The sequence below is a fragment of the Triticum aestivum genome, chromosome 6B (assembly GCF_018294505.1).
Source record: "Triticum aestivum cultivar Chinese Spring chromosome 6B, IWGSC CS RefSeq v2.1, whole genome shotgun sequence".
Classification (NCBI taxonomy): Eukaryota; Viridiplantae; Streptophyta; class Magnoliopsida; order Poales; family Poaceae; genus Triticum; species Triticum aestivum.
In genome coordinates, this window is record NC_057810.1 from 404,755,833 (window position 1) to 404,827,921 (window position 72,089).

Sequence of the window (72,089 nt, forward strand, 5' to 3'; positions counted from 1 at the left end):
CCGTGGGCGTCAAACATGGGCGGCAAAACACGTTTGATTCAAGATCGTCTGAAAGACCTCTGTTTCACCCTCCATTCCCCATTCATACACGGTGGGTGGCAAAACAAACTTGACTCGGCCGAAATCGATGTAGGCAAATATTTTCAATAGAGGCAGGTATGTAACTTCACTCAGACGTGACACAACCGCCCTACCTGTCAGCCACGTTCATACACCGTGGGAACCAACCATGGGAGCCAACCACCCTCTCCTCGCCCGAAATCGCTCTGGGCAAATATTGGCGAGATGCGAGATTACCGTTCTATCCCCAACCGATGAGACGTCCAAATTTTAAACGGGGGCTAAGTTCGTAACTTTCCCATACTTCAGATAGGCGCGTCCCAGAAACATGGTTCCCCGTACCTCTCCCTCCATTTTCCCATTCATACACCGTCGACGCTAGAACACCATCCCCACACCAGCCTCCGTCCGCCACCCCATCCATCGCCGCCATCCTCCACCACATCCATCGCCATCGTCCTTCACCATGCCGGAGTGCCTACCAAGACCGCGTCATCCACTGCTAGAGATGGACGTTTCTCATCCATGGCGATGGACCAATAGCCTTGCATCGCGTCCTCTCGCTTCATCGGCGCCGTCGTCCTCTTTGCCTGGGCCGCTCACACGACCTTCTCTTCCACCGCAACGGAACTTATTCCCCGATGCACCCGTCTACCATCGCAGATCTGCTTCAACGCCACCGACAGCCATCGCACCCCTGATGCCTACACGGCGCCGCAAGAGAGGTGGTACTTCATATCTCCTTAACTTTTTGATCTCAACCAGAAAATAGATCTTAACTTGGTTACTCTACTTTATTTTCAGCTCTTACAATTTAGTTCTTAGTTTGAAGCAAACAAAGGATGCTAAATATCATTTCTCCAGTTTTGCAGCTTCAAATCTGCCATGGCACAGTCATAATACAGTTTAATTGATCATGTTGGTTCCGTGGTGGTTTCTTTAATAGAAATCAAAGGGGAAACCCTCTTTTGCTAAAAAATATGCTTAGATTTCCCCCCTTTTATGATCACTATACGATCAGAATACGTGCTTTGTGTCATAATAACATTGCTCCACCCATCAAGCTAAACAAGCTTAGTTTTTCCAATACGAATCTGATATTATTAAAACAAAGTAGTTTAATTGGTCAGCTAAATGTTCCTAAATTAGTTTTGAAAAAGCATTTTCACCGCTCGGGTGTGTCTCTATAGGGTGCCCACGGTGGGCCGGCCCACCCTGGGATTTTGGGTCGTCACAGGCCCCGATTCCCCTCTGTTCTGCTGAGCGCTGCCGATCTCTACTTGCCCCCAGCCGCATGCCTCGCCGGCGACTTGTCGTCCCCGGACGACATGACTCTAGGAGGAGACGCCGGACTAACAGGAGGTCAGGAGCCGCTCGCCCAACAACGTCACCGCTGCCCGGGCGCGCCGCCTGCCTACCTTCCCAGTCCGTTCAGGGCTCAGGCGTGCAGCACCCACCAAGCCAACCCGATTTATCCTGAGATAAGTCCTCAACACTCAGCAGCCACTCCTGATCACCCATTTTCTAATCGATTCATTACTCATTAGGCAGGACTATCATTAGGGTTTGTTGTGTGCTCAATGCTACCTACACTTAATGGTTCAGATGTATTTCGGTAATCTTTAGTACCTCTAAAGTTCACAGGGTTTTCAAAATTCCGGCCCTCGGAACAGACACTAGTCATTTTGGATTGTTGGTCGTACTGACATTGACCCAGATTACTACTGCAAGCCAGGTTTGTTGACAATTTTACCTGTCTTTCTTACTCATTTTATATAATATCCAATTATTCACGTCGATTAGTATCAAACAATAAGTGCTAGACAAACTTCTTCATTCAGAATTTGGACGGTCTCTTACTGCAGTTACAATTTGTCAGACTTGTCCTAGTAAGCTCACAAGTAAATGATTGATTCACTACATCTATGCTTGCCTTGTCATATTTGTTGTCAATATTCTTTTAGGGTGGACCACCCTGTTTCTAAATACTGGAACCGTAGACATGAGTGAATAGTATTTCTCTATGTGATCTCCTCCATCATGGGTGGGCAACGAACACTGCATTGTATAGAAAGAAAGTGTCATTTCCGGCTTTTACATAGGTTTTGATCTTTTACATGGAATACAATCTGCCTACTTGCTTTGTGTCGCACTACCAACACTCCACCCTTGAAGCTAAACATTATGACACTCATAATTCCTTAGTTTATTTGTTCAAATACGAATTTCATATGATTCTAATGTTCCTACTTCAGTTTTGCAATGTGTGTCTGCCTGTTATAGAGACATAAGGGGTTTGTATTTCTGTGTGTGGTCCGGTCAGCACGGTTGGGGGTGAACTTTGCGTATGCAGGGATTTATAGGGAGACACTCTTCAAGTTGAATCCGCAATGCATTCCATAGATAATCTGACTACTTTTTATGTTTTCATTAATCTCAGATTCTGAACAGCATCATAATGATTATGAGCTTGCGCGCATGAAAAGAATAAAGCAGAACAATGCCACGGCTGTCAAACTTGGCATTAAGGGACTGAAATCAAGTCTGGATGCCATGCAATGCAAACACTCTCCACCTACAGATTCATGCTCAGAATATGATCCTAACAGTGATTCTGAGCTAGAGGGAGAGCTAAGTCACTGTCTCCCTAATGGAGGAGTCAGAGGAAGATGCCCTATCTTATTCACCCATCAAGGTGCTTGCTCTAACTTTCCAAAGTTACATTGGTCGCACATATCTTGCAACTGATGCTTTGCATTGCTTCTACTTTGTTGAACTACCATTAGCTTAGTTTACACATCGTGTATGTGAATACGCCCTGCCTATCCATTTTCAGTACATATTCCATCTGTCATCATACCATATTTATCCATTCAAATGTTGTTCTTGTTTATCAGACGTTCAAAAGAAAGAGGGCGATTGCTAATCATGGAGGAGCACAAGCAAAGTATTTGGAAAAGGTAGTGGCACCTGATAAATCAAATAGCCCATTAGGTATAGTTGCAATATCACCTGACGCACAAAACACCCCAACTCTAGCAAACTCTAGCTCTACTACACTGGCCATTTCTGAGGCCCCAACTCAGTAGACCCCAACTGCAGCAAACAGTATGATTATGCCAGTTGACATAGTGTGACGCCCGGATAATTAGGCTATAGTAATCACGTGTTAATGATGCCAAGCCATCAAAGTTACTGTCGTTAATCTCGCGTTAGTTCAGAACCGATCCAAATTCAAATTTGAAAGAAAGGCGAACAACAAAACTTTTGAAACATTAAAACCAAAATGTTTGGTTTGTGGCAAATAATCCTTACTAAATATTTGTGAAGGAACCACACTTTTATTATGTGTTTTAATGCACTAAAATGATTTAAATATTAGCAAACCTGATTATTTAAATGCCTTTACAGATTGATAAAATATCAAACCAAATTAATTGGGGTCTAGACTTTTGTGGCGGTGGACTAAATCGAAATGTTCAAATTAGATGCAAAGTATATATTTTTACAGAACCTAAAATAATAGGAAACAAAAATAAAACAGAAAAGAAAAGAGGAAAATAAAGAAAACATAAAAAAACAAAAAAAACAAAATCAAAAACAAAGGGGACACCCCCCGGCCAACTGGGCCAACAGGCCCAGCTAGCCACCCACGCGACCCAGCCGGCCCAACCCGGTGGTATAACCCCCCACGCACCTGAAACCCTAGCCCGATCCCTTCCCCACTTCCCCCCTCTCGGTCCACTCCCCCCACGACCTCCTCTGCCCTCGATCTGGATCGAGGAAAGCAGAGGCCCGACCACGCCACCGTCCCGGATCGCCGTCGTCGTTGCCTTCTCGCCGCCCCCGACGTCGGCGCCGCTCCCCCCCTGTCGCCCGCCTCGCTGGACGCCCCTCGCCGCCCCCGACAAACCCAACATATATTGCAGCAAAGAAGGCAAAACATCTTGAAGATAGCGAGACAACCCCAAAGTCAGACATGCAGTGTTCAAGTTACTTGAGACTAGCAGTCAGACAAGCTCACAGAATTCGTTGTCTAAATCAGTTCAACTTCTTCAGTCCCAAGTTCTAGGAGAAAGGCATTCTGCAACTCAACATCGACTTGAAGTCCTATCTCTAAGAAAGATTGCGGAGAACACCAATGAGAACCTCGTGCTAAACAGCTACACCTGGAAGCTATGACCGACATGCTAGGACGGTCTCACAGCCTTGCTCAGGAGCTTGCGCAGCAGTTCCCTCGCAAGGCTAACCTTTCTTGAACTGTCTTGGAAGTGGTCTCGGTTCAGTATTATTTTGTTACACTGCAATGGTGCCCAGTTTTTGTAATTTGCTTCTTCGTTGCGCTTTATGATCACTGGTGGCGTACTTCGATGCCCAGTGGATGTAATATACCTTAAATCATTTATTGTATAGTGTAGGTTTATTCTTAGTTACTATGCTGTAATTTCTTTATTGTATAGAGTAGGTTTGTTCTTAATTCCTACTAGTTACTGCCATCATTCGCCCTCTGGAAAAAAATCAGATGTAGTCGACCGGGCCGAAACATTCGACTCTAACGGGCCTGGTTTTTAGCGGGCCACAATTGGGCCAACCTGCGTCTTTCTTGGGCCCGAATGATTGGGGCCTTCACACATTGTGCCAGGCCCACAACTTACACCGGCCTATATTTTAGTTGGGCCTTTTGTCGACCCAGCGCAGAGTTTGGCCTAGGTAGCGTTGGGCCATTAACAGGCTGAATATTGTACTGGCCTGTTACGGGCCAGATGAAACCACAGGCCTTTAGCAGGCCAAGATGCATGTTTGGCCTCAATTTTCACTAGTCGTCGATTGGCCTTTAGCAGGCTGAAATGTAGACAGGGCCTTTTGGGGCCCAGTTAGCTCACGGGCTGTTACCAGGCCGGAACATATCTCGGGCCTTAGTTGGCCCACTGATATCATGGGCCTTTAAGAGGCCGCAAGCTTAGTACATGCATCAACGGGCTGAATTACGCGACAGGCCTTTAACAGGCCCAAAGTCACGTTGGGCTTAACTGTTGCCACCTTTAGCACGGCCGTTAGTGGGCCCGATGTCCCGTCGGACCATATATGGCCCATGGGCAGCACGAGCCATTCCTAGGCCGAAAGTCACACCGGGCTGAAATGGGCCCATGTCTACATCGGGCCTCTAATAGGCCAAAAGTCACTGGGCTGTAGTTGGGCCCAAATATTCGGCGAACAATTAACAGGCCAGATCTGGCTTCGGGCCGTAAATGGGCCCAAATATTGGGCAAACAATTAACGGAGTAGATCTGGCTTCGGGCCGTAAATGGGCCCAAATATTGGGCGAACAATTAACGGGCAAGATTAGGCTTCCGGTCGTAAATGGGCCTTTATTAAGTAGGCCATTATTGGGCTGGCCCACTAGTACCTGATTAAGTACTACGAGCCTTTGACTGGGTCGGCCTTTTTAACATATATGGGCCTCTGTTGGGCCCAGCCACGTGTCGACGTATCATAGGCATGTCGCCTCCAATGCACGGGCGACATCTGGCCCATTGACGAGCTGACAGATGTTCCCTCCGGCCAATCAGAATTTTACATGTGGAAATTTCCCATTGGTCCGGACTGTTAACGGGTTATCGGATCCAAAACCCAACCCGATAGCTTAACACCGTTCCGTTACGGTGGATGCCACGTGTCGGTCACCCTTGACGAAAGCACTTCTATGACGTGTGATTTATCATCATGGAAGCGGACACTTCCGTGATGATAATTTTGGTAATGTCATGGAACACTTCTACGATAGCATAGGTATGACTATCTTGATTCTGTCATAAAATCGTCATGGATGTACATGCATGACAAAAAACGCGACCTACTGTGACAAACATGTATCATCACAGAAGTGTATTTTTTTGTAGTGGTGCTTCTCCATCCGCGCCTCGCGCAGGACCGCATGTTGAGCGCCTGGGTCGGTTCCGTGTGGACTTCGACGCCCTCTGCAAGAGGAAGGAGTCTTCAAGTGGCAGCGAGCGCCCCTGCCGACCATTGAAGCATAGGAAGTACTTTGCCATAGATGAGTAAGTACCTCATTCGTGCAATTCGTGAGTCGCTACTCCCTTTCCTTACTGTGGCTTTTCAGGATCCCTCCTGCCAAACCCGCGGAGTCCCCCAAGAAGCAAATTCCTTTGGCCTCGCCTCCATCGCTGGCCTTGAGCATCCCAAGGTTGCATGCTGCCCCTAACGCGAGTTCGGCCAGAGAAGTAAGTCGGCCCGCAGGGCGCCCTGAGCATGTGCCCTTGCCGCCTTTCCTTCGTGACCTCGCCTGGGGCGTGACCAGCCTGCCCAGGGCTCCTCCTCTGATCGTGGACGACAGATGGTTGAAGTTGGTCCTTGGCTGTTCTCGGGGAATGGTTATGCGCCGGTCCAGGTCCCTTACGGAGCCCGTCCAGCGACCGTGGAGGCGCCAGCCTCCAGCCCCCTGCCGATAGGGGGCGAACCGCTTCAGGGCCCGATGCTAGCACCGACAGCAGAGGACGACATCGACGATGTGCTCGGGCAAGCGCGGGAGCGCAGCATTGTCCGCCAAGAGTTCCTCTAGAAGGCGATGGACACGATGGGCCAGCTTGGTGGAGAGCTTGCGGATGTGGACGCGTGTCTTGAAGCTGAAGGCCTGCGACTGGTTGAGGAGCAGTGCAAGATGAAGGTGGCAGTCAACCTTGCGCGTCATCAGCGGGAGCTTGACAACGCGAAGGCCTAAGAATCCCTTGCAGCCTCACGAAAGGCCTGCTCCTGAGCTATTTAGAAAGCTCGGGAAGCGGACCAACAGCGCGAGATCATGGAGAAGCGCACGTGGGAGCTCCAAGCCTAGAGCGCTTCCCTAGAGCAGCAGGTGGAGCTGCGTCAGGCCGCCCTTGCATTGCTGAAGGGTACGCCTGTCGAGGAGGAGGAGCTCTAGAGGTGCGAGAAAGTGCTGACGCTGGAGGCCGCTGAGCGCAATCTTGACCTTGAGCGGTTGGAGACGAGGGAGGGCCAGGTTACCCAGGCGGAGGACGAGGTTGGCGCGCGCGTGGCTCGAATCCAGGAGGAGGTCGACCGCCGCGTGGCGGAAGCCCGCGCAGATCTTGAGCGCAAGTATAGCCAGAGGCTGGAACTGATTCAAGTCGACGCTAAGGGCAGAACTGCCACTCTCAGGTACAAGCTGACTGAAACGGGGCAAGGCGCGGAGGTCGTCGCAGCTGCCCTGGTCTCAGCGCATACTGAGCTAGCCTCCACCCGTGCCGAGCTGCTTCTTCTTCAACCGTGGGTTGATGACGCCGAGTCCATTGCGCGGCAGAATAGAGAAGAAATTCTTCAACGGCAGACGCTGGATCACATGCCCGACCCCATGCTTCAAGAGCTCAGGAATAGGGCCAACTCGGCCCTAGGCAATATCTGTGATGCGGACGCTCCGCATCCTCACGTGACCAACTATGGAGGCCATCTCCAATTCTTCACTGATGTGGTAATGCATCTGGAGAACCGCTCTGAGAGGGCTCGCCAGATTGTCGAGGAGAGGAGCCGCAGCCTACTCGGGCGTGCATTCTCCCGCGTCAGCCATCTCCAGAGCGCGGATCGCCACTTCGACTTCGACGCCGTCATCGCGCCAGTGCCCGAGGCCATCTGGGGCGACCTAGCGCGATGGGTGGAGGACAACTTGGATGCGCTTGTTAGGGCCTTTGCTTCTGATAATGACGGGGTGATAGTTGCCGCCGATGAAGGTGATGTGGGGAATGGCGGTGAAGATGACACCAATGATGGAGATGGTGGTGCCAGTGATGGCGACAGTCGCCAGTGATGCCTCCGGAAGCGACCAAGAGGATGCGGTGAGCGATATGTCTGACTGATCTTGTGTCCCCCTACTATTTACCCTGCACACAAAAAGCTCGGGCGCGGCCCTAAAGGTTGTAAGAGCATTTTGGGAGGGGGAGCCCCTCATGTAAAAAACATTGTTGTCCACATGTTTGAGGAGCGACACCGAATGTGCGCCTGCATGATGTTACGAGCCCCGCGATAAGTTAGCTGTTGTAGTTTACCTTTAGCCCGGGCAACCATGAGCAGGGTTGCGAGGCCGTGATCCTCCGAGGGCCCTCTGGGGACCTGCTAACCATGTGGTGAGAGCCTCGCAAGAGCGAGTGCTGGCCATGGGACGGCATGAGCGCGTGCGCATAGCCCAGCCCCGCCCGCGAGAGGCTCGCGAGGGGGAGGCAGCTGGTGCGAACTCCGGACTAGGGCAGAAACCAGAATGCGAGAGAACACACAAACGAGACAAGACACCCCTTCCTGCAAACGCAAACACAAATTCAATTCCAGCTTAAATCCGAAGCAAGGAAGCTCGACCACAGAAAGGGGGGCAAAAAGCAAAAGGCCACGTCCGGCACCTAGTCTAGTCTTCGATGTCTTCTCACCAGCACGGAGCTAAGTGCTGCCATTGGGCATGGGAGGGAGCCCCCGAGGCCCGAGGGCGGCTCCCCGAAGACTCTGGGGTGTGTAGAGCACCAACTCATTATTACGTGAGACTGTCACGGGCACCGAGCTTCACAGGCACTGGGCCTTCTTGACAGGTACCGGCCTTGCTTCATATCGCCAGACGAGGGCCCCGCCTTGCGCCACCCTTGACCTCCATTGACGGCGACCGGAATCCAAGGACGATGCCAATGGGGTAAAGGGGATGCCAGCGGTTCCCCCGATGACCACGGGTCCTCTGCCAGGGGCAGGCATTGTAGCACCTCCCCGGCAAAGGGCCTACCTCCAGGAAACACCTTGCTCCGCATGCCGCGGGGAGGGGCCTGGCTCCTGGCCCCTCTCCTGCAGCCCCCAATGCGCTCCTCCTGGCAGAAGGGAGGCTGCCGAGCTGGGGCAGCCTTCTGCAGGACTGACCTGAACTTCCCGCAACCCATGGTTAGCATAAGCTTGCTCCTGAGGAATTAGCGGTACCCGATAGCTGCCGCCGCCAGCGCGGTTGGTGAGGCTTCCTTGAGGCTCCTAAAAAGGCTCGACTTCTGGCGTCTCTTGCTCCCAGCCTGGCCCGAGAAACGATCCATGGTCTTCTTCCAGTGCGTATTCCCGATCCACCATGTGGGGTACGTAAGCGTCCAAGGTCGCCGCCCCGAAGACTTCGCCGTAGTGCCCCACGCTCCATGCGGCTTGGCTCGAAGCGCCGTCTTGGGGGTGATAGGGCAGCGGCCCTCCCGGGCCGTAGGCGGCGATGCGCATGCCCTCGCTCACCGGAGGTGGTGCTGGTACAGCTTGACGCCATGCGGTGATGGTTGAGCTGGTGTTGATGAAGCCTTGGGGCACGCCTGAGGGCGCACGGGCGCGGATGGGCCCGCTATACGATCCGCCCGGGGCCTGGGGTGGAAGCTGGACGCAGAAGGGAGGCGCCCCCGAAGCTGCGGCATCCAGGAGCTCGGCAACGCACTCCAGCAGCACGTCACGACCGCTCTCCTGCAACCTGCACCGTAGCAGCTCCCAAGCCACCGTGAGCGCGGCCCTCATGTTCGCTTGTTCCCGTCGGGTGTGTGGAGCCGAGGCTGTGGCGTGGTTTGAGGCCCTTGCGGCCGATCACACCTACCGCGGAGTGAGGGCAGGCAGTGCTTATCCGCGTCGCCCGCACCCCGCAGCGTTCTGCGGAGCGCGGGCTGCCTGAGGCGTGGGGTTGAGGTCTCCTTGGGCAGGCGGCGTGGCATGGGCTGGCCATGCCGTCCAGCGGTCGGCGTTGGTCGTCGGGTCACTGGACATGGATGTGATGAAGCGGTGGAACGCAGATTAGCGGAGAGAAGATTCCGGCACACCCCTACCTGGCGCGCCAAATGTCGGATATCGGGCTCCGGAAAAACCCTTAAGGTTCGAACTCTGGGGTGCGCACGAAGATCTTCTCCCTACCGATACACGCCCCAACACCTCGCCGTGATTCTAAGCTAGCACGATGAACATCACAAGAGACACAAGATTTATACAGGTTCCGGCCACCGTTGTGGTGTAATACCCTACTCCTATGTGTGGTGTGGTGGATTGCCTCTTGGGATGATGATGATAAGTACAGAGGAAGAACAACCTCGCAAGGGGTGTTCTTGTGGTGGTGCGCTTGGAGAGGAATTTCTCCGTCTCTGTTGGCTCTGGGTGAGATCTAGGTGTCCTCTACTATGGTGGCTAGCCTTATATACAGAGGCCCTGGTCCTCTTCCCAAATATTGAGCGGGAAGGGAGCCAACAGTGGCCATTTTGAAAGGGGACAGCTAGTACAAGCTATCCTGACTAAAGGTGGTCTTCGACTGCCAAAGGCACTGGTGATCACGCTGTCTTGGGCTCCACGGTGACCTTCGTCCTGCCACTCTACTGGTCTTGGTCTCGTTGCACCGATATGGAAACCTTTGCTTGATGCCTCGGTACTCCGCGCCTGCGCTTGCCCCCTTTGCACCAAAGAGGAAACAAGGACACTGCGCAGGCTGGCTTCCGCCTGGTTTCGATCGTCATGGCTTGCGTCATGAGCACCTCGCGAGGTACCCCTTGCCTTGATCTCTCCACCTCCTCGTGAGCCTGCCTGGTGAGGCCGCCCTTGAGGAAGCCTTGCGTCGTACGCCCTGCGAGGGTCTTGAGCGTTTGTTGATGAAGATGGGCCGTACTGTGCCACCGCTGAGCCACGCTGCAGGCCGCAGGCAGGCAAGTCTGGGGACCCCCGTTCCCAGAACACCGATAGAGGCTTTGCTAGATTAGTTTTACAATTGTTGAAATGTCTTGTGCAATGAGATCTTGAGTCTGATCGGATGTCCCGCGATGGAGGATGTCTCCGCGGATCGTGAGCTTATCATGGGCTAAGTTGGGACACCCCTGCAGGGTTTGATCTTTCGAAAGTCATGCCTGCGGTTATGTGGCAGATGGGAGTTTTTAGTATCCGGTTGTAGATAACTAGACACCAGATTCGAATAAAAATACACCAACCGCGTGTGTAACCGTGATGGTCTCTTTTCGAGTGGGTCGAGAAGAGAACATGGTGGGGTTATGTTTGAACGTAAGTAGTTCAGGACCATTTCTTGATCATTACTAGTTTGTGACTGTTTGCGTAGTTTCTCATCTTACTCTTGTACTCGTAAGTTGGCCACCATACAATGCTTAGTGCTGCTGCAACCTCACCACTTATCCTTTACATACCCATTAAGCTTTGCTAGTCTTGATACCCATGGTAATGGGATTGCTGAGTCCTCGTGGCTCACAGATTACTACAACAATAGTTGCAGGTACAGGTAATGCAATGATCTGACGCGAGTGCGAGGCTTGCTTGTTTTGGAGTTCTTCTTCTTCAATCAAGGGATAGGTTCCGGGTCGGGGAGTCTGGGATTAGCAGGGTGGATATCGTTCTTCTTTTTCGTTTGATTTCATCCATAGTCGGATCCTGCTATTCTGCTTGATGAATGCTATGTATTGATGTATTATTGTATGTATGTTGTAACTTGTGGCGAGTGTAAGCCTTTATCTTGTATTCTCATCTATCCAGTACATGGTATGTTGTAATGATGTCCACCTTCCTATGCACTCGAAATGTGGTTGTGCCCCGATCATGAATTCATCACGTGATTGGGATAGAACCGCATCTTGGGCGCTGCAAGTTGGTATCAGAGCCTTACCGACCTTAGGAGCCCCCTTGATTGATCGAACCGATGTCGTTGTTGAGTCTAGAATAAAACTATTTTGAGTCTAGTTATATCAGAGATTAGGAATTCTTTTTACTCCTGAGCCCCTTCGTCGCTCTGGTGAGGACTCCTGACATAGATGTTTTAACTTTCCTCTCGTCATTTTCACTTTTTAGGATCACGCGGGTATCTTGGGGTTGTTCCAATATTTTTGTGACGAGAACATTGTTCTTGATGCCTCCTAACATTTAGGGGTTGTGGCAGTGTCCCGAGGAGTTGAGCTCTGAGGTGTTGTCGTCACAATTTTATCATTGCAGTTCCGGTATACCTGAGCTCGCCGACATCAAAAATCTCTTCTATGCAGTTAATGGTGAGATAACCTCGATGCTACCCAGTACTGGGGAGGGAGTTCGGGAGTATTGCCACAGCTAGTATAGCGGATGCTTTTCGAAGGTCGAGGTACACAATTTCTGGTGTTTTCTTGGTTATGTGTTGACGGATGGATACAATGGAGCGTAGGGCTTGTTAGTTCTGTGATATATATTGTGCCTCCCTGTATCCCCAACACCAGATTGCATAACCAGAAAGTTTCGGAACTTAATAGGTGGGAATTCAAGTAGTTACCTAGGATTTCTCTTCCGACAGATGTATGATTTGAGCTTGGGGTCCAACATCTAGTGGTTCGTTTTTCACAATCGATTTACAGTGGTCACGAGGCATCTTAAAGAATCCTTGGCTATGCGGATTTGGGGACGTCTTGTTTGTCATTCGTGACGTACGCTGTACGTCGTGCCCGTGGGGCCTCATCACGAACACTTTGGGTGAAATCTCTATCATATGTTTGTTTCCGGCTTATTTTGCAAGCCAAATCCTTTGTTTTGTTTTAAGTTATGGTATTCGAGTTGCTTCGAAGTCAAATGTGGATCCCATACCTTTTCCTATGTGGTGTTCTCATATTTCTATGGGAGTGCTAATCCTTCTTGATCATCGAGATTGTCATGTCAATCCTTTTTGACTGGTGCACTTCTCTTCAACTTATTCCATACGGGCGTCGTTGAGAAGCATGAGGATTGTCTGTTTCATCCATCCCAAGTTGCCTTTGTTATCCCACCATCCCACGCTTTTTATTCAAGGATTCAGATTTCTTAATCAAGTATCCATTTTATCCATGTCAAGTCTCTACATTCTTGTCAATCAAATGTTCTTACCCGGTGATTATCACGAAGATGCTAAGGAAGCTTCAATTTCATCATTCTTTCATTCTACGTTCTCTTTTCTTCTCTGGTGGATTCAATGCAAGCTTTCAGTATTGATCATATCCCTTTCATCCTTTCATATGCTTTCTCATGCCGGTGCACCTCTTATTTGTTCACGTCTCTCTATTCATATCCAGAGTGCTCAAGATATCTCAGAAGGCTCGTTTTTTTAATTCAAGATTTGTTCCTTCAATTTCGAGGCTATTACCTCATTCAAGCCATTTAATTCAACTGGTGCAATCTCCCTTTCAAGAAATCGCTCAATGGTGTTCCTTTGAGTGGCCCCTAACCCACAGGTCTTTTCCCAGGATCTTACATGACTCTTCTAATTTTTCCGGAGTTATTCTCAAATTCTTTTCAAAGTGTGACGTAAGAATGGATTCCATCAGTCATATGCCTTCTCCAAGATTGCTTTCAAATTCTTTTCATTGTTGGTTTAACCTTCTAATTCTTCATTGCTGAGTGCCTCAACAATTCATGGTGGTGTTTCTCATTGATATTCTCAGCATTTGAAGACCGAAGAAGAATTTTTCCTAAATCTTGGTCCGTTCTCTTGAAGATTCGTGGTTCTAGGTTCATGCCATCCTCTCAAATCGTTTCCAATCATGAGAATTCTTTTCATACCCATCCGAAACATTTCATGAGTTCTTTCCATTTTATTCCTACGAAGGCCATCATTTCGGATTTATTTGTTCTCAGTGTTCAGCTCTTATTCTCCAATTCTTTCGCTGCATTGTTTAATTATTGTCTAGTCAGCTCGTCATTGTTTTGTTCTCTTGTATCTAAATCCCCTCAAGTATCTTCGTTCATATCTAATTCTTCCTAGTGATTCATCCATTTAAGATTCCTCTTCCGTTGTTGTCATATCAATTCATTTGTTCTTTTCCAATCCTACCGGTGGTTCTTTCAAGATTTTCCCAAGCTTGCACTATATCTCTCTTCAATCTTTTTCAAGAAGAATAAGTGGCATGCCAATCCATTGCTTGACATCAATTTAAGTTGATGAAGTGTAAGCATGACATGATACTTATTCTTATTTCATCAAGGTGATTTAATCCTTTTTTTGGAGATTGTTCATGATGAGTAAATTCTCGATTCCATGTGATTCATGTTTCTTTCCGGAGTTGCAACGCTTCGCAATTATATCATCATGAAGCTCCATCTAAATCATGGAAAGGCTTCACCTTGTTCTTTCAACTTCCCTTTTCTTTCTATCATTCTCTTTTTACCGGAGTTCTTCATGGAGGCTATACATGGTGGTTCATCGAGGATTCCTTCAATCCTTCAATTGTTCTTCAAGATTTCTCTCGGATTTAAGATCCGCCAAGCTATACTTTAAAATAAACATGGTGCTCAACACATGTTTTGTTTTGAGGAGTTCAAGCATTCTTCATCTTGCATCCGAAGTGCAGTTCTTTCTATCTCATCTTTTGTGGTGGTGTTATGTCATTCTTGACAATTTCTTCATGTTTCATGATTCAAATGTTGTCAAGAATGAGGTATTTAAAATCCATCAACCTCTTCACTGGAGTTATCTTGGTAAAGATTTCACCTGAAAGACTACCCGAAGGAATGCTGCTATTTGTGGTGCTTATCAATGATCCAAGTTTTCTCCTATCCTCTCGGCGAAAGAAGTTTTCATCCCTTCGTTGATCTCAACCTATCATTGTTTCGTTAGTGGCAGAATTTCACCTCAAGCTTTGAGATGTTTTCCACAAGCCCACAATAAGCTTATTCTTTTGTTGTTGATTTTTCAACAACTCTGCTCAACCCTTCTTCGTAAGGATGTTTTTCAAATTCATTTATGGTAGAAGATGTTGTTGTCTTCTCCGTTCTTTTCATTCATTTCTTTCTTTCATTCAGGAGGCATTGCGATGTAGCTCTCTTCGAACAATCATCTCGTTTTATCAAGATCTTGTTCTTTCCTTGCTTGTCCATTTAACAGGAGTGTCGTGTCCTCCATCCAAGTTCTCTCATCTTATCAAGTTCCTTCTCTTTTAATCGGAGTGGCCTCAAAATCTATCTTGTCTCCTAAGCTCTTGTTCTCATCATATTTCTTGTTCCTCTTGTCGAAAGGACTATTTGCAATCTTGTTCGTCTCGGTTGTATTTCTTCTTTGAAGTTTTTCAACCTCTCAATGTTCATTGGTTTCACTCGTTTGTCAAAGAAGCAACTTTGTTTTACCTCTTCCTCTTTCGGTTTTTCTCTGGTGCCATCTGAGGGAGTTCCGGACTAGGGGGTGTCCGGATAGCCGAACTATCATCATCGGCCGAACTCCAAGACTATGAAGATACAAGATTGAAGACTTCGTACCGTGTCCGGATGGGACTTTCCTTGGCGTGGAAGGCAAGCTTGGCGATACGGATATGTAGATCTCCTACCTTTGTAACCGACTCTGTGTAACCCTAGCCCTCTCCGGTGTCTATATAAACCGGATGGCCTTAGTCCATAGGACGAACAACAATCATACCATAGGCTAGCTTCTAGGGTTTAGCCTCCTTGATCTCGTGGTAGATCTACTCTTGTAACCCACATCATCAATATTAATCAAGCAGGACGTAGGGTTTTACCTCCATCAAGAGGGCCCGAACCTGGGTAAAAACATCGTGTCCCTCGTCTCCTGTTACCATCCGCCTAGACGCACAGTTCGGGACCCCCTACCCAAGATCCGCCGGTTTTGACACCGACATTGATGCTTTCATTGAGAGTTCCTTTGTGTCGTCACCGATAGGCTCGATGGCTTCTTTGATCATCAACGATGATGCAGTCCATGGTGGGACCTTCCTCCCCGGACAGATTTTCGTATTCAGCGGCTTTGCATTGCGGGCCAATTTGCTTGGCCAGCTGGAGAAGATTGAAGGCTACGCCCCTGGCCGTCAGGTCAGTTTTGGAAGTTTGAACTTCACGACTGACATCCGCGGGGACTTGATCCTCGACGGATTCGAGCCACAGCCGAGCGTGCCGTACTGTCACGATGGGCATGATTTAGCTCTGCAGCCGGACAGTACCCTGGAGGCCGCACTCGAACCCGCTCCGATCTTTGACTCGGAGCCGGCCGCGCAGACCAAGGATGGATGGCTAGACACCGCCTCGGGGGCTGCAACCTCTACGGCGATAGAGCCGAACACCAATCTTGTCCCCCATGAAGCTTGTGACTCCGAGGTGCCGGACTCCTTGCCGGACTCCGGACCTCCCGCGCCCCCTCAAGTCAAATCCGATTGGGCGCCAATCATGGAGTTCACTGCGGCGGACATCTTTCAACACTCACCTTTTGGCGACATCTTGAGTTCCCTAAAGTACCTCTTGTTATCAGGAGAGGCCTGGCCGGACTACGGCCAGGACGGTTGGGATGTGGACGACGAAGAAATTCAGAGCCCACCCACCACCTACTTGGTAGCCACTGTCGACGATCTAACCGACATGCTAGATTATGACTCTGAGGACATCGACGGTATGGACGACGATGCCGGAGACAACCAAGAACTAGCGCCCACCGGGCACTGGAAAGCCACCTCTTCATATGACATATACATGGTGGATATCCCAAAGGATGGGAACAACGAAGGAATAGTGGAGGATGACCCCTCCAAGAAACAGCCCAAGCGCCGGCCTCAACGGCGCCGCTCTAAATTCCGCCATAGCAAGAATGAGGATTCCGGCACCGGAGACAATAATACACCGGATAGCACCGAAGACAACCCACTCCAGCAAGATCCAGCACAGGAGGAGGGGGACGCCAGCCCTCATGAGAGAGCGGCCGAAGAAGAGGTAGAGGACTATATGCCTCCCTCCAGAGACGAGGCATGCCTTGATGACGACGAATTCATCGTGCCTGAGGACCCCGTCGAACAGGAGCGTTTCAAACGCAGGCTTATGGCCACGGCAAACAGCCTCAAGAAAAAGCAGCAGCAGCTTAGAGCTGATCAAGATCTGCTAGCCGACAGATGGACCGAAGTCCTCACGGCCGAAGAGCATGAACTCGAACGCCCCTCCAAAAGCTACCCCAAACGTAAGCTGCTCCCCCGATTAGAGGTGGAGACATATGATCCCGCTTCACCAGGAGACAATACGGCTGATCGACCACCCCGTGGTCGCGACAGAGAGGCCTCAAGGCCCTTCACTAGACCCGTACCCTGGCATCGCTCGAAAAGCACAAGGCCACAGGGGAACACTCCGGACCTGCGAGACATATTGGACGATGAGGCAAGACAATCAAGATCGATCTATGGATCACGTGGGCGCCCCACGATACGTGACGATCACCGTCACCCCGGACACAGTAAGTCCGGCCGGGCCGAACACAACAGACAAAGCTCTTTTGAGCTCCGTCGCGATATCGCCCAGTACAGAGGCGCCGCACACCCACTGTGCTTCAAAGATGAGGTAATGGATCATCAAATCCCAGAAGGGTTTAAACCCGTCAATATTGAATCTTATGATGGCACAACAGACCCCGCGGTCTGGATCGAGGACTATCTCCTCCACATCCACATGGCCCGCGGAGATGATCTCCACACCATCAAATATCTCCCACTCAAACTTAAAGGACCAGCCCGGCACTGGCTTAACAGCTTGCCAGCAGAGTCAATCGGGAGTTGGGAGGACCTGTAAGCCGCATTCCTCGATAACTTCCAAGGCACGTACGTGCGACCACCATATGCAGATGAACTAAGCCACATAATTCAGCAGCCAGATGAATCGGCCAGACCATTCTGGACACGATTCTTAACCAAGAAAAACCAAATCGTCGACTGTCCGGATGCCGAGGCCCTCGCGGCCTTCAAACATAACATCCGCGACGAGTGGCTTGCTCGGCACTTGGGACAGGAAAAGCCGAAATCCATGGCAGCCCTTACATCACTCATGACCCGCTTCTGTGCGGGTGAGGATAGCTGGCTAGCACGCAGCAACAACCTCAACAAAAATTCTGGCAGTCCGGATATCAAGGACCGTAGTGGCAAGTCGCGTCGCAACAAAAACAAACGCCGGATTAACGGCGATAACAGTGAGGATACGGCAGTCAATGCCGGATTCGGAGGCTCTAAACCCGGTCAACGGAAAAAGCCATTCAAAAGAACAACTCAGGGTCCGTCCAATTTGGACCGAATTCTCAACCGCTTGTGCCAGATACATGGCACCCCTGAAAAACCAGCTAACCACACCAATAGGGACTGTTGGGTGTTCAAGCAGGCAGGCAAGTTAATTGCCAAAAATAGCGACAAGGGGCTACATAGCGACGACGAGGAAGAGACCCGACCGCCGAAAAATAGAGGGCAGAAGGGTTTCCCCCCACAGGTGCGTACGGTGAACATGATATATGCCACGCACATACCCAAAAGGGAGCAGAAGCGTGCACTCGGGGATGTATACGCGATGGAGCCAGTTGCCCCGAAGTTCAATCCATGGTCCTCTTGCCCGATCACCTTTGACCGAAGGGACCACCCCACCAGCATTCGCCATGGTGGGTTCGCTGCATTGGTTCAAGACCCAATCGTCGATGGATTTCATCTCACCAGAGTCCTGATGGACGGCGGCAGCAGCCTAAACCTGCTTTATCAAGACACGGTGCGCAAAATGGGCATAGACCCCTCAAGGATTAAACCTACCAAGACGACCTTTAAAGGCGTCATACCAGGTGTAGAAGCCAATTGTACAGGCTCAGTTACACTGGAAGTGGTCTTCGGATCCCCGGATAACTTCCGACGCGAGGAGTTAATCTTCAACATAGTCCCGTTCCGCAGCGGCTATCATGCCTTGCTCGGACGTACCGCGTTCGCAAAGTTCAATGCAGTGCCGCACTACGCATACCTCAAGCTCAAGATGCCAGGCCCTAGAGGAGTCATCACGGTCAACGGAAACACTGATCGCTCCCTCCGAACGGAGGAACATACAGCAGCTCTCGCGGCAGAAGTACAAAGTAGGCTTTTAAGGCAATTCTCGAGTCCGGCTACCAAGCGGCCGGACACAACTAAGCGTGCCTGGAGTAACCTATAACACAACCACCTCGCACGTTCCGAGCATGCGTAGTAGTGCGGCCCCAACCCCAGCCCCTGTAAAACATTAAGACAGACCCTTCGCATACTCCATTACGCTTTGAAGATACCATGGGCATGGGGCAAGGGGCTCGACCACGATAAGCCCAGACTGCGGCTCAACCGCACCAGGGGCTCTTAAGTGTGTTGTTTCTTTTTCTTTTCCTTTTATTTTTTACCTACAGGACTCCGTTCGTCAGAGGCCCTGTCCGGCAGCAGACATGCCGAACCCACGATGCAATAGCCAGGGAAGGAGAAAGGCTACAACAAAAATCCAGGTGGTCTCCATCATGAGCATTAAATTTGTTTTATGCATTACTCTGTAGCCTACTCCTGGAGGGGGAGATGTTAAACAGTCCCATCCCTTGCTTACCGCACCACTTGTATCGTCCTGCACTTACAGCAGTTTTCATTGAATAAAGCAATGCAACACATTTTTGCTTCTAATTGCATTTCTTTCTTAAACATATGTTCATCTATGACATGTTGCATCCGTACATTTTGGTATGGCTAAATACACTAGGGGCTTATGTTTCCCGCGTTATGGTCTGATAAGTCCAAACACTTTCACAAGTGCGGCACCCCGAACTTATAGCATTATATGCATCGGCTCCGAATCATGTTCTTGGGTCAATAGTTGGGTTTGCCTAGCTCCCATGTTTTGGTACCTTACGTTCCGTTTTATCGGCTAAGGTAGCACTGGGAGAACCACTGCGATTGCGCCCCAATTGAGCTGGGTTAACGCCTCAGTGGAGAAAGCTAAAACTGATCGTCATGATGAGGCGAGAGCTGGTCGCTGTTCGAGAGGTTCTTTGCGAGTCCCTAAAGACTTATGCCGCTTCGAGCGAGGAGCCGGATTCTGTCCGGCCAAGGCGTGGATAGCGCCCCAAATTCGGCCTTCCGAAAACTAGGGGCTTCGCCGAAATTTAAAATTATAGAATTCTATGGCTAAGTGAGAGTGTTCAAGCATTATAAGTCCGGTTGCCTTGTTCGTTGTGTTGAGCACCTCCCTAGATGGACCCAAAAATGGGAACAAGAGCGCTCGAGTTTATCCCGAACACCCCAGCACTCGTGGCATGGGGGCTGAAGCCGACGACTTGCCATCTCTCAGATTTGATAAAAAGCTGCACAAAAGGTAATATTTTAAATTAACAAGCGTTGCTTAGCGCATATGAACCAAGTTTTCAGTGCACAGGATAACAAAATGCGAGTCTACTCAAATATTACATCTTTGGAGCACTCACCCGCAATAGTGTGGGCGCCCTTCAGCACACTATTATAATACATCTCGGGCGTACGATACTCCTTGCCCTTTGGTGGTGGGTCCATCACAAGCTTCTGGGCATCCATCTTGCCCCAGTGCACCTTTGCGCGGGCAAGGGCCCGACGCGCACCCTCAATACAGGCGGAGTGCTTGATAACTTCAACCCACGGGCACGCGTCCACCAGCCGCCGCACCAGGCCGAAGTAGCTCCCAGGCATAGCCTCCTTAGGCCACAGCCGAACTATGAGGCCCTTCATGGCCTGTTCGGCCGCCTTGTGGAGCTCGACCAGCTGCTGCAGCTGGTCGCTAACGGGCACCGGATGTCCGGCCTCAGCATACTGAGACCAGAAGACCTTCTCCATTGAGCTCCCCTCCTTGGCCCGGTAGAATGCAGCAGCATCGGACACGCTGCGGGGAAGATCTGCGAACGCTCCTGGAGAGCTCTGAATTCGGGTAAGCGACAGGTAATTAACACTCACATGCTTACTTTGCATGAAAAATGCCTTACCCGCTGCTATTTTCTTCACCGCCTCTATCTCCTGGAGGGCCTTGTAGGCTTTGGCCTTAGCGGCTTTGGCACTCTCAAGAGCAGTTGCAAGCTCAGACTCTCGAGTCTTCGAGTCACGCTCCAGGCTCTCGTGTTTCTTCATGAGATCCTGGAGCTCTTGCTGTACCTCCGCCACCCGCGCCTCTTGTTTCTCTCGCTCGGTGCGCTCCGCAGCCGCATTGCGTTCGGCCGCGGCCACCGCCTCCTTCAGGGTCGCCACCTCGTTAGTGGCCCCTGCAATACCCCAGTTATCCTTGTCATTTTACTTGCAACCAAAATCCTTTTTTGTAAGGTACAATTTTCATAAGGTATTACTCACCTTCTTTTTCCTCGAGTTGCTTCTTGGCATGGCCGAGCTCATTCTCAGACCGCTCGAGGTTTTCCTTCAAAGTTTTGACCTCCGCAGTCAGTGCGGCAGAGGTCAGCAGCACAGCCTGCAATCCCATATTGACATATTTTCATGACTCCTGCAATTATCTTTCTAAAGATCCTCAGTCCGGCTTTTCTTTCCGAACACCGAACCGAGCATCAGGGGCTACTGTCTATGCGGTACCATTTTACATATATTGAAGTTCTTACCTCAAAGCCTGTTAGAAGGCTGCTGCAGGCTTCGGTCAGCCCGCTCTTGGCGAGCTGAACCTTCTGAATCACCGCACTCATAACAGTGCGGTGTTCCTCTTCGATGGAGGCGCCGTTGAGCGCCTCCAGCAAATTATCCGGCACCTCCGGTTGGACGGAGGCAGCCGGCGTCGCGGTCTTGCCCTTCTTCGGAAGGGGTTGCCCGCCGGACTCCGGAGCCACTATGGGTTCCGGGGCTGAGTCCGGTGCAAAGTCCGGGAGGTTGTCCTGCGACACCTCCGGGGCCCTCTCCTCCTGGTGGGTCCCTTCCTGGGATCCCACCTCGGCATCATCCGCATCACAGGGGGTGGAGGCAGTCGGAAGAGAATCCATATCCGACGCCCCTAAGGACCCGCTCGACGAAGTGGGGAGATCATCCTTAGGCAGACTGCAGGGTTGTATGCGGCATTAGAAAGACATAATGTGGCGGAAAACGAAAACCTTGAAGTTATTCGGGAGTCCGGATACTTACGATCTCGCCAGAGGCTTGGCCCTTGGAGGCCAGTCCTCGTCGTCGTCACTGGCGTTGGCGGAACAGTCCAGGGGAAGAGTTTTTCCCCTCTTGGACCCTTCGGCCTCCCTTGTTGGGGAGGCCTTCCTTTTCTTCCCTCCCCCCGTTGGGGGAGAGGCTTTCTTCTTCTCCTCCTCGCCTTGGTGGGAGGAATTGGCCTCGGATTCATCGTCCGATAGCACCTGAAAACAGGAACTCTTCCGAGTCCCCGTGGCCTTCTTCTTGGCCTTCTTCTCTGGCACCACGTGGGGTGCCAGAGCCAGCAGCCCCGTTAGGCGGGCGTCAGCTGGGTCATCTGGCAATGGGGCCGGACAGATAGCCTGTGCGGCCTTCTTCAGCCAGTCCTATCAAAGGAAAGGGAGTTTAGATCCCGCATAGAGTCAAACTATGAATAACAAGCGTCCCGTAAAGGACAATATCACTTACCTCGTCAGTTCAACACTGCGAACTGAATCCGCGATCTTCGGTAGCGAATGGGGGAGCCTCGGCGCCCTTGAACAACACCTTCCAGACCTCTTCGTACGTAGTGTCGAAGAGCCCATTCAAAGTCTGGTGCTGCGCCGGATCGAACTCCCACATATTGAAGCCCCGTCGTTGGCATGGGAGAATCCGGCGGATGAGCATGACCTGGACTACGTTGACAAGCTTGAGCTTCTTATCCACCAGCTTCTGGATACAGGCTTGGAGTCCGGTCAGCTCCTCCGAATCCCCCCCAGATCCGGCCACTCTCTTTCCAGGAGGTGAGCCGTGTAGGGATGCCGGATCTGAATTCGGGGGCCGCTTCCCAATCAGAGTCACGCGGCTCGGTGATGTAGAACCACCCCGATTGCCACCCCTTGATGGTTTCCACGGAAGTACCCTCCAGCCACGTAACGTGGGACATCCTGCCCACCATGGCGCCTCCGCACTCTGCTTGGCTGCCCTTCACAACCTTCGGCTTGACACTGAAGGTCTTGAGCCACAAGCCGAAGTGGGGCTGGATGCAGAGGAAGGCCTCGCACACGATGATAAACGCCGAGATGTTGAGAATAAAATTTGGGGCCAGATCATGGAAATCTAGGCCGTAGTAGAACATGAGCCCTTGGACAAAGGGATGAAGTGGGAAGCCCAGTCCGTGGTGGAAATGGGGAAGGAATACTACCCTCTCATGGGGCCTGGGGGTGGGGATGAGCTCTCCCTCGTCGGGGAGCCGATGCGCGATGTCGCTGGACAAGTATCCGGCGCTGCGCAGCTTCTGGATATGCCCCTCCGTGACGGAGGAGGCCATCCACTTGCCTCCCGCTCCGGACATATTTGGAGAAGGCTGAGGTGAGATGTGCGGGCTTCGGCGCTAGAGCTCGAGTTCGCAGAGATGGATAAGCCAAGGAGGAAGAAGGCGCAGGTAAAAAGGTTGGATCTTTATCCCCTTATATGGGCGGACAGAAACACGCGTCCCCACCGGCCGCTTATCTCCCAAGCGTCACAATCAATGGCGCAGTTGGGTTACCCACGTCCATATTGATGGGAACCCCGGAATAAGGGGAACACGATCTCTGCTTCGACAAGATGTGCCAAGGGAACCGCCTCGCCAAACGCGCTGAGATGGAACAAATAAAAGCAATTTGAAGGCTTGGTAGTGGTGTGATGTTACACCACAAAATACGCCAGCAGATTGAACTTGTGTAATATTATTCTCTCTATGGTTGTATGTGGAATTTATTTTGCAGAGCCGGACACTATCCTGGTGTTCACAGTCTTCTATAAATTATTCGGAGGAGGAACCCGCCTTGCAATGCCGAAGACAATATGCGCGCCGGACTCGTCGTCATTGAAGCCTGGTTCAGGGGCTACTGAGGGAGTTCCGGACTAGGGGGTGTCCGGATAGCCGAACTATCATCATCGGCCGGACTCCAAGACTATGAAGATACAAGATTGAAGACTTCGTCCCGTGTCCGGATGGGACTTTCCTTGGCGTGGAAGGCAAGCTTGGCGATACGGATATGTAGATCTCCTACCTTTGTAACCGACTCTGTGTAACCCTAGCCCTCTCCGGTGTCTATATAAACCGGATGGCCTTAGTCCATAGGACGAACAACAATCATACCATAGGCTAGCTTCTAGGGTTTAGCCTCCTTGATCTCGTGGTAGATCTACTCTTGTAACCCACATCATCAATATTAATCAAGCAGGACGTAGGGTTTTACCTCCATCAAGAGGGCCCGAACCTGGGTAAAAACAGCGTGTCCCTCGTCTCCTGTTACCATCCGCCTAGACGCACAGTTCGGGACCCCCTACCCGAGATCCGCCGGTTTTGACACCGACACCATCCCTAGGATCTCGGGTCGAGATCCTCTGTTACTATGGGAGAGTTGTGACGCCCCGAGACCGATGCTTCAGAAGACTTCCAGCTATTCTGAGTTTTGCCATCTAATTTATTTTTTGTTTGTTGCATTTCATCATGTCATCATGTGCATTGCATCCGCATGTTTTCATAAAAACTCGTAGCCGCTTGAAGTTTCCCTTCTCTCTTTGCCTCCGTTGTCATTTTGTCGGGCCCCATGTATTCGTTGACCTCTCTCAGACCCCCGGGTGTGCGTGTCCGAAACGTACCCGAACCTGACCTGCTCAGTCATCTCCGTTGGATTCCAATCATCCCCTAACATCCCTAAAATATCTTTGGTTTCTTCTTTGACTCTCCTAACCTATTTTCCCGGGCCGTCCTATTATGATCGGAGGGGCCAGGTAACCCCTATCCTAATCCCCTCGCTATATATATCAGCCTAAACCCTAGTCCTAGATGTCATATCCATCCCTCTCGTCTCCGCCGCCGCCACCCACTCACCATCTCCATCGGGATCCTCCCAGATCCATCCACTCCACCCAGTCGACACAACCACCTCCGTTGTTTTCAGCACCGGGCCAACCTCCTCCTCCTCCCCTCGATCCACCCAATCCCGCAACCACCTCCTCGCTTCTCCTTTGCCTTGACCGGAGTATGGCTCCCTTATTAATGGCTACCGAGCACCCAACCAGGAGCTCCTTCTCGTCCCCGTACCTACTGCAGCCGATCCACGATGGCCACCCCGATAGCCCCGCCACCGACCGACCAAACCAACAGATGAGCACCATGCCCTTCCCTTCTTCCCCCATTCCCTTTGGTTCCCTCTCTCACCTGCTCTCTGTCTTCTCCAGGAAGCCCGCAGGAGCATCCATGGTCGTCCCGGTCGCCGCTGCCTTTCACTCGCCTCCCCTCAGCTCCACCTGCCAGCAAGACTCGTGGCTCCGCCACCGGTGAGCCCCTGCCGCGTTGGCCATCTTCTCCCTCGACTCATTCCGCTCGTCTGTAGAGGATGCGAGGCATCTCTGCCGCATCGAGCCACTGCTCATTTCCACCTCCAACGCGCCTTCGTTCACCTGCCCTGTATGCCGCCGTTCCGCAGGTCGCCATCCTGCCTCGCCTTCGATCCTCCCATCGATCTTGCTCACCTTGCTCTCTCGTCGTGGTCTGCCCGCAGGGAACGAGGAGCACGTCGCCCTGAAGAATGGATGGTGTCCCTCTGCATCTCGTCTTCGACCAGCACCCGACCACAGGGCCGGCCCTGGGCCAGGGTAGCAGGGGCGACGGCCCGGGGCCCAGCCGAACCAGGGGCCCCAATCCAGGCCATATGTATGTATGCTAAAGGATTGGGTACAAGCCGTACAAGCCCAGTATTTATGGAAAACAAAAAAGGCCTGAGAAGCCCATCTGAGACATGTAATAGATTAGAAGCCCAAAGAACGCACACATAGCTAATTCGTTCCAGAATACGGATCGGCTGTACGTGTCTGGGATGTGTGCGCGAAGCCGTGGCTTTTTTTTCTTGTGAGGGAAGAACCTTCCCCGTGGCTGTTAGTTTGATTGCTTCTTCAATTCTCTAAATCCATAGCTCAATTCTAGCAATCTTCACTCGCTCGGGGCCCATGGCTTTGTTTCCCGTCACCCACGGAGGACGGAGCGGCAAACGCTGTGCAACTTTGCCGAAGGCTGGAGCGTTGCAACGGCTGCCGGCTGCGCCTAGGGTGAGGAACAACCAAACAACAGAGGTAAAAAAAATTATAAATTATTTTGGCCGTCAATTTTAATCTGGTTGATTATAATTAAGTTGTATTATGTTTTTATAAACCTTGCATTCTTGGAGGAGATAACAGGTACACTTGGTCGCCGAGTCTCAATGTTTTGGACTTGGATATCTGAAGAGAACACCAGCGTTGGAGCACACATATTATTGCATCTTATTTACTCCAAAGCTGAGGTGTGCTCCTTTTTGTTTTTACAAATATGTTGCCTAAAAACATTTATCTAGTTCCGAGAATAGAAAAAGAGAAGATGAGAACATCAGTTAACTAAATTTTAGAAGGAGGTTGTGAGTCAACTCATTTTTTGAAGTCACTACTGATAATCTAAAGCAATTAGATGCCAATATTATTGAAGCACCGCAACATATTATTATCAGGTACATCCTCCGTTTCAAATTACTTGTCTTAAATTTGTGTACATACTTATGTACCTAGAGAAGGGACATAGTACTATTTACAACAATATATCATGGTTTATGACTTTACAAGAATTTTTCCATATCAAATTTGGAATTCCTTTTTTTCCTCCATTGCAGCCGCTGGGCCCACTAATGGAGTTCGCCCTGGGGCCCTCAAAACTCCAGGGCCAGCCCTGCCCGACCAGCAGGTCGCTAGCGCGCCCGATGCCACCTCATGCATGCGTGGCCGTGCCACCGGACCCCGCAAGTTGCCGTGCCTACCGTCTCCGTCTCTCTCTTATTCCTTTCCTTGTTTTCCCCTTCGAATATTCTGTCTTTTTCATCTCTGCCTCGTTCCACGCCCCGCCTCCGGCTAGATTGGACGTCCTTCGCCCGGATCCGCCGGACCCCCTCCGTCCTCGCTTTCCTCGCCGGATCCTCTGCCTCCTCTGCTTCGCCATGACCGAGCGCCCCCTCTCATTGACCATCTCGAGCGTGAGAGCTCGATCACCCGCTCCAGCGTCCCGCTTGGGCCTCCTCCCGAGCCGGCCTCTCTGTTCGTGGGCCTTGCAAGTCCGCAGGCCCGTCGGCCTGTCTCCTACTCAACTGGGACGAAGCCCATGGTGAGACTCCTGAGAGCCCCTCTGCCCTGTGCACTATTGGTCCAGCCTCTGTTTCGGCCCGTGATGTGTTTTTTTCCGTGGACGAATTTGCTAGTTATCTAGCATTTAACAGTTTTACAAAAAAACCCTCAACATCATGCATATAATAACTCCACAACTGTGCATCGGATTAATATGTTTTATATATGTAAAATGCTTAGAATTTCATGTACTTTCACAATATGCAACTTTCATCCATGTGGAAAATGTTTAAAATTGTTGTTTGCACTTATTTGCATAAATGACATGTTAAAATGATTTATTTCATAACTTAATAACCGTAGCTTCGAATTTAATAAACTTTATATGTATTTCGGATAGAAAAATGCATAGATTAACTTGATGAACTTACTTTTACTGTTTAACTACTTTATAATATGGTTTAGGGCAGAACAGTACCGATTTTTGAAATATGCATATGGGCATTTTCCGGTTTTGTTGTTCGTTGTTCCGGACCCATTTAAACTTGCCTAGATAGGTGGTTTTATTATGCTTCACCTCTTGCCATGTTAACAACATTTGACCTTATCATGCATCTGACTTGGTTGTGCATCATGCATTGTTCATGTGTTGTTATTTACTATGTTGTTTGCTTCTTTCCGGTTGTGCTTCTTCTCGATAGTTCCTGTTTCGTTGCGATCATGAGGATTCATCCGACTATGCTTGGTTCGTCTATGTGGCTTTGTCTTCTTCATGGACTCGATCTTCTTCCTAGCGGGATTTCAAGCAAGATGACCGTTACCCTGGATCTCACTACTATCATTGCTATGCTAGTTGTCTCGATGTTGTCTCTATGTCGCGCTTCCTACCACTTGTTTATCAAGCCTCCTTATATGCCAGGAAACAGCCTCTAACCTTTTCCACAATCCTAGCAACCGTTGTTCGGCTATGTTACCGATTTTCTCAACCCCTCTTATAGCGTTGCTAGTTGCAGGTGTAGTTGCAAGTTGTTCCATGTTGGGACATGGATATCATGGGATATCACAATATCTCTTATTTAATTAATGCACATATATACTTGGTAAAGGGTGGAAGGATTGGTCTTATGCCTGGTGTTTTGTTCCACTCTTGCCACCCTAGTTTCCGTCATACCGGTGTTATGTTCCTTGATTTTGCGTCCCTAACATGATGAGGGTATGGGGCACTCTTGACAGTTCGCTTTGAATAAAACTCTTCCAGCAAGCCCAACATTGGTTTTAACATTTGCCATAATAATACTTGAACTAAATAATTAATTGGCATAGAGCACCATGAACCCGAGGATTTCTACACAACAGGGAGGGCCAGCGCAGATGGTGTTGGTCCCAAATGGGCAACCTGCGGGGCCACCACGGGGAAACCCGAGGACCTGGTTTTACTCATAGCTTGACCCATCCGGACGTGGCCTGAGACGAGATACACGTGGCTACTATCAAGGTGTTGACATGCCGGGAGGCTTTGCTGGATTAGTTTTACCATTGTCAAAATGTCGTGTGCACCGGGATTCCGAGTCTAATAGGATGTCCTGCGATGGAGGATTGTCTTCGCGGATCGTGAGCTTATCATGGGCTAAGTGTTGGGACACCCCTGCAGGGTTTGATCTTTCGAAAGCCGTGCCCGCGGTTATGTGGCAGATGGGAGTTTTTAGTATTCGGTTGTAGATAACTTGACACCAGATTCGAATTAAAATACACCAACCACGTGTGTAACCATGATGGTCTCTTTTTGAGTGGGTCGAGAAGAGAACATAATGGGGGTTATGTTTGAACGTAAGTCAAGACCACTTCTTTATCATTACTAGTTTGCGACCGTTTGCGTAGTTTCTCATCTTACTCTTGTACTCGTAAGTGAGCCACCATACAATGCTTAGTGCTGCTGCAACCTCACCAGTTATCCTTTCCATACCCATTAAGCTTTGCTAGTCTTGATACCCATGGTAATGGGATTGTTGAGTCCTCGTGGCTCACAGATTACTACAACAACAGTTGCAGGAGCAGGTAATGTGATGATCTGACGCGAGTGTGATGCTTGCTTGCTTTGGAGTTCTTCTTCGTCGATCAAAGGATAGGTTGTGGGCCGGGGAGCCTGGGATTAGCAGGGTGGATGTCGTTCTTCTTTTTTGTTTGATTTCATCCGTAGTCGGATCCTGCTCTTCTGCTTGATGAATGCTATGTATTGATGTATTGTTGTATGTATGTTGTAACTTGTGGCGAGTGTAAGCCTTTATCTTGTATTCTCATCTATTTAGTGTCACACCCTAGCTAGTTCATGCACTAGAGTGCTTGCATCATGTTTATCATTCATCAGAAACTTGAAATTGGGATGACAGAACCCCCAGCCCCCTCTGAAAGCAACTAGGGTTTACTAAAAATAACTTCAATGAACCTGAAATGCCCTACTAAAATGTTCATCACCTCTGCCTTGGTCTTAAACCACTGCCAAAAGTGATGCACAAATTTCTAGGTCATCCTAAGGTCACTGGATTAAATCATTAGTTATTTTAATTTGGGCATTTAAATACTATAAAATATTTCAAATTCTCAAATAATCCCAAACTAAAATGTTCCATGTTGGATATATTCCAAATAGTGGCCATGTGCAGTTTGGTGATTTTTGAAGGATCCTAAGTATTTTTAGAAAAGCAACAAACTTACAGAAATAAAACAAAACAGAAATAAATGGAAAACCCCACTTGCTTGGCCAAACCCACGCCCCAGCCCACCTGGCGGCCCAGCACTATGCTGGCCCGCGCCAGCCAGCTGCTTTGTCCCCGCCAGGCAGGCAAGGAGGTGACGCCGACGAGCGAGAGCTCGCCACGATGCCACCTGCTTGCCGCTTTGCCGCTGGAAGAGCTGGACGACCTCCATGTTGCGCCCTCGACCCTCTGGACACATCCATTCGCCCCCGTCGCCTCTCCCTCGCCTCCCTCCGCCATGGCCGACGCTGACGCAACCACGCCACCGTAGTTCTCGCGTCCACCATCGTCCTCCCGCCGCCCCGCCGTGTCCACGAGCTCTGCCACCGTCCTCTCCGTCGAGCAGACCGAGCCCCGAGCGCTCGTTCGCCCTAAAGCCACCGCACCGACCTCATATTCACCGCCCGTCGCCGGAGATCCACTTCACCGCCCCGCCTTCTCCGGCTCGTCCCCGACTCCTCCGACCCGCTCGTCCGACGCGCCGTGAGCCCTGCTTCTTCCTCCTCCTCTCCGTTTTCCTTCTCGTGCACCACAGCAACTACACCGAGCTCGCACGCACGCGCCGCTGCCGAGCTCGTCGCCGACGAGACTCCGGCCACGCAATCGCCACGCCACCCTGCCCGCTAACCTCACCGCACCCCAGGAGGCCATAGCACTACCCCACGCTCCTCGCCGTGCATCCTAGCGATGAGCCCGAGCTCACCCGAGCTCCAGCAGCCGCCAAGGTCATCGCCGGTGCCGTCTCCGGCGACCCTGAGCCCAACCACCACCACCACTGGACGCGGCTCACTCCCCGCGTCACGTAGACGTGCTCCGCAGTTGTTTTGGTCGCCGGAGCACAAAACCCGCATTGCCCCGCCGCGTTTGGCCTCGCCGGCGGCTAAACGCCGGTAAGTTTGACCCCGCTGACCCAGTTTGACCTTAGGTGGGCCCAGTTTGACCCCCTGGGTCTATGACAGGTGGGGCGGCCTGCTAATTAACATAGGGTTAGTACTAATTTAAATTAGTTAGCCTAATGACACTGACACGCGGGACCCACTGGTCAGGTTTGACCTGGGCCGTCCCCGTTGACTGCTGATGTCACCCTGATGCAAAGCTGATGCAATAATTCAATTACTGGAATTATTCTTATACAGGAAATTCCAGAAAATAGCACAAACTTCAAAAATTCATAGAAATTAATCTGTAGCTCCAAATGGAAAGTGTTATATATAAAAAATGATCAGAAAAATCCAATATATCCATCTGTACTGGTTTCATGCAGGGCTAAGCAAGTTAACATGCTGTTTAGTGCAGAACAAGATAAAGCACTATTAAGGGCCATTTATAAGCTTGGAACTTGAATCTTTGGATCAAAATGGTCCAAACCCATCTAGTTTTAGTTGCATTAGCCCAATACACTCATTTTGCCATGTCTCATGCATGCATCATATTGTTGCACATTGTTTAGTGATGATTTTATATCGGTGCTCTCTGCGGCAGGTTCTACCCCCGAGGAGTATCGCGAATACCCTAACGAGGAGCAATAGCAGTCCACGGACCCGCAAGGCAAAGCAACTAACCATTTGATCATATTAATACAATCCCATGTTCTCGCCTCTGCTCTCTTTTACTGCATTAAGACAACGCATTTCAAACTGATGTGTGCTACGGTAGTTGAACCCATTTCCTCTACATGACCTGGCATTGCCACAGTAACTAGATGAAACCCACTAGCATGTGTAGGAGTTGATTGAGCCACGTGTATGTGTTTCCTACCTTGCTATGCCTGCTATGCTTAGAGTCGTGTCAGGTCTGGTTCATCTGGGTGATGGGCTAGAGTGAAATGATCATGCCGGTAATGAGAGTGATGTGTTGAACATGATTTAGTAAAGGTATCGATGAGAGGCCATGTAGGAGTACATGGTGGGTTGTTTCATTGGAACCGTCCTTAAGCACCAAGATCCGTATATGTGATTTAAGAATTAGCTACTACCATACATTGGGATCCTTAATTGACTCGCTCGACTTCTATCCACCCTAGTCCTCTGTCCAGGAGTTGCAAGTAGTTTCTGGTGTTTGTAGCTTACTAGAGGCCGTGGGCAGCGCTGACCCGCGGGGTGAGCTATGATGCGGTAGGTATGTGGCCGGGTAAGCCGGGCACCCGTTAGGTGTCTCGGAACCCTGTACACATTGTTCGGGGCCGTATGTGGAAACCTTGGCCGGACTCCCTGCGGATGGAACCTGAATAGGCGATCAGCCTGGACTAGAGACTTAGGTGTTTAGGTAGGTCATGGTCTACACCCACGTCGGCTTTCGCTTGAAGTCTACCGAGCACATGTCGTGTGCAAACGCTAAATGGTGGAAACATGTATGAAGAAGTACACCCCTGCAGGGTTAACATCATCTATTCGAATAGTCGCGTCCGCGGTAAAGGACTACTTGGTTGCCTATGCAATTCATAGACAAGTAAATGGATACTACTAAAAGCCTCAAGATAAGCGTGAGTGTCGAGGATGGCTCTTCCGTAGGATGACGGAGGTGGATCCTCGGTAGTGTATTCAAGTGGTGTGTAGTGGACTCAAGTGCGCAAAACCATTTCAAGTTGGAGTCTCGTAAGATAGCATAGCCAAGAGTCAAAGTTGGCTTGCTGCAATAACCCCACCAACCCTTCTTGATAATGTGCATGTATGTAGGATCTGATGTAAGTCTTGCTGAGTACCTTTGTACTCAGGTTGCTTAATTTACATTTTACATAATACGCTCCAACCCCTTCTGATGGGTTCTTGATAGATGTCGATGTCGATGAGTTGGCTGAAGCCCAGGTGGTGATCCTGAGCTCACGATGGACCGTGTAGTATAGTCAGGCTTTCTCAAGCCTCTTTTATTTCCTAGTTGTCTGTACTCAGACAAGTTACTTTCGATGTTGGCTTGTATATTTGTATGACTTGAATGCTGGGTCGTGTGACCCGTACTTGTGTCTATGATATGTATGGCTCTCTGAGCCTTTAAATAAAGTACTTGAGTTGTAGAGTCATGTTGTGATGCCTTGTTGTATTTGCACATATCGAGCATATTGTGTGTATGATTGAAATGCTTGGTATGTGTGGGATCTGACTATCTAGTTGTTTATCCTTGGTAGCCTCTCTTACCGGGAAATGTCTCCTAGTGCTTCCACTGAGCCATGATAGCTTGATACTACTCCGGAACACTTAGGCTGGCCGGCATGTGTCCTTCTTCGTTCCTGTGTCGGTCCCTTCGGGGAAATGTCACGCGATGAATACCGGAGTCCTGTTATGCCGCTACAGACTAGTTTACCGGAGTCCTGCTAGCCCTGTGCTACAGCCCGGATTCACTCGCTGATGACCGACACGTTTGTTGTTGGGTCATGTATGCTTGTCCCTGTAAGTTAGTGCCACTTTGGGTTAACGACTAGCCATGTCAGCCCGGGCTCCTTGTCATATGGTTGCTAGCGTCACTATCATATACGTGTGCTAAAAGGCGCAAACGGTCTTGGGCAAGGTAAGGTTACACCCATGGGAATACCGTGCGTGAGGCCGTAAAGTGATATGAGGTTTTACATGCTAGATCGATGTGGCATTGAGTCGGGGTCCTGACAGCGTTGGCATCAGAACCGGGCTGCCTGTAGGTTCTCCAAGCCAAACTGGTCAATGTTGAGTCTAGAAATGCTTCAGTTATATGTCGGGGAATTGATTGTGGGATGGAACGTAAGGCCCTTTTTACTCCTTTACCTCATGGCATTCTGATGTGAGTCAGTCCATTCTTCCACCGGGGGTTAAGGATTAGGATCTCTTCTCTCTATCATGTTCACGTGTTACTAATCAGTAGTACCATATAGGTTTGATGGATACAAGCCTAGTTCAGTTCTACTACCCCTTTATGTTGATAAGATGGACCTAGAACCTTGATATGATGTTGTTGACTGTCTATGCAATCCTTTGCAAAGTGTCTCAAAATCTTTTTTGAGCATTTACAGCCATTATGCTGTCCAATTTCTACTAGAAATTCTAATGCCTTTGCATTACATCGTGTTTTAGATGGCCTCCCGCACCCAGAATCAAGTTGTTCGTCTGACTTGGTGCCTCGATGTACCCGGCCACAACGCTATGTTGGTCCGCGTAATGATTGAATCTGGTTACCGATGGTATCCCGAGTACACCGTTGAGGAGCAATATAGAGATTTCAATCAAAGCCAATATCTCTGCACCGTCAGGATATTCCCTTCCTATCATGGATCCACTGAACCCCTCCATTGCTCATATGGACTTGGGGTTACCATCGAGATGTCCGTGCAGGATGCTGCTTATTCGATGAATACTATTATGCGGGCTAGAACTTCCTTGCTTCGGAATACTGACTTCCGCTATATGCCAGCGTCACTCCCTGGGGCAGAAGGCTACTTCACAGCTATTTACACCGACTCTTCTCATGAGGATTTGCTGCTCCACAGTATCACACAGATGCTTGAGGATAAGGACCGTGAAAATCGTGCCTTGCGTTTGGAGCTTTTCAACTCCCGATCTGATCACTGGGCCACTTTGACCCAGTTTGCACATGCTGTGCAAGCAGGGTATATGGATATGCGGGATCTGTACCCCGTGCGATCTAGTCTACCGGATCATATGGATTGGCGTGATGTAGGGGGCATCACTCCTCCCCGTGGACCTCTTCTGCCGCCGTTTGCTGGACCCAGGCCACATCCGAGTCCTTATGGACCGCAGGCTCCACAGGATCGATTGTTTCCAGATGATCACGTCCAGCTCCTGGGACATGGGGGTAATCTCTATGAAGATTACTACAGAAATGTCTGAGCTGATGGTAGCACCACTAGTACTGTAACAGTTATATCGTCCACCGTTGTGACGCCCCCAATTCAATCGTACACTAATCATGCACGCAAACGTGTACGATCAAGATCAGGGACTCACGGGAAGATATCACAACACAACTCTAAAAACATAAATAAGTCATACAAGCATCATATTACAAGCCAGGGGGCTTGAGGGCTCGAATACAAGTGCTCGATCATAGACGAGTCAGCAGAAGCAACAATATCTGAGTACAGACATAAGTTAAACAAGTTTGCCTTAAGAAGGCTAGCACAAATTGGGATACAGATCGAAAGAGGCACAGGCCTCCTGCCTGGGATCCTCCTAACTACTGCTGGTCGTCGTCAGCAGCCTGCACGTAGTAGTAGGCACCTCCAGTGTAGTAGTCGTCGTCGACGGTGGCGTCTGGCTCCTGGACTCCAGCATCTGGTTGCGACAACCAGAAAGAAAGGAAAGGGGGAAAAGGGGGGGGGAGAAAGCAACCGTGAGTACTCATCCAAAGTACTCGCAAGCAAGGAGCTACACTACATATGCATGGGTATATGTGTAAAGGGCCATATCAGTGGACTGAACTACAGAATGCCAGAATAAGACTATGCTTCTGGCAGCCTCCGTCTTGCAGCATGTAGAAGAGAGTAGATTGAAGTCCTCCAAGTAGCATCGCATAGCATAATCCTACCTGGAGATCCCCTCCTTGTCGCCCTGTTAGAGAGTGATCACTGGGTTGTATCTGGCACTTGGAAGGGTGTGTTTTATTAAGTATCCGGTTATAGTTGTCATAAGGTCAAGGTACAACTCCGGTTCGTCCTTTTACCGAGGGACACGGCTATTTGAATAGATAAACTTCCCTGCAGGGGTGCACCACATAACCCAACACGCTCGATCCCATTTGGCCGAACACACTTTCCTGGGTCATGCCCGGCCTCGGAAGATCAACATGTCGCAGCCCCACCTAGGCCTAACAGAGAGGTCAGCACGCCGGTCTAACTCCTATGGCGCAGGGGTCTGGGCCCATCGCCCATTGCACACCTGCATGTTGCGTGGGCGGCCAAAAGCAGAACTAGCCCCCTTAATACAAGAGCAGGCTTACGTTCCAATCCGGCGCGCGCCACTCGGTCGCTGACATCTAGAAGGCTTCGGATGATACCACGACGTCGAGTGCCCATATCTTTCCCACGTAGTTTGTTAGTGCGTATAGACCAAATGGTCAGACTCGGATCAAATACCAAGATCTCGTTAAGCGTGTTAATTGATGTAACCATGGACACCGACCAGGGCCGGGCCCACCTCTCACCTAGGCGGTCTCAACCTGCCATGTTGCTCTGCCACAAAGATCCACACAGAGGGCCGTCGGGACAAAGGTCCTTTCAGCCCCCAATCCGTGAATCACTCGCGGGTACTCTTCGAGCGAACCCGACTTTAGTGACCATTTGTAGTATGTATATATGTATAGTATATACCCGTGATCACCTCCCGCGTGATCACGGCCCAATAGTATAGCAAGGCAGACTGACAAGAATGTAGGGCCAATGATGATAAACTAGCATCCTATACTAAGCATTTAGGATTGCGGGTATGGTATCAATGATTGTAGCAACAATGACAGGCTATGCAACAGAATAGGAGTAACCGAACAGTAACATGCTACACTACTCTAATGCAAGCAGTATAGAGAAGAATAGGCGATATCTGGTGATCAAGGGGGGGGGCTTGCCTGGTTGCTCTGGCAAGAAGGACGGGTCGTCAACACCGTAGTCGAACTGGGGGTCGCCGACAGCCTCGGGGTCTACCGGAAAGAAGTAATGGAGGGGAACACAATAAATAACAGAGCAATCAAAGCATCACAAGGCATAACATGGCAATATGCGGTGCTAGAGGTGACCTAACGCAGTAGGAGGTGAGGTGATACCGGCGAAAGGGGGAAACATCCGGGAAAGTATCCCTGGTGTTTCGCGTTTTCGGACAGATGAATCGGAGGTGAAATGTTGCAGGTTCACTATGCTAGGTACGTGTGGCGGACGAACGGGCTGCGTATCCGGATTCATCTCTTCGTTCTGAGCAACTTTCATGTACAAAGTTTTACCATCTGAGCTACGGTTTATTTTATATTAACTTTGAAAGTTTTAATCAATTTATAAATTATTAGTATTAATTTAATTCAAAAATGTTTATTGCGTCATCATGACGTCAGCTTGACGTCAGCGGTCAGCGTTGACCGTTAACTGGTCAAACTAACAGAAGGGCCCCACATGTCATTGACTACGACTAACTAATCTGGTTTAGTTAGTCTAATAAAATGATTAGGTTTATTAATTACAATTAATTAGGTTAATTAATTTACTTAGTTAAGTAATTGATTAATTTAATTATTAATTACTTGATTTTATTTTATTTTCTAATAAAGAGTTCCTGGGGGTGGGGCCCCGTTGTCAATGGCCCAAAGGGGTGCCTTAGTGGCGCGTGGATGTAACGGGCGCAGGGGCGAGGTTGCCCGTCAGGGCGAACCCGGGCGACGCCCAGCGTGCGCGGATGGGCACCGGCGCGGAGCCGACGAGGCCACGGCAGGGCGTGTCCGTGGCGAAGAGGGCGGTCGCCAAAGGAGGACGCCGGGGCCGTCGAGGGTGCGACCGGACCACCGCGGGGCGGGTCGGCAAGCAGCGGCGGAGGTGGTTGCGGCTGAGTGGCAGGGCGCTGGAGCCCGAGACGACGGGGAGCAGCCACAGGGGCGGGGTGAGCACGGGCGTACGCAGCGGGTGGAGCGCGCTCGGGCGACGACCAAGCCACGGTGGATGCACGCTCGGGCGGCGCAGGGGCACGGCCAGGAGCACGCGTGTGCGTGTTGGAGCAAGGCAGAGGCAACGTGAGTGGAGCACCTGCCATGGCGACTTCTAGTGCGGGACGACAATGACGAGCACGGCGATCAGAGGATGCAGATCAAGGGGAAGACAAAGGGGAAAAGCGCGTCGGCTCACATCGTTGACGGGGAGAGGCTCGAAGGGGGCGCGGGATGCAGTGAAGCCGTCGGAACCAACGACGAACGGCGGCAGAGATGAGCTCGATGGCGAGCGTATGGGCTATCCCGGCTCGATTCAGAGCACGCAGGCGAATGAGACGGCGACGACGAAGGTCCTGGACACCTTGGCGTGATGAGGGGAGGCTGGTGGCCACCGGATCGATGAGGTGGCGGCGATGGTGGCGGTGGGTGGCTGTTGTAATGGGAGAGGGAGAGCGGGGGAAGGAGTAGATAGGCTAGGGTTCGGGAAGGGGCGTTGGGGTACCTATAGGACGTCGGGGCATAGCCGGATGGCCGGCGCGTGGCCATCTCGTCCACGGACGCGCCCCCTCTGTCCACGAGGCTTCTGTGAACAAGAAGGAGATGGGGAGGTGAGCTGGGCCGCATGGCCACTTATGGCGCAGTGGCAAAGTAGTTTGTAGGCCCTTTTTCCTTTTCCTTTTCTCTTTAATTCTCTGTTTTAAATCTTAGCTCCTGTTTTGCATTTAAGTTGATCCACCAAAAGAATTTTGTAAGAAGTGCCACTTGTCAAAACAAATACTAGCCATTATTTAGTACCGCCACAAAATGTTTGGTGACTAGATAAACTAGTTCAACATTTGTTTATTATTTTAAAGCATTCAAATAATTGTTTTTGCTACTACTTTATTCATTTTAGAGTACTTAGGCATTTTATAAAAGCGTGGTTTCTTCACCATACTTACCTATGCATTATATGGCACAACTCGAACTTTTTAGTTTTATTGTTTGAAAACTTTTATTGTTTGCTTGAATTTGAATTTGAACTCGAACTAGTTTCGAACTAACGCGAGATTAGCAACAGTAATCGAGGTGATGTGGCATCATTAGAGGAGGTTCACTGTAGCTTAAATATCCGGGCGTCACAATTCTCCTCCACTACAAGAAATCTCGTCCGGAGATTTAGGATCGGTTATAAGGGGGAAGGGATCTAGTTACGAAATTCTAACGATTCTTCTCGGTCATAGTTGCTCTTCTCGAAGAGGTCGATCCATTACATTGATGTCTTCATTCCTCTGCTTCAGGTCCTCATGATGAAGTAGTCGTCCTTTCTTCAGGATCTTCACCGTACTTACGAAAGGGTGAGAAGGGAAAACCCTATAAGGACGGATTCTAACAAGATCGAGCATCAGATGCTTAACTCAGGGGAAGAAGCATAAGTATCTCTTGAATTGAAACTTAGGAAGATGTCGAGAGCAAAGTAAGAAGGTACCATGAGAAGTTTCAAACAGATAGGCAAGTGTTCGATGCCTAATCAGAAGGTGAAAGGGGATCAGAGCAACGAGAATAAGTATTGCGTCTGAAAGCCGGATAGATCACTTGGCAGGTGGCCCGTGAGTTACATAAGAAGTCAAGCGTGAGGAATAACTTTGGAAACCGGGGGTGTACAGGAGAGTCAGGTTTCGATCCTGTGGAACTATGGGTTATGGGCCCACCATGTGGGATAAAAGTAGGAGCGGTGACATCTTGCATGGTCATGATAGCAAGGCATGTCAGAGGTAGCATGTCGATTATGTCAGCAACAACGTCGGTACCAAGGGCGAGGGACGAAGAGAACCCTTTTCCTGCTCGTTGAACGAGGCGGACCAATAGGCAAAGTTCTCGTCCATCGGTGGCTACCGGAATGGCATCAACAATAGTAACAGGTTCTTGGTAACAGAATTGTACACCGAGGTGTTTACATAAGCAGGAGAATATTGCTGCTTAGATCATATAGATCACAAGAAAGGTTCAAACAAACAACGGAAAGTAAAATATGATTATCATATTAAACAGAACAATGGAAAGGAAAATGTGTTTAAACACATGTTTCAGGGGTATATCCTTCCCAAGGACAAGCAAATCATGATATCTGTGACAAGATATAATGTAGAAAACCCTTTGGGTAAGGGGAGAGAAATTTCATGACATTACCCATACAACGGTGTTTTGGATATTTGATAAAGAAAAGATAGCATTTCTTCAACTGTTCTTATTGAAGATCGGAGTACCACCGACATGCTTCGAGATAGCATTAACATGGTTTTCAATCAAAGGTCGGACTTTGGATACACAAAGGATCCATCAGGGGCGACTTATAGAATAAGTCTTACAGTTTCCTCATGGAAGAATGGATAAACTCGCAGAAAAGGAACTATAACAATAGGTCCTCCGGTCAGGTGTGCTAGGCATGACATCATCTTACCGGGTCATATAAAGGCCAATGTTATATCTCATGGAAATATGTTCCAACCGTCATATCTGACCGAGATTCAGATTTGATTGGTGTCGGGATAACTCAGACTCAGGATGCCTGAGAAGAAAGGTGCAACACAGATTGTCGAGATGACATTGTAAGATTCTCAGGAATTATACTATGGAAGTGAGCTCCGAAACAAGAGTTCATCATTAAATCAAGGAGAGAATGAGGAGGTGGCTGATGGACTCAGCGACAATTCATCGAGATTAACAAAAGATGGATTTCCACAATGATGTGAACAAGGTGGCAACACTTGTCAGATCAAACGATATAATGATGTATGCTCGATGAAAACATACACAATTAAATATTGGTTGAAAGGGGCACCCGAAATATGGGCTGGGTTGCACGACAAATGTCGGAATGGAAATTTAGCAACCAGCACACTACATTGGAATTATTGTCCATTAACTCTGAAGTAGCAAGGTTGCTAGAGATATTAAATTCTCATAACAGAGTTCACTCAACACGGGGACCAAGAGAAGAATTGTGATGGTGAGAAGCATCACTGTATCAAGAATTCCTTAAGAGGTGGTGAAACTCTCACGACATTCTTGACATAAAAGATGGTAATACTCCAATGTAAAGAAGAACAATTGCTGGATAGCAAGGAACTCAAGGTATAACACAAAACAAGAACAAGTTTGTGTTGGAGGAAATGTAGTAGAGTGGTCGATGATCACACTAATCATCGAGGGCAAGGATTGTCTTTCTCATCCTGAATTCCATTGATATCCTGGAAGAGCTCAGAATGCTGATGATGAGCACGACACACTTGTCGAGAGAATTCATGAAGATGTAATCAATTGGCAATGACATCAAGTCAAAGGAATGATGAAGCAAAAGGTTATTGAAACCATGGGTACGACACAAAATCCAACGCAAGCTTGCTGTCCAAAGCGAAATGATGTAAGCTTAGCTCATCGTCAAAAATTGTGCTCTGGGAAGAAGGACCAGGTAGCACAGTTAAAATCGACACGACAAGGATATAGCCAAACAGGCTAGGAATGACGTGATTGAGTTCAAACTCGTAAGTAATAAAGGTTACAAGAGTTGTTTAATCGCGATGCGGACTCGAGTCAGTTATCGGTATCTTTGAGTGTTTAATAACTCAGAGCCCGTGAAAAATTGGAATCAATGAGAATGTAGCACTTGATGAAGAACTCATAAGAAGTTATGCAGTTTCGTGATAATCTTGAGATACCAGGGGGTGATACTCGACGACAAATCGAAGTAAAGGTAGGACTGGGATATTACTCCATAGAAGACAAGTGCTTAAACTTGCACAAGAAATGGTATTTAAAGGAGAAAATGGTCGAAACCACGATTGCAAAAGGCCAGATCCCATATATAAGATGAACTTATACCAAAGGAATAATTAATTTAGGAGAAGCTTTAATGATACGATCTCCATCGTATCCATGGGTGTTCGCACACGAACACGTCACCGTGTACCTCCAACACCGAGGGTGATGCACCGCATCTCACGTCGAAGGAGACCCGCCGGAAGCGCGGTACGCAAGACAATCCGGCGGGCGCTTTTGAGGACCCGAAACCCCACACGCCCGGGAGGGACCCCGTCAGGGCGCGCGGCTTCTATGGGCTGCCCTAGGTCGGCCTGACCGCCCCTAGGGCCTCGAGGTTCACCGCCCTGCAAAAGAAGAACGAACGAAGAACGAGGAAGAAGAAGAACTAGGGTTAAGGAGAAAAGATAAAAGATAAAAGTGGTAGATGATTGTTCGATTGTGTGTTGTTCAATCGTCCGTCACCCCTTAGGTATATAAGAGGCGGCTGGACTTCCCGTGCAAGGAAAAGGCTTGGATTCACGTCCAAAACCCTAGTCAAATTCGGATTGGTTTTGTCCGAACTTTCCAAAACTGTTCGGTTTAAACTGGCTGCATCTTGCGGGTCTTTTTTGTGGTGGTAAACGTTCTCGGATGGAAACGAGCCCAAAAGAAATCTTGACCGTTTCGACGAGACGAACAACTTTTATGTTGAACGCTTTTTGATCAGAAGTCATCTTGAGGGTCAAATCGGTCGTGCAAAACAGGCTATCCTCGCGCTACCCATTAGACAGGGTGTCTGGTGGGGCGCGCCAGTTTTTTGCCTCCTGACAGGGCTGTATTCCGATGGCTCTAACATTTGCATACCAACTCGGATTGGAACGAATTTTATATCAAAATCGACCATTTCAACGAGACGAAGACAATCCATGTAGATAATGTTTTCATTTAAGGTCGTCTTGGGGGCTTAATCAGCCAAACTATACTCTGAATATAAGATCTTAGTACTTTGAGCATAGTTTCGGCCTTCGAGATGAAATCGGACTACGATGACCCAAACTTCAAAGATGTTCATATCGACAATACATAACTCTTTCATGAAGATCACTTCTCCATTTGACGCCATCTTAAATAAGTTATTGACCGTGCCAAAATCTGGTGTCAACAATGGGCATGAACACAAAGTTCAAGGTCGACTCACACTTCTTCAATGCATAACCTTTCACTCACTTATCGTCTTCGAAGAAGTTGCAGTGTTGAAATTTCATCTAGCGAAGCACCAGAAGAGTATGACTCGTGAAAACTTTCGGGTTCACACGGTTTAGAGAAGGCATATGTTCAACCCATAGGGGCTTCTTAGAAACATATACCACAAGTTTCAAGAGTAAATATCACAAGCTCGAAAGTAGAGCAAGGTTGAGAAAGTAGATGATACAATTTAACAAAGGCATTATGTATCCGAGGGAAGGCTCACAAGGTTATTGAACATGAAGGGCGATGTCGGATAAAATCCATTAAAGGATCTGCCGGTCCACAACAGAGCTGATGTGAGTATCGACACACAACCAGAGGAAGTAACAATGCAAGGGCAGTGGATTATAGAAACAACTGACTAATCCAGAGCTCAAATGCAAAGGAATTAAGATTTTCAAATCAAGGGATCAGAAGCAATGTTATGATTAGGGATGGATAAGTAGAATAGCCTTAGGGGTACAATCGACGGCAATTGGATTGGTTGAGAACCAGCTCATGTTTAAAATGACGTCTGAGCCAGAAAGATAATTTAAAAGGATCAACTGATGATTGCGTGCATTCGCACTCATGTTGAATCAAAAGGATCAAAATGACGGTGCCTAAGAATACTAATGAATATTGCCAGACATATGGAAAGCATCCATCATGCAAGTAGTCAAGTATTGCAGAGCAATAAGCTACTAAGGATTTTTGGAGGATCGAATAATATTTCGAAGACCATTGTGAAACACATGAACAACTGGGGGATGAGCGGATACTCGATAAGTGCGAGAATTATCTGTATGGGTATTCATGTGACAAAGAACAACAAGGCAGTAAGCTTAAAGGATTATCGAAACAACAACGAGTGTTTCGGGGTATCTTGTAATAACAAGACCAACTGGGGATGAATATAAGAATAACAATTGTAAGTAGTTATCCATAAGGATTGACGGTGGAAGGGGAATAGCAAACGCGATGAACACAAGTTCTCGGGTTAACAGCGGAGAGTATCTTCAGGGTCTTCACGTGCAGCAGACGATCATCAGTAATAAGGGGCTCTCCGGGTGAAAGTGATAACGAGATCCTAATGTTAGATTTAGCAAAATTCATTTAACCCAAATAGAAGAGAGATCAGAGTCCGAGAGTATAGATAAGGAGTAAAAGATCCTAATACCACCCAATGGGGACGTGGGCCCATGGGCCACACAGCCATGTTAGTAAAAGTTTTGTAAAGTCTAGACTCGACTTCGGCCAAGGAGTGTGGAAAGGGGATTCCTACAGGCAGTCGGCTCTGATACCAACTTGTGACGCCCCCGATTCAATCGTACACTAATCATGCACGCAAACGTGTACGATCAAGATCAGGGACTCACGGGAAGATATCACAACACAACTCTAAAAACATAAATAAGTCATACAAGCATCATAATACAAGCCAGGGGGCCTCGAGGGCTCGAATACAAGTGCTCGATCATAGACGAGTCAGCGGAAGCAACAATATCTGAGTACAGACATAAGTTAAACAAGTTTGCCTTAAGAAGGCTAGCACAAACTGGGATATAGATCGAAAGACGCGCATGCCTCCTGCCTGGGATCCTCCTAACTACTCCTGGTCGTCGTCAGCAGCCTGCACGTAGTAGTAGGCACCTCCAGTGTAGTAGTCGTCGTCGATGGTGGCGTCTGGCTCCTGGACTCTAGCATCTAGTTGCGACAACCAGAAAGAAAGGAAAGGGGGAAAAGGGGGAGAAAGCAACCGTGAGTACTCATCCAAAGTACTCGCAAGCAAGGAGCTACACTACATATGCATGGGTATATGTGTAAAGGGCCATATCAGTGGACTGAACTGCAGAATGCCAGAATAAGAGGGGGATAGATAATCCTGTCGAAGACTACGCTTCTGGCAGCCTCCGTCTTGCAGCATGTAGAAGAGAGTAGATTGAAGTCCTCCAAGTAGCATCGCATAGCATAATCCTACTCGGTGATCCCCTCCTCATCGCCCTGTTAGAGAGCGATCACCGGGTTGTATCTGGCACTTGGAAGGGTGTGTTTTATTAAGTATCCGGTTCTAGTTGTCATAAGGTCAAGGTACAACTCCGGGTCGTCCTTTTACCGAGGGACACGACTATTCGAATAGATAAACTTCCCTGCAGGGGTGCACCACCTAACCCAACATGCTCGATCCCATTTGGCCGGACACACTTTCCTGGGTCATGCCCGGCCTCGGAAGATCAACACGACACAGCCCCACCTAGGCCTAACAGAGAGGTCAGCACGCCGGTCTAACTCCTATGGCGCGGGGGTCTGGGCCCATCGCCCATTGCACACCTACATGTTGCGTTGGCGGCCGAAAGTAGAACTAGCCCCCTTAATACAAGAGCAGGCTTACGTTCCAATCCGGCGCGCGCCGCTCAGTCGCTGACGTCTAGAAGGCTTCGGCTGATACCACGACGTCGAGTGCCCATATCTTTCCCACGTAGTTGGTTAGTGCGTCTAGACCAAATGGCCAGACTCGGATCAAATACCAAGATATCGTTAAGCGTGTTAATTGATGTAACCTCGGACACCGACCAGGGCCAAGCCCACCTCTCACCTAGGCGGTCTCAACCTGCCATGTCGCTCTGCCACAAAGATCCACACAGAGGGTCGTCGGGACAAAGGTCCTTTCAACCCCCAATCCGTGAATCACTCGCGGGTACTCTTCGAGCGGACCCGACTTTAGTCACCATCTGTAGTATGTATATATGTATAGTATCTACCCGTGATCACCTCCCGAGTGATCACGGCCCAATAGTATAGCAAGGCAGACTGACAAGAATGTAGGGCCAATGATGATAAACTAGCATCCTATAATAAGCATTTAGGATTGCGGGTATGGTATCAATGACTGTAGTAACAATGACAGGCTATGCAACATAATAGGAGTAACCGAACAGTAACATGCTACACTACTCTAATGCAAGCAGTATAGAGAAGAATAGGCGATATCTGGTGATCAAGGGGGGGGGGCTTGCCTGGTTGCTCTGGCAAGAAGGACGGGTCGTCAACACCGTAGTCGAACTGGGGGTCGCCGACAGCCTTGAGGTCTACCGGAAAGAAGTAATGGAGGGGAACACAATAAATAATAGAGCAATCAAAGCATCACAAGGCGTAACATGGCAATATGCGGTGCTAGAGGTGACCTAACGCAGTAGGAGGTGATACCAGCGAAAGGGGGAAACATCCGGGAAAGTATCCCCGGTGTTTCGCATTTTCGGACAAATGAATCGGAGGTGAAATGTTGCAGGTTCACTATGCTAGGTACGTGTGGCGGACGAACGGGCTGCGTATCCCGATTCGTCTCTTCGTTCTGAGCAACTTTCATGTACAAAGTTTTTCCATCTGAGCTACGGTTTATTTTATATTAATTTTGAAAGTTTTAATCAATTTATAAATTATTAGTATTAATTTAATTCGAAAATGTTTATTGCGTCACCATGATGTCAGCATGATGTCAGCGGTCAACATTGACCGTTGACTGGTCAAACTAACAGAAGGGCCCCACATGTCATTGACTAAGACTAACTAATCTGGTTTAGTTAGTCTAATAAAATGATTAGGTTTATTAATTACAATTAATTAGGTTAATTAATTTACTTAGTTAAGTAATTGATTAATTTAATTATTAATTACTTGATTTTATTTTTATTTTTTTAATAAAGAGTTCCTGGGGATGGGGCCCCATTGTCAATGGCCCAAAGGGGTGCCTTAGCGGGGCGTGGGCGTAACGGGCGCAGGGGCGAGGTTGCCCTTCAGGGCGAACCCGGGCGACGCCCAGCGTGCGCGGATGGGCACCGGCGCGGCACCGACGAGGCCACGGCGGGGCGGGTCCGTGGCGAAGCGGGCGGTCGCCAAAGGAGGACGCCGGGGCCGTCGAGGGTGCGACCGGACCACCGCGGGGCGGGTCGGCAAGCAGTAGCGGAGGTGGTTGCGGCTGAGTGGCAGGGCGCTGGAGCCCAAGGCCACGGGGAGCAGCCACAGGGGCGGGGTGAGCACGGGCGTACACAGCGGGCGGAGCGCGCTCGGGCGACGGCCAAGCCACGGTGGATGCACGCTCGGGCGGCGCAGGGGCACGGCCAGGAGCGCGCGCGTGCGTGTTGGAGCAAGGCAGAGGCAACGTGAGTGGAGCACCGGCCATGGCGACTTCTAGCGCGGGACGACAACGACTAGCACGGTGATCAGAGGATGCAGATCAAGGGGAAGGCAGAGGGGAAAAGCGCGTCGGCTCACATCATTGACGGGGAGAGGCTCGGGGAGGCGCGGGATGCAGTGAAGCCGTCGGAAACAACGACGAACAGCGGCAGAGATGAGCTCGATGGCGAGCGTACGGGCTGTCCCGTCTTGATTCAGAGCACGCAGGCGAACGAGACGGCGATGGCGAAGCTCCTGGACACCTTGGCGCGACGAGGGGAGGCCTGTGGCCACCAGATCGATGAGGTGGCGACGATGGTGGCGGCGGGCGGCTTTTGTAATGGGAGAGGGAGGGCGGGGGAAGGAGTGGATAGGCTAGGGTTCGGGAAGGGGCGTCGGGGTACCTATAGGACATCGGGGCATCGCCGGATGGCCGCCACGTGGCCATCCCGGCCACGGACGCACCCCCTCTGTCCACGAAGCTTCTGTGAACAGGAAGGAGATGGGGAGGTGAGCTGGGCCGCATGGCCACTTATGGCCGAGTGGCAAAGTAGTTTGCAGGCCCTTTTTCCTTTGCCTTTTCTCTTTAATTCTCTATTTTAAATCTTAGCTCCTGTTTTGCATTTAAGTTGATCCACCAAAAGAATTTTGTAAGAAGTGCCACTTGTCAAAACAAATACTAGCCATTATTTAGTACCGCCACAAAAAGTTTGGTGACTAGATAAACTAGTTCAACATTTGTTTATTATTTTAAAGCATTCAAATAATTGTTTTTGCTACTACTTTATTCATTTTAGAGTACTTAGGCATTTTATAAAAGCGTGGTTTCTTCACCATAATTACCTATGCATTATTTGGCACAACCCAAACTTTTTAGTTTTATTGTTTGAAGTTTTTTATTGTTTGCTTGAATTTGAATTTGAACTCGAACCGGTTTCGAACTAACACAAGATTAGCAACAGTAATCGAGGTGATGTGGCATCATTAGCGGAGGTTCACTGTAGCTTAAATATCTGGGCATCACAACCGTCCTGCGTGACTCGTGGGATATGACTTAGTGTGTACCACTTTCCAGAGGTGTAGAAAAATAATGTATAGGAGCTTGGGATGCCTCCGATGAGATGTAATCTTCCTTTCACCGCAGTTGTACTCTATTTGGTCTTGTACTAAACCTTGTATGGTGTGTATGACGATGGAATAAATGTAGAAGTTTCTGTATTTACCATGTCATACGGATGATTATCTTGCATTCCGAGTTATCCCTTAAATTCTGCATTTCCATGTTAGAATCTTATCATTCTGGACTAAACCATTGTCTTGTTTTCCTAGGATGGTCAACACGCGCAACAACCCTGCTCCCCCTGAGCAGGCCGAAGGCAGAGGATCTAGAGATGCGAACCTGGCTCATCCTCCTTCCCTGGTTGAGGTCATGCTGGAGGTTGAGAGGAACAAGCGGGAGACCAACCGTTTGTTGGAACGCATCGAACAGAACACAGCTCTGCACCAAAGGAATAACTTGGTGTCGCTCAGTGACTTCATCAAGTTACATCCACTCACCTTCCATCACCTCCGTCGAGCCCCTCGACACCGATGATTGGCTTCGCAGCATTACCCACAAGCTACGTTCTGCACTCGTAGCTGAAGGTGATAAGGTCACTTTTGCTGCCTATCATCTTGAAGGCCCCGCCAGACTCTGGTGGGAGAACTATGAGCCATGCGTCCAGCTGGCCATGTCACTACTTGGGCAGAATTCAGTGAGGCTTTCCGTGAAGATCACATTCTAGAGGGTCCTATGGACCGTAAGCGTGAGGAGTTCTTCAGTTTCTCCCAAGGTAGACTCTCTGTGGATGCATACTGCAGGGAGTTCGGTAACCTAGCACGCTATGCAACTGAGGATGTTTCCACCGATGCCAAGAAGCAGGCAAGGTTCTACATGGGACTTAGCCCCAAGCTTCGCCGTGATCTTCGTCTGCATGAATGCACTTCCTTCCAGAAGCTTGTGAACAAGGCCATCACTGTTGAGACAAGTTAGACTGATTTCGAAGCAACACGCAAGCATGGCCATGACACTGGTTCCTCATCCGGTTCTGTTCCTCAGAAGCGCCGGGTGTGGGTGCCTAACACTACCCTGCCACCCAGGTTCACACCGAGGCCATCCTATCAGGCGCCTCTTCCAGCTCAGCAGTATGCACGAGCCAACCCCTATGGTGGACCAACCAACAATGCTCCTCCACGCACCAGCACTGTGACGTTTTTCAAGTGTGGAGAACCGGGCCACTACATGCGAGAGTGTCCCCAGACCAACCCCAACCAGTCTGGAAAGGCTGTTGGCCGTGGCAAGCCAACAGGGAAGGTGTACTATGCCAAGCCGTCCACTGCTGCACGTGGCCATGTGAGCTGTGTCTCACCTGAAGAGGCTCGGGAGGATCCTAATGTCGTTCTCGGTATGCTCCTTGTTAATTGCCATCCGGCATCTGTTCTTTTTGATATTGGAGCATGTCATTCATTCATATCCGAAGACTATGCTCATTTGCATAACACCGCATTCTGTGACATGCCTTCCACCATGGAAATTTCTACGCCTGGTTCTAGATGGCAAACCTCTAGAGTAAGCCATGGGAATGAAATTCAGGTCGACATACTTGTTTTCCTTGTGTCATTGATATCTCTCAAAGCTTCAGATATTAATATCATCTTGGGTATGGACTAGATGTCAACCCATCATGCCAAGATTGATTGTTTCTCTAGGACTGTTCAACTTACCCATCCATCGGGCGAGATAGTCAATGTCTTGACCCGAGTAGCTAAGCGACAACTATATTCTCTTAATGTCAGTCCTTTGCCAGACCTCGAAGACGTTCCGGTAGTCCGTGACTTTCCGGATGTCTTTCCAGAAGAATTGCCAGGTGTTCCACCTGACCGAGATGTCGAGTTCGTGATAGATCTTATTCCAGGAACTGTCCCAATCTCTAGAAGACCCAATAAGATGGCACCACTAGACCTAGCCGAGCTTAAGAAACAACTCGATGAGTCCTTGAAAAAGGGTTTCATCCGTCCTAGTTCATCTCCATGGGCTTGTCCCGTCCTCTTCATCAAGAAGAGGCATGGTACGGATCAGATGGTTGTAGATTATCGACCCGTCAACTTGGTCACAATAAAGAACAAGTATCCACTCCCCGGGATCAACGACCTGTATGATCAGCTCATTGGATCCTCAGTCTTCTCTAAGATGGATTTGAGGTTGGGCTACCATCAAATCAAGATCAAGAACGGGGGCATTCCCAAAACGGCCTTTGTTACTCGTTATGGCCAATATGAGTACACCGTCATGTCCTTCGGTTTAACCAACGCCCCAGCCACTTTCTCCCGGTTAATGAACTCAATCTTCATGGAGTATTTGGATAAAATTCGTCGTGGTTTTACCTCGATGATATACTCATCTATCCAAGAATGAGGAAGAACATGCCGAGCATCTAAGGCTAGTGTTGATGAAACTTTGAGAGCATCGCCTTTATGCCAACTTTTCTAAATGTGAATTTTGGTTGCAGAAGTGACCTATCTAGGCCATGTAATATCTAGCAAGGGTATTGCTGTCAATCCCGAGCGAGTTCAAGCCGTTCTTAATTGGACTCCACCTGAATCGGTCAAGCAAGTTTGGAGTTTCCTTGGCTTAGCGAGCTATTGTTGCTGCTTTGTCGAGAACTTCTCCAAAGTTTCTAAACCTCTAACTGAAATCCTCAAGAAAGATAAAAAGTTCAAGTGGACCCCACAGTGTGAGCACAGCTTTCAGGAACTAAAAATACGCCTAACTTCTGCTCCCCTACTGGTAACACCAAACTTCTCCAAGGACTTTGTTATCTATTGCGATGCCTCGCGACAAGGACTAGGTTGCATTCTCATGCAAGATCGACACGTAATTGCTTATGCTTCACGGCAATTGCACCCACATGAGGAAAATTATCCTACTCATGATCTAGAGCTTGCAGCTGTAGTCCATGCACTCAAAACCTGGCGACATTACCTCCTCGGTAATCATTGCGAAATCTTCACCGATCACCAAAGTCTGAAGTATATATTCACCCAACCGGATTTGAATCTCAGGCAAAGACGTTGGGTCGAGTTGGTCACAGATTTCGACATAGGGATAACTTACACCCCAGGAAAAGCCAATGTCATGGCTGATGCACTAAGTCATAAATCTTATTGTAACAATCTGATGTTACAACAAAGTCAACCACTTCTCCATGAGGAATTTCGGAAGCTTAATCTTCACATCGTTCCTCAAGGATTCCTTTCCACCTTGGTGGCAAAACCTACCCTTACGGATCATATCATAACCGCTCAGCGGTATGACAAGGGGATATCTCAGATCAAGGAGAACATTGCTAGCGGAGTTGCTCCATGTTTCTCCGTCAATGATCAAGGTGTCGTGTACTTCGGAAACCGCTTAGTGGTTCCCAAGAAGCGGAAACTACGACAGTTGATCCTTAAGGAAACTCATGAATATCCTCTCACCATTCATCCCGGTAGCACCAAAATGTATAAGGACCTACGCCAGAGGTTCTGGTGGACTAGGATGAAGAGGGACATTGCTCAGTTTGTTGCTAATTGCGACGTCTACCGTCATGTAAAAGCAGAGCATCAACTGCCTGCTGGCACCCTTCAACCTTTAGCTATTCCTGAATGGAAATGGGATAAAATTGGTATGGATTTCATCACCGGTTTTCCCAGGACCAAGAAAGGGAATAATGCTATCTTTGTCGTAATCGATCGTCTTTCCAAAGTGGCCCATCTCTTGCCTATTAGCGAGAGTATATGCGCTAGCCAGCTAGCAGACTTGTATATCTCCCGAATAGTGTCCCTCCATTGTGTTCCATTGGAGATCAACTCAGATCAAGGAAGTCTCTTCACCTCTCAATTTTGGGAAAGTTTCCAAAATGCTATGGGAACCCGTCTTTCCTTTAGCACCGCCTTTCACCCTCAATCAAGTGGTCAAGTAGTACGCGTCAACCCGATTCTAGAAGACATGCTTCGAGCTTCTGTTATCTCATTCGGAATGGATTGGGAGAAATGCCTTCCATTTGCCGAATTTGCTTATAACAACATCTATCAATCTAGCTTGGGTAAAGCCCCTTTTGAAGTTCTCTATGGACGAAGGTGTCGAACGCCTCTTAACTGGTCAGAAACCGGGGAAAGACAATTCTTTGGCCCGGATATGATCCAGGAAGCGGAAGAGCAAGTTCGCATCATTCGTGAAAAGTTGAAAACAGCCCAATCCCGTCAAAAGAGCCAATATGACCGAAAACATAAGGCTATGACTTTTGAGGTTGACGAGAAGGCTTACCTTCGGGTTACTCCTCTGAGGGGAACCCATCGTTTAGGTATCAAAGGCAAATTGGCTCCTCGCTACATTGGACCCTTTCGCATTCTCGCTAAACGAGGAGAAGTTGCCTACCAATTGGAACTACCTTCGCACCTCTCCAGAGTCCACGATGTCTTCCACGTTTCTCAACTCAGGCGTTGCTTCTCGGATCCTATCCGTGGAGTGGTCCACGAAACGCTTGATCTTCAAGACAATCTCACGTATCGAGAGTACCCCGTTCGTATCCTCGATCAAGCTAAGCGTACCACTCGACGTCATAATATCAAGTTTCTCAAGGATCAATGGTCGCACCATTCTGAGAAAGAAGCAATCTCGGAAAGTGATGCACAAATTTCTAGGCCATCCTAAGGTCACTGGAGTTATTTGAATTTGGGCATTTAAATACTATAAAATATTTCAAATGCTTCAATAATAGCAAACTAAAATGTTCCATGTTGGATATATTCCTAACAGTGGCCATATGCAGTTTGATGATTTTTGAAGGATCCTAAGTATTTTCAGAAAATCAACAAACTTACAGGGATAAAAAATAGAAATAAATGGAAAACCCCACTTACCTGGCCAAACCCACGCCCCGGCCCACCTGGCGGCCCAGCACTGTACTGGCCCACGCCAACCAGCTGCTTCGTCCCCGCCAGGCAGGCAGGGAGGTGACGCCGACGAGCGTGAGCTCGCCACGACGCCACCTGCTTGCCACTTCGCTGCTGGACGAGATGGACGACCTCCACGTCGCGCCCTCGACCCTTTGGACACATCCATTCACCCCCGTCGCCTCTCCCTCGCCTCCCCCCGCCATGGCCGACGCTGCCGCAGCCACGCTACCGTAGTTCTCGCGTCCACCGTCGTCCTCACGCCGCCCCGCCGTGTCCACGAGCTCCGCCATCGTCCTCTCCGTCAAGCAGACCGAGCCCCGAGTGCTCGTTCACCCTAAAGCCACCGCACGGACCTCATCTTCACCGTCCATCGCTGGAGCTCTACTTCACCGCCCCGCTTGCTCCGGCTCGTCCCCGAGTCCTCCGACCCACTCGTCCGACGCGCCGTGAGCCCTCCTTCTTCCTCCTCCTCTCTGTTTGCCTTCTCGTGCACCATAGTGACCATACCGAGCTCGCCCGCACGCGCCGCCGCTGAGCTCGTCTCCGACGAGACTTCGGCCACGCAACGGCCACGCCACCCTACCCGCTAACCTCACCGCACCCCCAGGAGGCCGTAGCACTACCCCATGCTCCTCGTCGTGCCTCCTAGCGACGAGCCCGAGCTCACCCGAGCTCCGGCAGCCACCAAGATCATCACCAGCGCCGTTTCGGGCGACCCCGAGCCCAACCACCACCACCAATGGACGCGGCTCACTCCCCACGTCACGTAGACGTGCTCCGCCGTTGTTTTGGTCGCCGGAGCACAAAACCCGCACTGCCCCGCCGCGTTTGGCCTCGTCGGCAGCTAAACTCCGACGAGTTTGACCCTGCTGACCAAGTTTGACCTCGGGTGGGCCCAGTTTGACCCCCCCTAGTTTATGACAGGTGGGGCCCGCCCTGCTAATTAACCTAGGGTTAGTTAATTTAAATTAGTTAGCCTAATGACACTGACACGCGGGACCCACTGATCAGGTTGACCTGGGCCGTCCCCGTTGACTGCTGACGTCACCCTGACGCAAAGCTAACCCAATAATTCAATTAGTGGAATTATTCTTATACATGAAATTCCAGTAAATAGCACAAACTTCAAAAATTCATAGAAATTAATCTGTAGCTCCGAATGCAAAGTGTTATATGTGAAAAATGATCAGAAAAATCCAATCTATCCATTTGTACTTGTTTCTTGCATGGCTAAGCAAGTTAACCTGCTGTTTAGTGCAGAACAAGATAAAGCACTATTAAGGGCCATTTATGAGCTTGGAACTTGAATCTTTGGTTCAAAATGGTCCAAACCCATCTGGTCTTAGTTGCATTATCCCAATACACTCATTTAGCCATGTCTCATGCATGCATCATATTGTTGCACAATGTTTGGTGATAATTGTGTATCGGTGCTCTCTGCGGCAGGTTCTGCCCCCGAGGAGTATCGCAAATACCCTAACGAGGAGCAATACCAGTCCACGGACCCGCAAGGCAAGCAACCAACCATTTGATCATATTGATACAATCCCAAGTTCTCGCCTCTGCTCTCTTTTACTGCATTAAGACAATGCGTTTCAAACTGATGTATGCTACGGTAGTTGAACCCATTTCCTCTACATGACCTGTCATTGCCACAGTAACTAGATGAAACCCACTAGCATGTGTAGGAGTTGATTGAGCCATGTGTATGTGTTTCCTACCTTTCTATTCCTGCTATGCTTAGAGTCATGTCAGGTCTAGTTCATCTGGGTGATGGGCTAGAGTGAAATGATGATGCCGGCAATGAGAGTGATGTGTTGAACATGATTTGGTAAAGGTATCGATGAGAGGCCATTTAGGAGTACATGGTGGGTTGTTTCATTGGAACCGTCCTTAAGCACCGAGATCTGTATATGTGATTTAAGAATCAGCTACTACCATACATTGGGATCCTTAATTGACTCGCTCGACTTCTCATCCACCCTAGTCCTCTGTCCAGGAGTTGCAAGTAGTTTCTGGTGTTTGTAGCTTACTGGAGGCCGTGGGCAGCGCTGACCTGCAGGGTGGGCTGTGATGGGGTAGGTACGTAGCCGGGTAAGTCAGGCACCCGTTAGGTGTCTCAGAACCCTATACACATCGTTCGGGGCCGTATGTGGAAACCTCGGCCAGACTCCCTGCGGATGGAACCTGAATAGGCGATAAACCTGGACTAGAGACTTAGGTGTTTAGGTAGGTCATGGTCTACACCCACGTCGGCTTTCTCTTGAAGTCTGCCGAGCAAATGTCGTGTGCAGACGCTAAGTGGTGGAAACATGTATGAAGAAGTACACCCCTGCAGGGTTAACATCATCTATTCGAATAGCCACGTCTGCAGTAAAGGACTACTTGGTTGCCTATGCAGTTCATAGACAAGTAACTGGATACTAGTAAAAGCCTCAAGATAAGCATGAGCGCCGAGGATAGATCTTCCGTAGGATGACGGAGGTGGATCCTCGGTAGTGTATTGAAGTGGTGTGTAGTGGACTCGAGTGTGCAACACCATTTCAAGTTGTAGTCTCATAATATAACTTAGCCAAGAGTCAAAGCTGGCTTGCTGCAATAACCCCAGCAACCCTTCTTGATAATGTGCATGCATCTAATGTAAGTCTTGTTGAGTACCTTTGTACTCATGTTGCTTAATTTACGTTTTACAAAAGACGTTGCAACCCCTTCTAATGGGTTCTTCATAGATGTCGATGTCGACGAGTTGGCGGAAGCCCAGGTGGTGATCCTGAGCTCACGATGGACCGTTTAGTATAGTCAGGCTTTCTCAAGCCTCTTTTATTTCCTAGTTGTCTGTACTCAGACAAGTTACTTCCGCTGTTGGCTTTTATGTTTGTATGACTTGAATGTTGGGTCGTGTGGCCCGTACTTGTGTGTATGATATGTATGGCTCTCTGAGCCTTTAAATAAAGTACTTGAGTTGTAGAGTCATGTTGTGATGCCTTGTTGTATTTGCACATATCGAGCATATTGTGTGTATGATTGAAATGCTTGGTATGTGTGGGATCTGACTATCTAGTTGTTTATCCTTGGTAGCCTCTCTTACCGGGAAATGTCTCCTAGTGCTTCCACTGAGCCATGGTAGCTTGCTACTGCTCCAGAACACTTAGGCTGGCCGGCATGTGCCCTTCTTCGTTCGTGTCTGTCCCTTCGGGGAAATGTCACGCAATGAATACCGAAGTCCTGTTAGCCCGCTACAGCCCGGTTTACCGGAGTCCTGCTAGACGAGTGCTACAGCCCGGATTCACTCGCTGATGACCGACACGTTTGTTGATGGGTCATGTATGCCTGTCCCTGTAAGTTAGTGCCACTTTGGGTTCATGACTATCCATGTCAGCCCGGGCTCCTTGTCATATGGTTGCTAGCGACACTATCATATACGTGTGCCAAAAGGCGCAAACAGTCCCGGGCAAGGTAAGGCGACGCCCGTGGGAATACCATGCGTGAGGCTGCAAAGTGATATGAGGTGTTACATGCTAGATCGATATGGCATTGAGTCGGGGTCCTGACATTTAGTACATGGTATGTTGTAATGATGTCCACCTTGCTATGCGCTCGAAATGCGGCTGTGCCCCGATCATGAATCATCACATGATTGGGATAGAACTGCATCTTGGGCGCTACACGCGCCCTGCCTTTCTTCAAAATATTAAAAAAGGCGGATCCAGTAAAATGGACTCTAGAAGTGAAGGTTGTGCTGCATGACCTAAAAAAGTACCTGTCTTCTACGCCAACTCTAGTCACACCCAAACCACAAGAACCGTTGTTGTTATACTTAGTGGAGACGAATCAAGTGGTCAGTGTTGCACTACTTGCACAGAGGGAAGCTGACGATGAGGAAACAACAGCGGCAGAGCCATCCTTTGACGAAACGACATCTTCTACAGCAAGGCTAGATGCCGGGAAAGAAAAAGTGGTGCAAGGGAAAACAACTAAGAAGCAAGTTACATCTAAGAAGAAAGTGGTGCAGCGGCCAATATACTTTGTTAGCTCCCTACTGCAGGGGGCTAGGTCAAGGTATGCAGGCGTGCAAAAGTTGGTCTTTGGCCTACTCATGACCTCGAGGAAGCTGCACAGCTATTTCCAAGCACATAAGATCATAGTGGTCACCCGCTTTTCGTTGGAGCGTATTGTGAGGAATCCAGAAGCAAGCGGCAGAATAGTAGAGTGGGCGTTGGAACTGCCAAGCTTTGTACTTAAGTTTGAGAGCACATCAACTATTAAAAGAAGAGCATTAACTGAATTCATTGCATAATGGACACCAACACCAAATGACGAGATCGAGGAGTCAGCCCTCCTTAGCAGGGAAACTCAATGGAACTAGCTAATACCCCGCACGTTGCGGCAGGAATTGGATGCAATACTTTTGTATTATTATTTTTCATAGAAGATGTATGTTTGGATGGACAATATGATAATTTAAAATTTGAAAATACATATGGACAAATGTTGAACAATATGATAATTGAAAATTGGAAAGTACATATGTATGAACTGATCCATTCAACTTTAATGCACACTATAGGTTTCTATCGACATCATAAGTGCACCAAAGAACAGAAAATGGATCCATTCATTAATATATTTTAACACACACTGTTGGTTTGTATTGGATCGTAAGTGCAACAAAGAACATAAACTGGAACCATTGTTAAGTTTGTACTTCAACAAAATTTGTAATGTTCCTTGGTTAGAATAGAAGCTATGCAAAGTGGTATGAATATAAGCAATATGTTATTTCTGGTTGTAGGCGATGTTATTACTCATTTGTAGCAGAGTTCAAGTTGCCCTGCATGTATTAGAAAATGCAGTGTTGTCAAAAAACTAAATAACACAATAAATTATTGGATAGTTAAATCAGAAAATGAAAGTTAATATAGTTAATGTAAAGTACTTATATAGTACAAATGTTCTTTTATTATGGTTGTTCCTGTTGGAGATTTTCTGGAAGTGTATCTGCATTCCTGTTGATGGAGTTTTTTTGGAACTGTAAATATATGTAGGAAGAAACTCGTATTGTTGGCTAGGGTGTGAGAAATAGTGCATACTCTTGCTTGTAATTTTTCGTAGTACTTTCTTCTGGTTTCTTTGAACTACATTTAGAAAATTGGTTCCATTTATTATGTCAAATATTGAAATTAATAAAAGAATGAATCAAAATAGAAAATGAATCGGGCAAGAGAATATGAATTTAACCCAAGAACCTTCCTGTATTTCAAATAAATTATCATTTCGCAAACATGCCATGGATGGTGTGTAAAACATAGCATTGTCAAAGAAGAAAAATTGGTCGTACAAATTGAAGGTTATTTCTCGTCTGTAGCATGATGGAAGTTCTCCTATGTGTATTGCAAAACATAGCATTGTTAAAGCAGGAAGTAACAGAAATAGGTAGATAGAAAAGTTGGAATTAAAATTGAGTACCTATTTAGCCTGCTTCTTTGGTTTACTACTATTGCTCATGGTTGGTTGCTAGATTTTTATTGTCTACATTATTGTGTAAGGAGAATATCTGGCATTGTAAATCGTTGAAGGAAAAACATTGTTTTTTGAGATTATTTGAAGTAATAAATACTCTTGCTTGCATTTTTGGAAGGACTATGGTCATGTTCCTTTCAGCTGCATTCAGATAAGATACTTCTCTTAGGGGGTAAGCCAACCGATCAATAAAAGGAGAGCATGTATAAACCATGTGCATTATAGGCACGTGAGTATTGTCATACCTGAATGATTTATTGCCATCACCGTCGGTGAAATCTATTCTTCTTTTCACTCGAGATCTGATGAGGAAGGAAGTTTAATCAGAGTAATGCAATAAGCATGGATGTTTACGAAGCACGACAACAGGAAGCATAAGGTTGATCAGAGTGGTTAAATAAGCTTGCAACTTTATAAAGCATAGCTGGATTCATTTTCTTTTATGTTTATAGGTTTTTCATTATCAGTTGGAGGTGTATAGTCAGAGGAATCATTTGGCTTTTTTGCAGTTGTACTAAAGATAATTTATGATAAAATTGATTAGAAAATGTGGACGTAATATTTTGTCTATATATTTGTAATGATAAATTTGATAAATGGTCGGTAACCTCTCAGCACTTATGTTGGATGAAGTTGGAGAGGGCAGTAGGTTTGTATCTTGAGCTATCTGAAAAGGCTTGACATGTCAGGTTAATAGTCTGATATACTACGGGATTAATATTTAAAAGTTGCTAACCATTGATAAAGATAACAGAGGCACTGAATTAGTATTGTCGACAGAGAAGCTTCTCTTTAGAATAGATAAAAATACAATCAGGTTACGACATATATATAGACGCCTATCTAACACAGGGGGGATGCAAGGCGTTTGTGTTTAATCGCGCATGTAAAGAATTACATCAATGTAGGAAAATTAAATTCAGATTGATATTGAGCAAACAAAATCCAGAATCAGCAAAGCAACCGAGGTGGAGACTATGTACCAGTAGGAGGCAGAAATGGAATGCGTTTGTGTAGGAAGAGAGGGAAGACGAATGAAGATGACTACTTGGGTGTAATCGAGCAGGTACAGCCTAACAGTGCAAATTTGTGATGCAGGTAGCAATATGGCATAGAGAATATGGAGCTAGGAGGAAGTTACTCACCAGCAGTGTGAGTGTTCTGGCAGAGAGACCCTCTAGTACTGGAGGTCGATGGGTACAAAAATGAGGTGAGGCGGAGCAGATTTTAAAGGGTAAAAATCCATCAGTTTCTTGTGGAGATGGTGGGGAGAGGAAGTGGAGCGCCGGCACCAACATTATTAGGAGAAAGAATGTCAAACATCAATTAGGGACCTGCAATAGAATTGTTTTTTTAATTTACAGGGTGTTCTATTTTTAGTATCAGCCTATTGGCAACAAAATAGAAGCAGGTTGTTCACTACAGATCATAACCGGGGCCGTTGGAAGTGATGGGATGTAGGGGGCTTTTCCATAAGAATATATAGGATTACAAGAAGAAGAAAATAATATTGTGAAGAACAGAGCACACTACCTTCAAGTCCACAGATGGCGTCGAGATGGGCAGTAGTCACTTGCAGTCCATTGCTGAGAACGACATGAGCACCATAGAGAAGTCAGCCCAGTACCAGCTCCGGACATGAGCTGCCGGTCCAATTCTGGTGGAAGCGATTAAATTAGACCTCCCCATTGATGCCGGATGAATCTTGGGTAGAACTGAGGCAGGCGGCACACCGAGGATAAACGCGGCCGCTCGACGCTACATGCAGAGGGGGGCTGGGCATGTCGTTCTGCTGGAGGGGCACCGGTTGCATGCAGAGGGCCAGCGGTCCTGCTGGAGGGGCGCTGCAGCGCATGCAGATGGGAGGGCGCCAGCGGTGCTGTCGGAGGGGCATCACGCCAAATGAAGAGGGCGGGCAGTCCTATCGGAGGGGAGCCGCGCAGCACACATAGGTGAGTTGCGCCAGCGCTCCCGCCGAAGGGTAGCTGGGCCGGGGGTCCTACCGGTGGGGTGCCGCGCAGCATGTAGAGGGGAACTACCCTCGCTGTCCTGCTGGCGCTGCCCCTGACGCGATCGGGATGGATGTGTCCGGAGCACCGCCACCGCGAGGAGGATTCGAAGCGGAGCAAGGAGATGCGGAGTTGGCTCTGACCATCGGCGAGTTAGGCTGCTGGAGGAAAATCGCGAGGGCTTCTCCGGGTTTGACCAGGGGCGTGGAGTGCGAGTGGCCGCGTGGGGAATTATTGGATTGATTTTGTTTTGTTCCTTTCAGGGGAAATGACCTTAGGAGGTGTGCTGCATGGGCGTGAATGAAGTGTGACGTGGCTGCCTGTGATTGGATGCTGACGTGTCTATGTTGCATGTTGAGATAAATCAAGTAGTGGGGGTGAACTTCTTAAGTATATAGGATTGGATCATGTACTTTGATGGTGCTTTCTCGCTTCAAGGCGGCGGTGCCGGGGTATTGCTTATCGCACCCACCGGGGAGCATCTCAAGTATGTAGTTCAAATGCATTTCCCCCGTGAGGAAGCTACCAATAATACTGCTGAGTATGAGGGACTGCTCGCCGGCTCAGAATTGTGGTAGAGTTGGGAATCAAGAAGCTGATTGTCCGCAGAGATTCGGAGCTTGTAATAAAGCAAGTAAACAAGGATTATCAGAGCCCATTGATGGAAGCGTACGTGGATGAAGTGAGAAAATTGGAAGAACACTTTGATGGACTGCAAATAGAGCACATCCCTCGTGCAGAAAACAACATTGCTGATAAATTGTCAAAGTGTTCTGCCCAAAAGCTACCTGTGGAACCAGGGACATTTTTGCTCCACTTGACTCAGCCCACGGTCACCCCGTCAACGAGAGCCAAGAAGAGGAGAAATATAAGCATCGGCAACTACTTTCCAGCAGAGCTCCCAGAAGCCGTCAGCAAAGCAGCTGCCGGAAACAATGATGCGCCTGATGGTGAGCAGCGGCCTCAGGTGGAATCACGGGTTCTTGCCTTTGAGATTAGCCTCCCGCAGCCGAGGAAATGCCTTTATTCCTCGTTGTCGAGCCCCAGGCTCCAACATGGGCGCAATAGATAGTTCAATTTCTCCAAACCGGGGAACTTCTCGAGGAGAAAGAGCAACCTGAGAAAGTAGCCCGTCAGTCAAGTATGTACCAGTTTATGGATAACATCCTATGCAGAAAGAGACCAAATGGAGTGAATTGATGTGCATTATCCAGGATGATGGACTTAAGTCATTGGCGGAGATACATGGAGGTGTATGTGGTTCTCACATAGGAGCAAGAACCCTTCTCGGGAAAGCTTTCCGGCAAGGCTTTTATTGGCCCACTGCCCTCCAGGATGCAACTAAGCTAGTAACAAGATGTAAAACATGTCAGTTTCATTTAAAGAGAATTCACCAACCAATGCAAGCCCTCCAAATGATTCCGTTATCCTGGCCCTTTTCGGTCTGGGGGCTCGATATTTTGGGCCCCTTGCCCCATGCTACCGGGGGCTTTGAGTTCTTGTCTGTCTTCATCGACAAGTTCACAAAGTGGCCTGAAGTAGAGCCAGTGAGAAAGGTAACTGCAAAGTCAGCTGTCACGTTCTTTAAAGGATTAGTCTGCCGATTGGGAGTCCAGAATAGGATCACCACCGACAACGGCACACAATTCTTGAGCCACGCCTTCATGCAAAACACTTAGAGCCTTGGAAGCAAGGTATGTTATGCATCCGTTGCTCACCCAAGGAGTAATGGGCAAGGAAAAAGAACAAATGCTGAAGTATTGTGCGGTTTCAAGACAAGGAATTTTGATAGGCTGCACAAGTGCGGGAGGCGTTGGATTGACGAGTTGCCGCTGGTTCTTTCGTCACTCAAAATGACACAAAATCGAGCTACTGGTCAGACATCCTTCTCCCTAGTCTATGGTGCGAAGCAGGGCTCCCCATAGAACTCATATACGGGTCACCTTGAGTACCTGCCTACTATGAAGGAGCAAGAGCAGCTGTGAAATGACAATGCCGTGCTCCTCGAGGAAGATCACCTTCGTGCAGCTGTGCGTGCTGCATGCTATCAGCAAGCCTTCCGCCACTATCATAGCCACAAGGTTCATGCACGGAGCCTTGAGGAAGGCAACCTTGTCCTTCAGCACGTTCAATCCGCCAAGGGTGCAAACAAGTTGACACTAATGTGGGAAGGCCCTTACTAGGTAGTACGAGTCACCAGACCTGGTGTAGTCCTTCTGGAAACCAAAGATGGCATTCGCATGCAAAACTCATGGAATATTGAGCATCTTCGCAAGCTCTACCCATAAGGCACGGTTGCCGGGCCTTGCCCCGACAATCCATTTTGTACAAGCATAGCCTGAGAGGCGTGTAACCCTTTGTACAAAGCCAGTTGTAGACCTTGTGCATATCTGAATAAAACCAAGTGTTTTACAAATTTGCATACATGTTTTCTATGTGCTATAGCATGATTTTCATGTAGTTACACTTGTTTAGATAAGACAATTAACATGCCGCCAAGGGCCCCATGCCGTTCTTTCTCTTCTTCCTTTTTCAAACAGAGACAGAAGGATTCCTCGCAGGCAACTTTCCTGGGGGAAGGATGAAAGCATGCTCACTCACTTGGACCTGCGGCGGCCTCTCCTTATTCAAGCGATAAGAAGTACTCTGAAGAAAGATAAATCAAAAGTTTATTTCATTTTTCAAATTTCTTGTCATTCCATATTACGTCTACGTATGAGAAACTTGCACGCGAGGAGATCTTGCTGCGCCTTTCATCCGCGCTCTTATCCTTGCCTCGAGTTAGCTCGACAGGATTAGTTGCAGCTGCGTTAGAAGCCAACAAGATGCCAGCCTCCATCTGCACTCCTAAACTTGTCTTGAGTTTTCTCAACAAGGTTTAGTAGTAGTCGCGTTTGAGACCAGCAAGAAGCTTTGCGAGACATCTTACTCGTCGAAAGACTGCTGAAGGCTAGCCCTTCTAAATGTCTGGCAAGTTTCTTCTCACAATTGCGTGAGACAACAAGTACGACTCATACAAATGTGAATATAGATGGGAAATATCTATATTTGATTCAAACGCGGCAACAACCTACATCTTTTTTGTTTAAAAAGTAGAAGTGCTCTATAATGCCTTTCTTGTCCCTCTCCTCCTAGGGTTTACATCGAGAGCAAGGAGGGAAAAAGGAGAGGCTAGGCGATGCTGTGGTCACCCCCGCAAGGACCAGAGGGACATGGCTCGGCAGGAACACTGGCAGGGAAGACGAAGCCAGAGTCCACGAGCCTGCTGGGGTCCAGCTAGATGTGGCGGCGGCTGCTAGGTGAAGCATCCCCGGCAAATCGCTTTGCCGGGGTCCAGCTACGGATGACGGTGCTACTGGTGCCTAGTTGGTGATGATGGTGCTGCCGGTGTTCAGTCAGAGTCCGAGTCGCCATCTTCGGACTTGATGACCGGATAGCCGCTGCCGCCGTCTTCGCCATCGGTGTCCTCCTTGTCGATGTCGCTCAAGGAGGAGCTTTCATCATCACTCGAGCTTTCGACACAGCACCCAAGACCAGCGCTTGAAGGCCCGAAGAACTTGATGGAGAGTGTGTTGGACTCCACCAACTTTAAGTGGAGGATTTGCCCCACCCCAAGATAGTGGGCACGGGCGAAATTTTCCACCCATGCCTAAGGAACATGACGTGAGGCGCGGGGAACTCGACGTTCGCCCACACAGCGCCATTACAGCAACCGCTCATGCGCAGCCACATCCTGAGCAGCTGATCAACCTCCAACATCCTAGCGAAAGGGTGGGGGAGCCGCAGGTGACTACGGGGAGGATTGCGCAGCTCGACGAAGGACCCGAGCATTGTGTCCCCCATATGACCCTCTGCCGAGGACGGAGCACTTGAAGGAGAAACTACAAGCGCGCCGCTCCGTCTGGCTTGACCGCGGGTGTTGCGTTGAACCCGACCTCACCCCACGGCCTCGCCTTGTGCGCTGGTACTGGCCTCTATAGCCGCGGCTGAAGCCGAAGCTTGGTGTCGAGGAGAAGTTCTAGCCGCCATGGCCGAAGCACAAGCCCGGCCTCTTCCTCTTGCCATGGTAAAAGTAGAAGTAAGGGAGGGAAGAAGAAGAAGATGGATGAGCATCACTGCCCTTGCACCCCTCCTTTTATAGCGAGGAGTGTGGGGGCTGGCTCTCCACTACCTAGGGACAACCACCCTGCTCCACCAATCCAACTCCTTGCATCCATGGCTGGCGCCTTGTTCCATCGACCGCCCATCTTCGCCAATCCGACGCTCTGACTCCTTCGATCAAAGCACTACAACCATGACTGCCCTTCTGTGCTAATCGCATGCCCCGCGCATAATCCGCATCATGGGAAAGAGGGAAAGGTTGTGTTAAAGGGGTGAATGATGGCAGAGATGGCAGTCACTGCGAATCACGCGCGAGCATCCTAACGGCCTCCTGTGTGTGTTTGTGCCCCTAGTTTTCGACGCAAACGGACTACATCAACCAAATGCCGGAGATACCGGGATGAAGCTGGGGCATGGCCCAAACCTAGATTAACGAAGAAGCAAAGAAAATTTCAAAGCACGGTGCCATTCCCGGCAAGATCAATGCGTGAGCCTGTGCATTATTGGGCCTAGCCCGACGATGCCTGGCACCACGTGTCTAGGCCCGGGGGCTCCTATTGGTGCAACCAACATGGGCGTTTTCTGCCCTAACCTATGCATAGACATATTTTAGTTCCCTCGGCATGCATCAAGTTCCGCACACAACCAAACCAGAGAAGCCGCTCTTCGTGAGATCAAGGAGCGCATTTAGAAGACCAAGGCTTGAGCAAGTCACCGGACACACAACAGAAGTGACCAACCCCGGCAAAGACGAGCCGACAAATCGTGGCTTGGCAAGCCCCTTTGAGCACGGTCTTCTTGCCAAACGCCAGCGCTCCACCTCTCTGGCCAGCTGGTCACTGACCAGCGAGGTGTCGAGCCCGAAGGTGATAGGTGGATGCAACCCATGCTGTTTTTGCGCCCACTCTCCCCTGGGACTTTTTATGCTTTTTGTTAACCTAATGCCGCTGGTAAAATTAAGCAACGCCACTCTCAGAATTAATTAACTACTGAATCTTAGTTAAAAACTGCAACTCTTGTTAGGGATTGGCGTGATTGCCATTTTTGTGGCCGCATGTTTCATCCTCCTTTATTGGCCAGTAATTGATTCCCTTTTTGCCTCTGTTAAAACTAATCAGTCGCATTGTTTTAGGAATGGTACTATCCTGCTTTGTAGTTCTTTCTACATGTTTAACTAAGGTATCACTACTAGGGAAAACCTTATACACAGAATCTTAGCAGCAGCGCGGCTCAAAAAGAGGCGCTACTGCTAATTATCAGCAGCACGTGCGCGCAAAACTCGCTACTGAAACAGAGTTAGCAGTAGCGCACTCGGAGCAACCCGCACTGCTACAAATATCGGCCGACAGTGTCCACCAAACTACATTTAGCGTGTTATCGCGACCGGCGCTACTGCTAAAGCATTAGTAGCAGCGCGCTTTTTCTGAGGTCGCTGCTGCTAATTCTCAAATTGGGCACACTGTTGGTCCCAGTTAGCAGTAGCGGTTGTGTGGGAAGCGCGTTGCTGCTAATTTCTTGTCAGCAGCGCGTTTTACCACCCGCGCTACTGCTAAGCCAGACTAGCCCACCACCTTTCCCCACCCGTCCTCCCCTCCCCCATCTCCTCTCTTCCCTTTCCCCTACCCCCCACATCCTCCCTCTCTCATTGTTCTTCTCCTCAATACTTGTCCCCCATTACTCTCCCTCTCATACCTACCTTTCTCTCTCTTCATTACTCCTAGCTAACTACACCACCTCCATTAATGCATCTCCTTTCTCTTTTTCCTTCCCCCTCCACTAGTTGAAGTTGTCTCCTCCCAAATTAGCTAGCTAGGTAGATGTAGCATTTAGTTAAGTGACCTATTTGCCCCCTAACTAGATCTATCTTTATCAAGAAGAGCTTTGTGCACTTTTGATCTCGCTACATCATCATCTCCACCATGTGCTCGATCTCGAGATAGAGGTGATTAAAATTTCATGCTTTTGCAAAATGGAAATATGTTTATGTGTGTGTGATATGATAATTGGGAGATATGATGGAAATTGTGTGTGTGGCATGAGTTGATGCCAAATTGTGCTTTTGAGTTGCCTATGTTTTGCCGAAATGTCGATTTATTTCCGTTTCGGCGAATTCCGGGCAAACTCTAGATCTATATATGTCCTATTTTTAGGGAAGGTCATGCCGCATTTTTGTATGACTTTGATGCATGCATGCATTTTTATAATCAATTTGTTTATTATTATCGTGCAGAGTTCACGATGGTCAGTGGAACGATGGTGGATACGTGGTTGCGGTTGGCGGTGCAGGACATGAAAGAAAATAACCGGACAGTGGTTTTATATCCGTGTCGAAAATGCAGAGGAATAGTTTGGCTCGACCCCCATGATGATGGTCGTGTCGAAGCGCACCTGCTCATGACTGGTTTCATGGATGGCTATACTCGGTGGATAATTGAAGATGAGGATGACGATGTTGAGGACGCCGACGGGGCAGGCAATGATGACACGGGGCAAGATGAAGAGATGATCGATAATGGCGGCGGTGAAGAGGCTGGACATGGCGGAGGAGAAGGGGCCGGACATGGCGGAGGAGAAGGGGCCGAACATGGCGGCGGAGAGAACGACATGGACTGCACGCAGCAGAGTTCGTTGGTACTAAGTTCAATTGTGCGGGACCCTCATGTTCAAGCATTGCTTCGCAAGGAGACGAGTACTGAGAGAGCTGCTTCTAGAGAGGAGGAAAGCTGGAGCAACTGGTGGTAGACTCGAACACTCCATTGTATGATGGTTGCAATCCTGAGGTGACCCGCTTGAGTTTCACGCTCCAACTCCTGAAGACGAAGGCTAAAAACAAATGTACCAACACTAGCCTCGATGAGCATCTCAAGTACCTAAAGGATGTTCTTCCCATGGGGAATCTATGTCGTACTACTGTTGATGAGGCCAAGAAGATCGTGTGCCCTCTTGATCTGTCACACGTTAGATACCATGCGTGCATCAACAATTGCATAATTTATCGGAAGGAGCACGCGGAAAAAACAAGCTGTCCGGTGTGCAATGCTTCTCGGTACAAGAAGGCCGGGAAGAAATGTCCCCAGAAAGTTGTATGGTACTTACCGATCACTCCCTGTCTCGAGCACTATTTTGTAGATCCCAAGGAAGCATAGCTAATGCGCTGGCACGCAGAGAGGAAGAAGCCCGAAGATGGAGATGATCCAAAGCTGAGACTGAAGGAAATATACCCTAGAGGCAATAATAAAGTTATTATTTATTTCCTTATAATCATGATAAATGTTTATTATTCATGCTAGAATTGTATTTACCGGAAACATAATACATGTGTGAATACATAGACAAACAAAGTGTCACTAGTATGCCTCTACTTGACTAGCTCGTTAATCAAAGATGGTTATGTTTCCTAACCATGAACAATGAGTTGTTATTTGATTAACAAGGTCACATCATTAGTAGAATGATCTGATTGACATGACCCATTCCATTAGCTTAGCACCCGATCGTTTAGTATGTTGCTATTGCTTTCTTCATGACTTATACATGTTCCTATGACTATGAGATTATGCAACTCCCGTTTACCGGAGGAACACTTTGGGTACTACCAAACGTCACAACGTAACTGGGTGATTATAAAGGAGTACTACAGGTGTCTCCAATGGTCGATGTTGGGTTGGCGTATTTCGAGATTAGGATTTGTCACTCCGATTGTCGGAGAGGTATCTCTGGGCCCTCTCGGTAATACACATCACATAAGCCTTGCAAGCATTACAACTAATATGTTAGTTGTGAGATGATGTATTACGGAACGAGTAAAGAGACTTGCCAGTAACGAGATTGAACTAGGTATTGGATACCGACGATCGAATCTCGGGCAAGTAACATACCGATGACAAAGGGAACAACGTATGTTGTTATGCGGTCTGACCGATAAAGATCTTCGTAGAATATGTAGGAGCCAATATGGGCATCCAGGTCCCGCTATTGGTTATTGACCGGAGACGTGTCTCGGTCATGTCTACATTGTTCTCGAACCCGTAGGGTCCGCACGCTTAAGGTTACGATGACAGTTATATTATGAGTTTATGCATTTTGATGTACCGAAGGTTGTTCGGAGTCCCGGATGTGATCACGGACATGACGAGGAGTCTCGAAATGGTCGAGACGTAAAGATTGATATATTGGAAGCCTATATTTGGATATCGGAAGTGTTCCGGGTGAAATCGGGATTTTACCGGAATACCGGGAGGGTTACCGGAACCCCCCGGGAACCATATGGGCCATCATGGGCCTTAGTGGAAAGGAGAAAGGGGCAGCCCAAGGGGGCTGCGCGCCTCCCCCCTTCCCCTAGTCCTATTAGGACTAGGAGAGGTGGCCGGCCACCCCTCTCCCTCTTTCCCCCTTGGGAATCCTAGTTGGAATAGGATTGGGGGGGGGAGTCCTACTCCCGGTAGGAGTAGGACTCCTCCTGCGCCTCTCCCTCTTGGCCGGCGCCCCCTCCCCCCTTGGCTCCTTTATATACGGAGGCAGGGGCACCTCTAAACACACAAGTTGACACAAGTTGATCCACGTGATCGATTCCTTAGCCGTGTGCGGTGCCCCCTGCCACCATATTCCTCGATAATACTGTAGCGGAGTTTAGGCGAAGCCCTGCTGCTGTAGTTCATCAAGATCGTCACCACGCCGTCGTGCTGACGAAACTCTTCCCCGACACTTTGCTGGATCGGAGTCCGGGGATCGTCATCGAGCTGAACGTGTGCTCGAACTCGGAGGTGCCGTAGTTTCGGTGCTTGATCGGTTGGATCGAGAAGACGTACGACTACTTCCTCTACGTCGTGTCATCGCTTCCGCAGTCGGTCTGCGTTGGGTACGTAGACAATACTCTCCCCTCGTTGCTATGCATCACATGATCTTGCGTGTGCGTAGGAAATTTTTTGAAATTACTACGAAACCCAACAGTGGCATCCGAGCCTAGGTTATTGATGTTGATGTTATATGCACGAGTAGAACACAAGTGAGTTGTGGACGATACAAGTCATACTGCCTACCAGCATGTCATATTTTGGTTCGGCGGTATTGTTGGACGAGACGACCCAGACCAACCTTACGCGTACGCTTACGCGAGACCGGTTCCCTCGACGTGCTTTGCACAGAGATGGCTTGCGGGCGACTGTCTCTCCAACTTTAGTTGAACCAAGTATGGCTACGCCCGGTCCTTGCGAAGGTTAAAACGGAGTCTATTTGACAAACTATCGTTGTGGTTTTGATGCGTAGGTGAGATTGGTTCTTACTTAAGCCCGTAGCAGCCACGTAAAACAAGCAACAACAAAGTAGAGGACGTCTAACTTGTTTTTGCAGGGCATGTTGTGATGTGATATGGTCAAAGCATGATGCTGAATTTTATTGTATGAGATGATCATGTTTTGTAACCGAGTTATCGGCAACTGGCAGGAGCCATATGGTTGTCGCTTTATTGTATGCAATGCAATCGCGATGTAATGCTTTACTTTATTACTAAACGGTAGTGATAGTCGTGGAAGCATAAGATTGGCGAGACGACAACGATGCTACGATGGAGATCAAGGTGTCGCGCCGGTGACGATGGTGATCATGACGGTGCTTCGGAGATGGAGATCACAAGCACAAGATGATGATGACCATATCATATCACTTATATTGATTGCATGTGATGTTTATCTTTTTATGCATCTTATCTTGCTTTGATTGACGGTAGCATTATAAGATGATCTCTCACTAAATTATCAAGAAGTGTTCTCCCTGAGTATGCACCGTTGCCAAAGTTCGTCGTGCCCAGACACCACGTGATGATCGGGTGTGATAAGCTCTACGTCCATCTACAACGGGTGCAAGCCAGTTTTGCACACGCAGAATACTCAGGTTAAACTTGACGAGCCTAGCATATGCAGATATGGCCTCGGAACACGGAGACCGAAAGGTCGAGCGTGAATCATATAGTAGATATGATCAACATAACGATGTTCACCATTGAAAACTACTCCATCTCACGTGATGATCGGTCATGGTTTAGTTGATTTGGATCACGTAATCACTTAGAGGATTAGAGGGATGTCTATCTAAGTGGGAGTTCTTAAATAATATGATTAATTGAACTTAAATTTATCATGAACTTAGTACCTGATAGTATCTTGCTTGTTTATGTTGATTGTAGATAGATGGCTCGTGCTGTTGTTCCGTTGAATTTTAATGCGTTCCTTGAGAAAGCAAAGTTGAAAGATGATGGTAGCAATTACACGGACTGGGTCCGTAACTTGAGGATTATCCTCATTGCTGCACAGAAAAATTACGTCCTGGAAGCACCGCTGGGTGCCAGGCCTGCTGCTGGAGCAACACCAGATGTTATGAACGTCTGGCAGAGCAAAGCTGATGACTACTCGATAGTTCAGTGTGCCATGCTTTACGGCTTAGAATCGGGACTTCAACGACGTTTTGAACGTCATGGAGCATATGAGATGTTCCAGGAGTTGAAGTTAATATTTCAAGCAAATGCCCGAATTGAGAGATATGAAGTCTCCAATAAGTTCTATAGCTGCAAGATGGAGGAGAACAGTTCTGTCAGTGAGCATATACTCAAAATGTCTGGGTATAATAATCACTTGATTCAATTGGGAGTTAATCTTCCGGATGATTGCGTCATTGACAGAATTCTCCAATCACTGCCACCAAGCTACAAGAGCTTCGTGATGAACTATAATATGCAAGGGATGAACAAGACTATTCCCGAGCTCTTCGCAATGCTGAAAGCTGCGGAGGTAGAAATCAAGAAGGAGCATCAAGTGTTGATGGTTAACAAGACCACTAGTTTCAAGAAAAAGGGCAAAGGGAAGAAAAAGGGGAACTTCAAGAAGAACGGCAAGCAAGTTGCTGCTCAAGAGAAGAAACCCAAGTCTGGACCTAAGCCTGAAACTGAGTGCTTCTACTGCAAGCAGACTGGTCACTGGAAGCGGAACTGCCCCAAGTATTTGGCGGATAAGAAGGATGGCAAGGTGAACAAAGGTATATGTGATATACATGTTATTGATGTGTACCTTACTAGAGCTCGCAGTAGCACCTGGGTATTTGATACTGGTTCTGTTGCTAATATTTGCAACTCGAAACAGGGACTACGGAATAAGCGGGCACTGGCAAAGGACGAGGTGACGATGCGCGTGGGAAACGGTTCCAAAGTCGATGTGATCGCAGTCGGCACGCTACCTCTACATCTACCTTCGGGATTAATATTAGACCTAAATAATTGTTATTTGGTGCCAGCGTTGAGCATGAACATTATATCTGGATCTTGTTTAATGCGAGACGGTTATTCATTTAAATCAGAGAATAATGGTTGTTCTATTTATATGAGTAATATCTTTTATGGTCATGCACCCTTGAAGAGTGGTCTATTCTTATTGAATCTCGATAGTAGTAATACACATATTCATAATATTGAAGCCAAAAGATGCAGAGTTGATAATGAAAGTGCAACTTATTTGTGGCACTGTCGTTTAGGTCATATCGGTATAAAGCGCATGAAGAAACTCCATGCTGATGGACTTTTGGAACCACTTGATTATGAATCACTTGGTACTTGCGAACCGTGCCTCATGGGCAAGATGACTAAAACACCGTTCTCCGGTACTATGGAGAGAGCAACAGATTTGTTGGAAATCATACATACCGATGTATGTGGCCCGATGAATATTGAGGCTCGTGGCGGATATCGTTATTTTCTCACCTTCACAGATGATTTAAGCAGATATGGGTATATCTACTTAATGAAACATAAGTCTGAAACATTTGAAAAGTTCAAAGAATTTCAGAGTGAAGTTGAAAATCATCGTAACAAGAAAATAAAGTTTCTACGATCTGATCGTGGAGGAGAATATTTGAGTTACGAGTTTGGTGTACATTTGAAAAACTGTGGA